General features: G+C 41.9%; 1 protein-coding gene across 1 annotated transcript; it reads right to left on the bottom strand.

Moving 5' to 3' along the window:
• Positions 1-36,791: 36,791 nt before the first annotated feature.
• SLC35B3 (solute carrier family 35 member B3) lies at positions 36,792-63,338 on the bottom strand. Its single transcript, XM_080917690.1, has 10 exons — positions 63,278-63,338; positions 58,534-58,821; positions 57,057-57,178; positions 48,977-49,131; positions 47,599-47,706; positions 43,932-44,029; positions 42,188-42,280; positions 41,673-41,784; positions 39,225-39,294; positions 36,792-37,186 (listed from the first exon to the last, which is right to left on the bottom strand). The coding sequence occupies exons 2-10, from the start codon at positions 58,732-58,734 to the stop codon at positions 37,036-37,038; spliced, it is 1,110 nt and encodes a 369-aa protein (XP_080773816.1). The 5' UTR covers positions 58,735-58,821; positions 63,278-63,338; the 3' UTR covers positions 36,792-37,035.
• Positions 63,339-72,089: the final 8,751 nt, after the last annotated feature.

Below are 72,089 nucleotides of genomic sequence, written 5' to 3'. Positions count from 1 at the left end.
GCATTGAGAACACACTAAATAGCAGTTTTCTTCTTCACAGAAAAGACAAGCCACAAGAACGGCCCTTTGGGAATCTAAGTGTACACAGATGACACTAACAATAGCTACATTTGCATAGGCTTAGAACTTCACAAAGACAAGAAACCTTACCACTGTCTATTCTGTAAACAGCAGGTGAACATTTTGAGTTGCCTCACGGTGTCTATTAGCTATTACTAATAATCTGAAATCTGTAGTCTAAAAAAACATTTTCTTGCTCGAAGTTTCCGTGTCTTTCTGAGCTCTTCCATGTCTAATGAATTTTAAGTGTTTTCTATTTCTCTGAAGAATGACATTGGGGCTTAGATTCGAATTACATTGAATCTGTGCCTTGTCTCATTTCTAAACAGTTTTATTAGTATATATTAACAATTGTAATGGATTTTGATTGTGACATTTTCATGTACACTCAAGATATTTCAGCCACACTCATTTCCCATGGCCCTCTCCCTCCCCTCTCACTCCTGCTGGGCCTTTCTCTCCTCATAACTGGTTCCCCTTAAAGTTCAAGTCTTTTTTTTTTTTTTTTGAGTTTACTCCCAGTTGTTCACAGGAGGATGGGTTATTTGCAGGAGCCTGGGAAGGTTCCCACAGAAAAAAGTGCATCTTCCTCAGCAATAACAACTCAAAGAGCCTCAGGGACGGGTGGGATTCATGAGCCTCTTCTTCTAGCAACTCTTATTATAGTTTTATTTGTTTAGGCTGAATATTTACAACTAGAACTGTTGGTTATATGGCAACTTTATGTTTGATTACGACATTCTCTTATATGAATATAATTCGATATGAATTGCTCCTTGGAATGTTAAAACATCAGTAAACATTGGAGCATAATTTTAACACAGCCATTAAACACTCATATTGCAAAGTCTATCAATTTAAGTGCATAATTAATTAAATGTCCGAAACATTCAGTGGCTGTCACCACAGGCCAGGTTTAGGACATTTGCATCATCTTAATCAGAGCATCTGCACCTTCTAGCAGCAAACCTCGGGTCCTACCCAATGTCCAGACACTCTGAATCTCCCTTCTGCTTCCATGGCTGCCTTTTCAAGACAATGGATAAGTAAGTGGACCATACATAATATGCTTTTGCTTATCTGAACTCTTTCAGGAAATATATTATCCCCATTGTAGACTCTATCAACATCCATTCCTTTGCTCTGATGCATGGTTTCTTACTGTATGACTTTGTGTTAAACAATTGATGTATATTTGGATTGTATTTAGTTTTGACTGCTAAGACTAATAGTATCCTATGACCACTAATGCATAAATTTTTGATTATCCATAATAATTATATTGCACCATGATATTCTGATTGATGTATACATTATATGAATAATAACTAGGGTAGTGAAAACATATACCACAGAACTTTTTCTTGTCTGTATGATGAGTCCACTCAAAATTCCTCCTTCTGGCTGTTTTGAGATACAGTTCACACTGCTGCTAATTGTGGTTGCTTTCCTGGATCACAGGACACACAGCTTACTGCTAGGGAGCAGTGGGTATAGTTGGCCCCAGGTATAATGTTAGAGTTATATTACGCCTTTAACTTCAGCTGCTAATCTGCTTTCTAAAGTGACTACCTGGTTTTGCATTCCCACAAGCAATGCATGAATGTTCTTCCGACACAATTTTAAAAGGTCAAAATAAAAAAAGATACACAAATTTAAATGATGAATTTCCATTCTCTGATGTTAATTATCTACTGCGGTTTCCCTCTCATGAAAGGTCAGGAGGTAACTTCTCCTAGAGTACCAGGGTTCTCATTTGTCAGCTATTGCTGTTCTGTAGAAAGGGGACTCTCTTGCTTTATTCATCCAGCTAAATCAGAGAGAGTTGCCTTCTGCTCACCATTTCTGGCCATCCTAAGAGACCCTGGAAAGTGCAAAGATCTGATAAATGAAAATTGTACTCTCAGGGTCTGGCAAGAAAGGAGTTAATGCAGTTTGTAACAATTATTGGCTACAAGATCTGCAAATGATTGCATAAAAATCTTAAAATATGCCTGCAAGCTTCTCTTATCGATGCGGTGCCCCAGGGGCATACACATGGGCTTAAGTATCTAAACGTTTTATTAATTAAATTGCTATGATTTACCTCTCCCATATTAGCATTTCAGTTTACAAAACAACTCAGTAATTAGAAAATGACGTAGCGCTGTTGCTTGTTTACTTGTGGGTGACATAGTACACCCACACACATAGGTGTTTGTATTCACACTCACACAGGTAGGGACTGCATTTTCCCTGACCAACCTTCACGGGCTACTTTATTTCTAGTCCAATTAATAGGCAATTTCCAGTGGTGCATTAAATTGCTTTTGGGTGGGGGAGGATTGTGGCTGAGAAGCCCCAGCCCTGCTGAGATATGTAATAGCATCTGTGTATGTTTGTATGTTTCCCTCTATAGGCAGGAAACAAAAATCATAAAATGTTATTATAGAAAGGTATCTGGATACGAAAAGCAGAATGTGTGTCATGGCTGTGATGTGTCCGGTCTGCAGAGGACGAGAACAGAGTAAGTGGGCAGCACAGAGCAACAGAATGAGAGATAATGTGGGTTCAACACCAGACTGTATAAAGCAGGAGTGTCAACATTTCCACTTACACACTTAACAGATATTTACCAAAGATCTAAGCTACAGTTGGCACCATGCTATGCACTTCAGCAGATAAAAAGATTTTTTTGGAGGCAATCTGTGACATCCAGAGTTCATGGTTCCTTACAAGAATGCTTTGTTCACAAATATTGAACAGCATACATGGAATTCTGGAGAGACAGCTCAGCAGAGGAAACAAGAGGATCTTCCCAGGCTAGAGGCTTGGGGTTCTCAGGAAACGCTTCTTGGGGAAACTTAAATCTGAGTGGAACTGTTATGTATGATAGATGAACAAACCCCAGGGACAGGTCACTGAAGTTTGTGTGTATGGGGGGGGGCGGGGGTCAGTCTGGCAAGCATGAAGGAGCCGATACAGGAAAATCCATTTTTGGTGATCATCCCCATAGAAAGAAAAGAACAGCTCAGCTCTCACCTTTAGTCTGGGTAGACACGGAAAACAGTCACCATTTGAACATTTTTTTTTTTTTTTAGATGAAGCAACTTTTCTGTGGATGGGACTTTCTCTGGTGTTGCTGATTCAGTCACAGGCTGTGGCACCGATTTGCCAGTCACCCTGCCATCCCCTGAGGTGGGTAGTAAAGGGAGGGAGGATGCCTTGACTGTCATTAAGGCTAGCAGATATGTGCAGAGTGCAGACAGGAAGGGTAGGAATGCAGCACCTAGAGAAAATTGTCTTTAAACGTGAAAAGCAGTGTTGAATTCTTCATACATAAGCTAAGCCAATAAAAGCTTCACTCTGGATAGCTGTGCAAGAGTGATATCCCTGCTGTGTAAAAGTGGACATAGCCTTGTAATTGTTTGTGTAGGCATTCCTCAGGATCTGCATGATGGGGAAATCCAGGCAGGGACTCTTTCTGAGGTCCCTGAAAGGTTCAGGTGAGATGAATTATTTGGGCACAGGACCCTGAACTGGCAGTTTGCCTCAAACACTAGCCGGCCACACTAGCCAGACTCACATACGAGGCAGCTGGAGGAGAACTTGGTTCTGATACCTGGTCAGATGTTATAGCTGAGTGGGATAAGGTCTAGCCTCTGACCTTCTCCATATTAATTCATGTTCTTAGGTACATTCTGCTTTACAACAAAATCAGACCTGCTAAACGGTGGTGACATGACCCTTCCTAGTTCCTGCTGGTTTCCTGATCCTTCGTGTGCTTTTCTGGTCCTTATAGCATAGCTTCTGTTTCTTTAATCTGAAACTGAGCCGCAAGTTTGGAGCTGAAGCAAAACCTGTAAACAAGCCCCTTGGTTTCAGTTGCTGTCAGTTATTTGTGCTTAGATGGTTTTCAAACATCTCCAGTTCTGAAGGTCATGTATCCAAATACACGCACATGGATGAGTCATGCTGACGACAGTTGCTTGGGGGTACTTTTCAGGGACTTGAATGTCCCTTCTGTCCAAATCACCTCTCTTCACTGTTTTCCAGGAGCTCCACAGGTGGTCTTGTGACTTTGAAGATGAAAATGCTGTTTCAGATGACCTGCCACCATTTTCTGTTACACATCCAGGAGAGCCGTGAAGACCCATGGCCCCATGGATGGCCACTGCTCACCTATCTCACATTACCTTTTCCAACCCCCAGGTTAGCTTGCTTCTTTACTCCATAAAAATCCTAAAATATCTCTCAGGGAGATGTATGTGACACCCTGGGAATCCAGTCTCCTTCTTTCCATTTTGTAAAACGTTTTTTTCAGAGATTGATATACTGTGAAGGGAAAGGGGTCTGATCAGAAGTGAGCTCACCACTGACTTCCTCTCTACCAAATGGAATGGTTTCACCTCAGCCTTCCTTACTATTGTTGTCTCTCCAGCCACTGCAGGTCTCCAATTCTGCTGATGGTCTGCTTGCTCAGTTACCTTTTAGAATTCACATAAGATTCTTAAAATAAGCCTAAATTATTGTTATTTATAAGCAGCATAGTTTGTGGCATTTGATTCTGATAATTTAGATGGACCCGGTCATGATTTATCATTGTTTTCATAAATCTCATGCCCCTGGCCTGACATTTGCTCTCCTTCAATCTCTCAGCCTTCCGCCCCTTGTTTGTCAGTACCCACTACCCCAGGAGTTCTGCATCTTTCTCTTCCTCTGCTGCAGTAGGTCAGGTATCCATTCTCTTTTCTTCTATAAAGATGGTCCCTCGAATTCAATTGTTTTCTCTACCTAAGAGGCATCTCATGCCCACTGATCAGTGCCTACCCAGAGGTCAAATCATTCAAGAAACCATTACAGTGCATGCCTTGTTTATGTGTCTCCAGCATGCTAGGGATTTGGAAACAGGGAAATATTGAATTCTCCAACAAGTTGAGAGTGAGGTATTGCTACCCCACTGGGCAGTGAGTAATGGGAACCAGAGATCGGAGAACACAGAGAAGTTTAGCAACCAAACCTAAGTCCCACAGCAGTGGTGAAGTTGAGAAAAAGTTCTGATTCCCTTGCTTACAACGTCTATCTAAGCTTTACAAATTAGAGCTATTATAGCCCGGCTGCTGAGCTATGTCCTTATGTGCACATTCAGTCATGGGTTCAAGGTCAAGCTTCTTAAATTAATGACTAAATCCTTCGACAGTCAAACAGTGAAAGCTAATGATACTACCTACCTCACAGAGCTAATGATTATGAAAGGGCTTGGTATGGTGCCTGAAACATAATTCTCAATGAAATTCATCATAATTATTTTTATTACTCAATAAGCCTATGTCATGTTTCTTCCACAATGACCCTGATTCTGCTTGCTCATCTAAAGCTTTGATTATATACATAGCAAAATATCAAAGTATCTATGTGTGTGCAAAACCCCTGATATATGGTTATTTTATTATTTTTATTTAACGTTATTGTGAAAATGGTAACCCTTAAGAATACATGCCCTTTGGGTCTCCCCTGTAAACTAGGGAGCATTCTGTCTCTCACAGGCCCTGCTAACCCCGTGCGGAAGGAGCAGAGCCAGACTGAATCCATACTTGACAGGACACCAGCAGCTTACAGGACTCGTGAAAGGACATCTGAGAAGTGTGTCAGGGTAGTTTGAGAAAGGGAGACAGGGTACCTCACCTGACAGATGACAGATGTGAAAGACAGACTTTCTTGAGGGAAAGCAAGTGCGTCTCCAACAAAAATGCTTCTCTTTGGAACCCAGGAAGGTAAATTTAACAGGGACTATAAAATGACTCTTGTCTTCTATATTGGTATTTTCCTCTAAAAAATAAATGTGTTTTTGCATTATTTAAATAGAACATAATTAAGCACTAAGGTCTCTGTGATTTTTGCACCTAGAAGGACAGGCAGTGAGTGGGTAATGCAGGCCTACAGGGCTGTGGATAGGCATAGCTCTGACAGAGAGAGACAGAGACAGAGACAGACAGAGACAGAGAGACAGACAGAGAGACAAACAGAGAAAGACAGACAGAGACAGACACAGAGAGACAGAGAGAAGGAGGGAGAGAGGGAGGGAGAGAGAGACAGAGACAGAGAGAGAGGAGAGAGACAGAGAGAGACAGAGAGAGAGAGGAAAAATAATATCAAGAAACAGAGACCCAGGGCCAGAGGAAGAGAAAGAAAGTGTTTAACATTCAGAATTTGTTCACAGCCAATAATTTATTAGAACTCATCTATAACAAGGCCTGGCAATGATTTATAAGTTGATTTGAAAAATAAATAAAAGTGATAGAAACCTGCATTTGGTTTTAATGATAGACTGTTGCAGCGTGAAAACTGAGGATATGAAACATGCAGGGAAATTAGATATTATGCCCCGCAGACAACCGTGGCTACCAGCCCATTAATTGTTAGATATTTATTATTAAAAATTTCTTTTCATGAGTGACTGCAGAATATTTGTGCTACTCAAACTGTGGAGTTCTGACATGAATGAAGGGTGTGGAGCCCATTTGTTCTCTCTCTCTCTCTGCACGCATGTGTGTGTGTGTGTGTGTGTGTGTGTGTGTGTGTGTGTGTGTGTGTAAAACTGACAAAGCAGCTGAACAAAATAGGAGACAGAGCTCTTATAGCAAGCCATAAACCCAGAGCAGCTGCCTTTCCTCCCAGCACAAGAGGAGGATGCTGACATGCTCGCCATTTCTAAAGCCACACCACCACTTCTACCACAACTGTCACCCCCCCATCCTTATCACTACCTCCACCACGTGATCATTTTTTTGCTCAGATATCAATCTATCTATAATACATGCGAGGTCTTGCGACATCAGTAAAACACAGTTCGGAAGTCACCAGCAGCGGCATCTCAGGAGGGCTCCACAAAAATGAAAAAGCTGTATTCTAATCTCATCTGTATTTAATTGATCATGTTCCTCTTTGGTCTGAGGAGACCCAAAGGGTTGTCAACTGAGCATGCAGTGGTTTTGATTATCATACACAATGGATGTGCTCAAAGCAATGGTATTTCTCATCTGAGTTACAGTGTGCCTAAAACTACTTGCTTAAAAATAATGTGTTTATTTTCTCACTGAGAGAAAAAGAAAAAGCATGTCTTTTATTGACTAGAAACAACTTATCATTATACCATAATGTTTAAATGATTTTTGTTTTATTTTACTCATATCGAAAATGTCTGTGCTTCCTTTATTTTGGGGGCAGAGGCTAGTTTTAGACAGATCTATATTTTAAATATCTAATTAAGTATACTGTGTACACTACCAAAACATATATTACAAATTCATACATACATATTAAATCAAAAATCTCATCACAGCTAGTCTTACTTCACAATTCATTCAGGGCTATTTTCAGTTTAAATTTGGAGAAACAGGCAGGCGTAAGTGTGATTGGAGACGTGAGAGTCGGAAAGGTTTAGGCCAATGCCCTATCTGAACCAGAGAGCTTGTCTGGTAGTCCTCAAAGAGCACAGTCACTTATACACCCTTGATGGGAGTCTGGGTCTTTGTCTGTGCAGGGAGATTCGTCCCCTTTAACGCAGTGTCCAGCTTCAGGATGGGCACACGTGGAAAGGAGAAAAGAGACACCTAGCCAGCTGAACCAGCCGAGTAAACCCACATCACAGCCAGCTCACCCTCACACACAAATGGTGTGTTTTAAAACAACCTTGGTGAGTTGCAATTTAATGCTTAACTTGCCATTATTACCATCTAATTAAAACAGTCTAGACAGTGTAATCTATCGACACGCAGCTTTACCATCAGACACACTGCAATAATACCCCTGCACACTCGGGGTTGCGGATGTGTATGGCATGTTGGATTCTGTGATAAACTGCTCCAGGCTGGATCAGAGGCTAGGACTTGAAGTCTTAGGTGGACAGGGAGCTTTTGGAGAGGGAGGTTGTGTCCCTGTTAATCTTTATCTATGTAACTTTATGTGTGTGTAACTGTGTAACTCTATCCATGATTAGAGGTATTCTGAATTTACTGCCTAGACTAATCGGAATCAGCCCGTGCTCAAGTAAAACATAAACTAAGTGACAGTAAGAGTACAATGTTGCCTTCACTGTTTTATTATTAGGAATATTGAGAAAGGGCCAGTACTGTACCTGTGTGGTTTCAAAGGCTTGAAGATTTTGTGGTGAGCAGCTGAGGCTTGGCACCGTGAGAAGCCAGAGGAATCCACTGAGGAATGTGCAGCCTCAATTGAAATAGAAACCTGAGATTGGAGGAGTTCACAGAGGGAAGTTGAGGCTTGGTACATGTGGCAGAGTCCACAGCTCTGAAGGGAGCCCAGGAGAGACTATTTGCAGAGATACAGGGAGAGGAAGAGCTAAGAGTTCCCATGACTCCTTTCAGGGCACTCTCCCATGATCCAGTGATGGTCAAGATTACCTCCTCAAGACTTCACCACCTCCCAAACAGCCTTCAACACCAAAGAGACACTTACCGGCTGTCATAGCCCCTCAGCTAGAGGTGGGCCCTGAAGAGCCGCTACCACATCTCCGCTTGCAGGCTGACTGACGATTGTGTACAGGTCTTGTGTAGGGACACTCCGCCGATATACGTTCATGAACTCTGCAGCCCTGTCTTGTCCAGAAAATACTATTTGAAGCAGTGCTTCCTGACCTCTGGCTGTTACAATCTCTGATCTTTCCTCCTCTTCTCTGCTTTTGCCTGGCTGGGGAGGGAGGATTACGCTATCGAGGTCCAATGTAGTCCTAAGCATTCCACAGTCAGTCTCTGCATTTTGATGAGTGTTGAGTGTCTATACTGACCACAATCCACTTCAAAAGGAAGCTTCTCAGTTGAGGTCTAAGCATCACACTACTCTATCAGCACCACCTCCTACAGTGAGCACAGCCAGGCTTTTGGAATACCAGCATAGATGTCAGGAAAAACACCTTCCCTTCCCGGCTGAATAATTGAGTCTCCGTCCTTCCTTTTCCCTATACTGACATGCTTGCTCAGGGCTTCTTAAGAACATACCAGACTCTTTCACTCCTGTTCTCCCTCTTGCCCATCCTGCATCAGACTCCATCCCTGGCCTTCCCAAACATCTTGTTCCTCAACTCATGCCCTGGTCCACAAACATCAACCGTTCTCGTTCCTACAGACTCAATTTCAGCTGATTCATTTGGAACTTTGGATGCTGTCTGACCAATTCCATTTAGTAATCTTCTGTCAAATTCCACTAAATACTGTGAAAATCATAGTATATCAATGTTTACATTGCCATACTATAAAAGCCATAAAGTGGGGGAAAATCTATCATAAGAGTGTGTTTCCCTGGCTGTGTTTAGCCTCTGGTTCCTCGTCTCTAATTTCCCAAGCGCTGGGGTTATGGATGTGTTCCAGCATGTCTGGCTTATTCCCAGCCTCTCAGAAACTTTCCTGCTACATTTTATTTTTCAGTAATGTATAATCTTTATTATTGTCGAGACAGGGTCTCACTAGGTAGCCCTGTCTGGCCTGGAACTCGGTACGTAGACCAGGCTGGTCTCAAACTCACAGTAAACTATCTGCCTTTGTCTGCTGAGCTCTGGGAATAAAAGCATGTGCTACTATGTCTGACAACAGTATAATTTTTAAGTGAAAAACTTGAGATAACCTCATTAAATTCAAGAATTTACTTTTTCTAGGAACTGATAAACCAATGCTACTGTTTGTTTGAATTTTATAAGATGATGCCTAATCTTACCCATGATCTGTGACAATGCCAACCTTTATTCTGATCTCAAAGCCTACTCTGGTCATATTCTTTAAAAAAAAAAAAAAATACAGTTTCCTACCACGTGGAAGTGGATTTAAATCCAGTGAGAGAGTGTTTGACTACTCTTGCAACATTATGAGCACTATTGCATGGGTGGGCCAGGGCAGGTCATTAGTGTAGCTTGCAGGACATATTCTTTATCACATCTCCTTTTAAGACTAAGGGACTATTGCAAAAGGAGTGTAAAGGTTGTAAGACTCAGAGGCAGTGGACATATGCAGAGAAATAGTATATGTTTGGCACTGCACATATAAACTCACAGAACCTGCTCAAGTCCTACACATGATCAAATCAACCCGAACCCTAGCATGGAAGGAAGGAAAGGTCATGAAGTCCCACCCCTGGCTAAAGAGCTATTGGCAATTAATGGTGCTGGCAGAGTAAGTCAGTTTCTTCACAAATGTGATCCCAGAGCTGCTACACGCTGCAGTTGAGTAACCCACAGCCATGTCAATAGGAGCAGCTCTAAAGAGACTCGGTGTATTTACAAACAAAGCATGAACAGGTTAGTTGAGCAGGAAAAGCGGTGAAGGGTGTGGTAGGGGGGAGGGTGTGGTAGGGGGGGAATTGGGGAGATTGGGACATGGCTTTGATTAAAACACGTTAGTTGTATGTATAAAATTCTCAAACAATACGAATTTTTAAAAGTATAGTTTTTTTTCCTGCTACAACCTACCTGCATTTGTGTTCTTGCTATTCAGTGCATAGGCAAGGGCCAGGAGCATCAATATCTCCCAGAAGGCTTCTGAGAAAAGTTAGTTTGCAGGCTCTGGTCTAATCCTAAGATTCTGGTTGACTTTAATCATCAACTTGGTCCAGATGACAGTCCTCTGACGAGATAGCCTCTGTTAGGGACTTCCTACAGCAGGTTGGCATATGAGCATGTCTACGGCGGGATGTCTTAATTATTAACTGGTGTAGGAAAGCCTACCCAACTGTGGGCAGTACCCTCAGAAGGTCCTGGATTGTAAAAGCGGGATGGCTAAGCATAAGCCCATGAGTGAGCCAGAAAGCAAGCCAGCAAGCTGAATTCTACCATGGTTTTAAATTCCTGCTCTGATTTTTCCCTTAGGGATGGATTATGACCTGAAAGTGTAAGCCAGAGAAACCCGTCTTCCCCTTGTTGTCTTTGGTAGTATGCTGGTGGGTTTTTTACCCATTTGACGAGAACTAGATTCACCTGGCAGGAGGAACCCTCGACTGAGGAATTACCTCCATCAGATTAGCCTGTGGGCCATGGGGCCTTTCATGGACTCGTGACTGATGTGAGATGGATGTGCTGATCCTGAGCAGGTGGTCTGGGCTGATAAGAAAGCAGGCCGAGGAAGCCATGGCGAGCAAAGCAGCAGACATCTTGCTTCTTTTCTAGCTTGAGATCCTGCCCTGACGTCTCCTAGTGACTGACTGTAATCTGAACATGTAAGCTAAATAAACCCTTTCTGCCCAACTTGGCTTTGTGCAGTGTTTTATCATAAAGCAAAGCAAAGTAGAACAAGATTGGTACCAGTCAAAACAGTAGACTGAAAGCAAATATCTGAACTGTGTTTGGAAAAGTGCACCAGCGGCCTTTCTCATCCCTGTGACCCAGTACTTGCCAAGCCTTAGAGGAGGAAGGGCTCCCTTGCCTTTTCCCCTGAAGGCTTCAATCCGTCATGGTGAGGAAAACATGGGGCTAGGTAGCAGGAGCTTGCAACTCTGGCTCCCTGTCTCCTCAAATCTCAGTGGCACTGAACAAGAGAAGACAAGAGAAGATTCAGGACAGAGCTGTAAACCTCAGGGCCCACCTCTCAGAGATCAGCTTCCTTCAATTGGGCCCCAGAATTCCACCATCCCCAAAGCAATACCACCATCTGGGACCAAGTGCTCAGTCACAGGAGTGGTGGGGATATTTTACATTTAAACCATGATTGCCATTTTCTCTGATCAGTCTATTTTCTTTTCAAAACCCTGTTAAGAGGCAAGACCTGACGTCAGTTTCTAATCTGTAAAGAACAGTCTCTTCCTTCTGGGTCTACTGTGAAGATGAGATAAGCAATGTATTCTGTTACTGAAAGGTGCATTTCTCATTTGAGGTACTTGCTGCTGGCATGATGTGCTTTCCTGCCTGTACTCTCTCCCTCCCTCTCCCTGGACCATTTTGCTTCCTTATTTGAAGTGCTTCTGCCTACTGAGGGCTGAACTGTGTGTCCCCCAAATTCGTGGTGAAATTCCAGTCCACATGACCTCCAGGCAGCAAGTTGAATGTGAAGGGAAAATCCAGTTGAATGAATTGTTTAGTGGGTCATAATCCAAACTGACTTAGAGAAAATTAGGAAAACACACACACACACACTTACATACATGCACTAATATGTACACTCAAACATGCTCACACACACACTCACATACACTCATATACATGCATGCACACATTCACACACACACACACACACTCTCTCTCTCTCTCTCTCTCTCACACACACACACACACACTTACCCTCACAAAACACACTCTGAAATATTTACACATAGTCACACATTGACATACACTAACAATAACGAGAACACACACAGACAACTCTCCTACAGATGTATATACATATATATATATATATATATATATATATATATATATATATATATATATTCTCAAACTCTCGAACACACTTATATATACACAATCACATATTTTCACAAATACTTCCTCACATATATAAATTTCCATACAGACTAGCACACACACACTCACATACACACTCACAGACATCTCTCACACACATATTTATAAATACATACACATACTCTCTCACACATACTAACACACACAAGCACATATTTATAAACACTTCCCCCACACTCAAATATTTATACACACACACACACACACACACACACACACAAACACACACACAAAATTAATTGCTTAAAAGAAGAGTACCATTCAGGACTTCACAGACCTATCTCAAAGGTGACAGTTGGTCAAGGGTAGTCCTTCTGACTCTAGATTAAGCAAAGCCCAGTTTGCATTTAGTCCATACTGTGTATGTGTTGGGACTGGTCTCAGGACTTAACATAGAAATAATATGTCATCCAAATTTGGGGGATCCGACACTGTGGAGACAAGAAAGTCTTGATAATTTTGTTCGTTTGATATTGTTGTTTGTTTGCTTGTTTTCTTCTGCTTTTTTAAAATTTTATAAAAAATAGATTCTTTTCTCATACAATACAGTCCAACAGTTTCCCCTCCCTCTATTTCTCCCAGCTTCTTCCACCCACCCATTCTTTCCTCAAGATCTACCATCCCTCTATTTCCACTTCACAAAGGAGCATGCCTCCAAGAGAGGACAACCAAACAGGACAATACAGATTCTCATATCAACGCTGGGCAAGGCAATCTGATAGGAGGACAAGAGTCCCAGGATCAGGCAAGAGCCAAAGACGCACCCATTTCCTCTGTTAGGAGTCCCACAGAAACACCAAGCTAACCTATATACTCAGAGTGTAGTATACATACATACTCAGTACAGTATACATTCATCCTCAAAGGACCTGGTGCAGACACGTGCTGGCCCTGCGCTTGCTGCCTCAGTGACAATTTATCTGTCAATTTGGAAGTTTTAAGCTCCTTTTCTTTTTTTTTAAAAAAAGAATCTGGCCTCTCCTTCTTTATTCACAATAATCTAAGTTTGGCAAAGATTTTGTGGTTCCTACTTGATAGATGAAAAACAAAGGTTCAGAAAGGCCAGGAGATAACCACTAAGACTGCTCAGTCAGGGAAAAGGTACTTGTCACCAAGTCCTCCGACCTGAATTCAATTGTCAGGGCACACATGATGGAAAGAGAGAGCAGGTTCTGACAGGTTGTCATCTGACGTCCACGGGCTCTGCCCCCAAATAAATGAATTAATGTAGTTTTACATTTTATACAAAGGAGGACCTTGGTGCCTACAGTTAATCACAAGTCATCGCACACGCTGAGGGCAAAGGGACAGTGTTCTGGCCATAAAGCAAACACATTAAACGAATGCGGCATGGCAGTGAACGCCTGTAGTACCAGCACTTGAGAGGCAGAAGTTGTGTTCCAGGCTAGCCTGGTCCAGAGAGCCGATTCCAGGCCAGCCAAGGCTACATAATAAGATTCTGGCTCAAAAAAAAAAAAGAAGAAGAAGAAGGAAAGGAGGAGGAAAAGGAGTAGGGTAATACACTAGGCCATGCATGGATTAACTAGCTGTGTTTAACTACTCTATAATATATACTTAATTTAAAATATTATGATGGGCATGATAAGAAAAGGGCAGTATTTAGTTTTCAATTAAAAAGAAAGGGAATGTCAAGAGGTATCTCCAAGGACTGTGACTGGCTAGTGTCCAGAAGAGCAAACAAGGCGCTTCTGAGGCTTTATCCATGAGCCAGTGCTGTGATGACATCACCCCATCCATCATTAAGACAGAAAACAAAGGGAGACCAGAAGAGAACCAGAGCCCCAAGCACCAGATTTCGCCTGTGAACAAGCAAGAGACTTATTTTTCTGTCTCTCCATGCTGTAACTTCTTGGATTGCAAAGCAATGAGAGAGATCGAAAGCAATCTCCAAAGAGTCTCTCTCACGAGAAATGACCTACTTCAGCTGACATTACTCCCTGCCGCTGCCCCGAGCCGTGGGAATTACCTTGTCCGTGTATTTTCATTCAGAATGGATGCTTTAATATATTTCTTTAATCATCTGTTGCATCCGAGAAGACGGTTTCATGCATATTAAAGACCCGAGCATGTAAAGACGGGTGCTCTGACTAATAAACGCACTCAAAGCATGTCGACGCTCTTATTACCTTTCTTAGCTGCAGGATAGATGTGTTTTATTTGGCAACTGATAATAATAAGAACAGGGATGGGGACAAGGACCACAGCAGTGCTTCTGTGTCCTTAACAATATTGTCAATAAACAGAGGGAAGGTTTTCTTCAAAAATGGTGTTGGGGTTTGCAAAGCCCTTTTGGAGGATTGAGTCTGTACCCCCTTTCCAGAGCTTGAGAGCACCAAACTACAGATGCTGGCTTCTGTGTGCCCAGCGTGAGGCCGTGTGAAAAATGTTAGGGTGTGCTTCTCCACAGCTGGCCTTCTACTCAGGTTTGGACATACAGTACTTACAGGAAATAAGGTCGGAAGATATGAATCACATGCTCCGGGGAAAGACGCAGGAAAGGTGTCACCGAGGGGTAGAGCTGAATGGAGTTCAGTTAAGAAACATGGGAAGGCTGGCCGGCAGACTTCAGGAGGGCAAGGAGGGTGAAGAAAGACAAATTTTGGTTTCCAGTTTAAATTTGGTCTTCCAGGGATAAATGACACGGTCCCTGCTATGAAGTTAAGATAGAACTGACAATAAGGAAACCATTTTAATATGTGTGGTGGAAGCCACGCTAAAGCAAGTGCACATAGTAGCCTACCTGATATCCAAGAGAGGTCACCTGACTCTGTTGAGAAGATGCAGGAGGAAAAAAAGTTTCTGGCAGTTGCTATGCTTATGAAAGATCTTATAAGAGAAATGTCAAGACAAGAAGGAATCATCTAGAATTTGGTTGGAACTGGCATTCTAGGTGAATGGAATCATTTGGGGAAGGGAAGAAGAAAGGAATACTGTACCATCTTTCATAAAATGAATGATCGCCACATTCATCCATTTAAACAAAGTTTAAGGAGCCGGAAATGCTACTAACTCGTTTGCTTCTATCACATGCTATACCCGTGTATTAGATCATTGCACCCTATCCATGGTTTTCTGTACATAAGATAACCACTAGTTATATTACTAGTGAGAAGGGAGTTTTTGAATGAGTGAGTGTCTTCCTTTAGTTACAGTGAGTCCTGTGTGCTGAGAACAGTGACAGTGGAGGATGGTAGGAGGTGACACAGGCTGGAGCCAAGCCCAGGGCACGCTGTAGTAGGAGATTGTGACATTGATGGCAACAGGACTTTCTACAGGATGTGGAGAAAGGGGTCGAAGAGAGGGCAGACTTGTGAGGAAGCGCTGGAAGGCAGCAGGGGTGAGGAGAAGAAAGGGAAGTCACATGGATTCTCTCTACCTTCTCAAAACATTGGTGTTGATCTGGAAGGCCATCAGAGGCCATGGTCCTGTTCTGGAATGCTTGTTGTGAGACTCAGGTGATGTGAGTTTCCTGTGTGTGATACCATGCAGTCATATGACCAAATCAGGTTGCAGGAAATTCATCTGCTCCAAGTTGGCCAATAGCACGCAAGACCTAGAAAGTGAGTGTAAATCTTGACTATACCAGTTAAGGCCAACCTTCGTCAGGTAAATTAGCTTTGTCTGTTTTCTGATGTGCTTGCTTTCCATGTACCATTTAGCATTTGTTTAGTGTGTGTGCTCAAACAAGCCTGAACTCCATAGAAATATTTTTTTTCAAAATTTGAATGGATTTAATAACCTCAACATATTGCATCTGCCCAGGCAATGTTATAATTGTAAAAAACTTATAGATATTGTCTTTCTTCCAGGACTTAAATGTCATCAAGAAAATGGTGGAAAACTAAAAATTAAGAGAGAGTCTGCATGAACTATTACACTGTGGTCAGTAGTGGTTTGATGAGAAATGTCCCCCATATGTTCTGGTGTATGAATACTTGGTACCCAATCGGTGGCACTTCTTGGAACCGTTTAGGAGATGTGAACCTGCAGAAGGAATTATGTCAGTTATGGATTGAGGTTTCGAACCCTTTTCACATCCCCATGTCAGCCCCTTTGCTTTATGCTTGTGGTTCAGAATGTGAGTCCTCAGCTTCCTGCTCGTGCCCGTTTTTCACTCTGCCACTGTGGACTTTTAACATTCTGGACCTGTGGCGCTATGTGAGCTCTTCTCTAAGCTGTCTTTGTCGTGGTGTTTTATCACAGCAATAGCAACGTAACTAATGCATGCTCTCTTAACATGATTCTGAATAAAACCACGCTATCTTGCCATGCAGTTTACTATGAAATTATCCCCTAAAGCTTTCTGTTAGAAACTTGCTTGGGATGGATGGTGTAACAATCACACTGTAACTAATGTCAATTTCTCATATTACCTCAGGATTTATTGGGGAAATGGAATATACTGGCATTTAGAGTTCTTGTATATTCTAAAGATTCAGAAATGAAGTGCCAGCATGGTAGTCCAGTGTGCTAGTGCAGAGCCACAAGCCCAGCATGGTAGTCCAGTGTGCCAGTGCAGAGCCACAAGCCCAGCATGGTAGTCCAGTGTGCTAGTGCAGAGCCACAAGCCCAGCATGGTAGTCCAGTGTGCTAGTGCAGAGCCACAAGCCCAGCATGGTAGTCCAGTGTGCTAGTGCAGAGCCACAAGCCCAGCATGGTAGTCCAGGGTGCTAGTGCAGAGTCCAGTACTCAGGAAGTAGAGGCAAGAGAGTTGCTGCAAGTTCATCTGACTGGGGGGCTTATTCCTAAAAACAAAGGGGTGGCATTACCCTAATGGCACCTGTATTCTCTAGGAGTGGGGTGTGGAGAGCATGGAAGCAGAGACATTAGAAACTTTATCCGGTCCATGAGCCATCCAGCAGTAGCTTTTCTTCAGGGAAATTTAAGTATCAATGGAAATTAGAGCATCTAAAATTGTACACCATAGAATATTTACATAGGAACAATATTTTTAAAGCATTTTGGTAACATTTATTAAGTATACCTATTAATAAATCTTAACAAAATACTCGAACATTTGGGAGTAGATAAAGTGCCACCATATCTGATGAGATCCCTCAAACCGTAGGTGAAAAACAGGATGAGCTCTTTGGGAGATTGTCCCATGGGTAAAGACCTTAATTTGCAACAATGAGGCCCAGAGTTTGGATTCCCCAGCATCCACTAGAAATCCTGGTGGGCGTGGCTGCTAGCCTGCAGTCCTTGGCTTGCGGAACAGAGCCTGGAGATTCTCCCAGGGGCAGGCTGGTCAGCTAGAGTAGTAGTGAGTTCTGGTCTCAGCAAGAGAACCTGATACAGAAGTAACGCAGGGGGCAATCAAAGAAGATATCCAATATCAGTCCCTGGCCCCCACAGGCATGCCTCCACACACATGTGCATGTGGACCTCCACATATGCAAGCATGCATGCACACACCATTCACACACATACACACACAATACGAAAGGTAAGCCGTTGAGAACACTTTAGTAAATGAGATAAATGTAAGAAGTTAACATCTCCAAACTGCTCTGGATTGTAAAGAACAACTGAACAAAAAGTTTTATTGTAGAACTATCTACAGACAAACACATTGCTGATACCTAAAGGAAAAGCACCTTTAAAGTTGTGACCCTTTAATACAGTTCCTTGCGCTATAGGGACCCCCAACCATAAAATTATTTTATTACTGCTTCATAATAGTCATTTTGCTACTGTTGTGAATTATAATCAAAACATCTGTATGGTCTCAGGCCACCTCTGTGAAATAGTCATTTGACACCCAAGGGGGTCCCACAGGTTGAGAACTTTTGTCGGGTATAGACTTTTTGGTGAGACTCTTGCCACTTGCCTAGTGTGCACAGGGGATTGGGTTCAATCTCTAGCATTGCAAAACTGAGAACATAAACAACTGAAAAGAAAGCAAAAGCAGAGACAGAGAAGTGACAATAGGCCTTGATATTCAGCACATTCTCCGGGTGCCTTTTCTGCCTCTCTCTCTAATCTCGGGGTTCACGTTCACCATCAAACAACATGCTGTACCAGTTTGCCGTTTGCGTCCCTCGGCCAGGCTGCCACAATACAGTACATTTATTTCCTCCCGGTTCTGGAGGGTGACAGACCAAGGTCAAGGAGCCACTGTTGGGTACTGGCAAGGCCTCTCTTGAAGGTTGCTGTGTCGTACCGTCTCCATAGGTTTGCTCCTCTGGGGGGAGTTGGAAAGAGCCCTTTGCTACCCTTTATTCTCCTATCTGTAGACTGTCATCACTGCTTACGGAGTCCTTTGATCACCTCCACCCATATAGACCCTGTTTCCAGGAGCAAACCCTCCCGAGGGCAGGGCACGTACACCTTAGAGGACAGCACATTAAGTCCGAACTCTTGTCAGTATCAACTCAAAGCAGAGGCAGTTCTGTGGTTTACCAACTACCTTAGCTATTAAATCTTCCTAAGCCACCAAGGGAGTAGTTCTCAACCTTCCTAACACTGTGACCTTTAATACAGTGGTCCCTCATATTGTGGTGACCCCCCCCCCCCCGCAACCATACAATGCATTTTATCGCTACTTCATAGTTATAGTTCTGCTAGTGTCATGGATTGTAATGTAGATATCTGATTTGCAGAATATTTGATATGTCACCCCTCAGCTGAGAACCACCGTTACCAAGGAGAATCAGCTAAAGTTTTGGATCTTGGCATAGACACGCTTTGTTTCACGGAAACCTTATGGAAGGCCTCAACTGAAAACACAGGACAAGTGTGTGCTGTGAAGCAGTAGTGAGATGCACCACCCGACCTTTGGAATGGAAGAAGTGTTCTACTGTGGCAGTGGGCAAGAGGCCTGGCTATCAGACTCCCAGGGAGAACATGAGAATGAAGAAGTTTACTCTTCCTTAAGTCTTCTACGCTCAGTGTTTAGAAGTGGGAACCTGTGGATCCACAGGGGACAGCTTGGCATAGAGAATATAGGAGCCAGATTGTCTTCTCGGTCACTGCTGTAAGATTACATTAAGAACCAGACACTCCGTAGTTCCCCATGTCCTCATTTTCTCTCTGATAAAGCAAGACCATGCAGCGCTGTCCCCTAGCCTGCCTGATTCTGGGGACTGTACCACCTTTGTGAGAGAAGACATATCCTACTTTTATTTTTCTAGAATATTTCATAAATAACCCAGGAACGCCCTCCCCCACCCTCTCAGTCGGTGGGTCTATAAAGCCAAGCCTCAGCCCTGGAATCATTAAATTCTGAAGTACAATCTGGAAGCTGCTATAATTTCAGAAATAGTAAGGAAAAAGAACATCATACAATACCCAGCCAATGCCTTATTTCCCCACTATGTAGTTAAAAGTCCTCTAGTTAGAAGTCATTTAGTTTTAATTACCCTAATATGGTTTGTGTGAACCTCAAGTTAAAAAGAATGGACTAAATCTAAGTTTATGTGCTTAAGACGGGATGCTTTCTTTACTAGCTCAGAGTTTTACTTAGCAAATGCTGCTTTTAGTTTATTAGACAATTCAAAATATGTACATGGGTGGAATAGAGATAATGGTATGCTCACAAAACCGTAGGGTAGGAATGCATGGCCGTCATTCATGTTTAAGAAAGAAGATTGGTTTTTCAGACTAAATTCATCAAGTTAAACACCTTTACTCCATTTTTTTCTTGAGAATCCTTTCTTTCCCACTAGGGTTCCCCAGAGTCTCCATCAGTCAATATAAAGGGTGCTTTTTTATTTATGAGAAATTTACTTTTCTTTCTGCTGTGGCCAAACACCTACCATGAATAACTTAAGAAAGAAATGATTTGTTTTTTCTAGCAGTTTGAGGGGATAGTCCAACATGGCTGGGAAGGTGGCCACACCACAGCCACCATCAGGAAGAAGAAATGAATCCCGGTTCTCAGCTGGCTTTCTCCTTTTTTTGGAATCCAGCACTATAGACAATGGTATCGTACCACCGACATTTGGGATGGGTTTTCCCCGTTTAGTAAATCCTTTCTGGAAACACTTAAGTTCAGGGGATTTGTTTCCTCAGGGCGTCTAAATCCAGTCAAGTTAACAATGAAGCTTAGCCGTCACAAATGTACATCTTGTCGACCCGACACTCAGACTTCCTGCTTTAAATTGTAAGATAATATTTTTGGCCACTAAAGTTTCATTTTCATGTGTAATGTAAAGACACATTTAACCCATCTCTAACAGCCACCACAGTCTTTAACAGTTCCAATAAAGTTTAAAAGTCCTTGGTCTCCAGATAAGTTCCTAGCTCCAAGGAATGAGAAGGCTCTGTAAATAAAACTGAAGCAAGACCCAGCAAAGAAGCCAGAAAACTCTACAAATCCATGTCTGAAATCCGGGGCCCATTATGGATCGTCTAGACTCCATAGCTTTGGGAAGCTCCATCCTTCCAGTTCTCTGGCTTCAGCACACATAGCTTCTCTCAGGCTGACTGACTCCCTTCCATGCCTGCCACTTGCCTCTGAGGACACATGTGGTTCTGTCTCTAACATTCTGGTGTTTTTATTATAACTTGGGCCTCACAGCCCCAGCATCATACAATGCTCTTCCAAGACCTCCTTGTCAGGAATACAACCCTGTCATATATTGTCTAGCCTCAGAAACCTTGGTGTCTAGAACCATTAGCACTTCACTTTTTTTTTTTTTTTTTGTATATCTTTCATGTCTAAAAGAATTGATCCACACAAATGATGCTGCCAAATTGTGCTGCTCTTCTGAGATGCAGCCTTGCCTTTCTGGGTCACAGTGGCTGCTTGCCTTTAAACCTGGGAAAACCAGTCCCTAGGGGGCAGTTTTTCCAGTAGTGTATCCCATCCAGGGCCTTCTCAACAGGGACTCTCATCTTTCAAATGAATTTGCATTTTCACTGGTTGGAGCCTTTGATGGATGGTTCTTGCCCTGAAGGCATTTTTTCTATTGTCCCGGCACAGAGCACTAGGCTTCCCTTTAATGGGGGAGATCATCTATTTAACAGTTACAGCCTCCATTTCACCTTGTTGTCTGTAGCTTTAATCTTGTTCAGGCTGTGTCTCTCCTCTCTGACAGAAGGTCTGAATAAGGAGAGCCCACAATAGCTACAGCACAGCTGGGACAACACACAACTGTGTGTATTATTACTTTTGAGGTCACCCTCACTCAGACTCTCAAGACAGCAGCAGAATATAGCCAGACATTTTGCCAAAACATCACACCAGTGACCACTAGCACAGTTCCCTGTTTCTCTTGTTATTCCACATTCTCTCCCTCCCTCCCTCTCTCCTTCCCTCCCTCCCTCTCTCTCTTATCTTGTTTGTTTGTTTGTTTGTTTTTCCAATAGAGTCTCTCTATGTGGGGCAGACTGTCCCGAAACTTCCTGTGTAAACAACGCTGACTTTGAACTTCTACAGATCTGCTTGACCCGCCTACCCCTGGGATTAAAGGAGTACCTGGTTTATACCAATTCTCTGTATTAGTTACTTTTGTCACGTGAGCAAATACCTGACAGGAACAATTGAAGGAAAAAAGTTTGTTTTAGCTCACAAATGAAGAAGATACTTAATTATAGCAGGGAAGGCTCCACCAGAGCATGTAAGACTGCCTTCTGCAGTCCCTGGTGGGCAGAGACCTCTGCAGTCCGTGGATGGGTAGAGAGGTGATCTCTGCATCTGAGCTCTTGCTCATTTACATTTAATGCAAGATCAGAATCCACTGGATGGTGTCCTGTTTGTCCAGAGTGTGTCATCTTTTTCCAGTTATTTTTTTTTTTCTGGAAATACTCACGGATACACCCAAAGATGATTCTAAAGCTAGTCAAGTCGACAATGAAGATTTGCCATCACAGTTGTCCACTTAATGATAGTTAAGTTGATCTAATCTGAAGAGAGAGCTTTTCTGAGCCCCTGGGGAAGAAGCTTGAAATTCCTTGTCTTGGATTCTTCTGTAGAAATCACAGTGTTCTGGTAATAAATCTGCCTGCCACCTCTCAAAGCCATTGAAAGCTACTTAAATGTGATTTTAGTGCCACAATTCCTTTCTCTGCACATTTTTTAGTTCGGCCAATCATTTTAGAATTTAACCAATTTTAAAGTTTTTTATTTTTCCAGCCAGTATCTCTTCATCTGCTCCCTCTTCAAAGCAAGTCTGTGCTTGACTCGAATAATTAGCAATATGTGCTAATCTGGCCAGATTCGGCCACAGATTGAACTTTAATGAATGTCTAACCTCAGCAAATGATCTGGCTCAATTTCCAACATGTGTGGTTGCTTAAAAACGAAGGGCTGGTTCAAAACACATTTTCACTGCAAATCCATCACCAGAAATCTAATTAAAATGCTGAGTGAGTGCAGGCTAGTCATGTCTGTGGGGGAGTGAATCAGTTATTTGTCACATCTGTTGAATAATTTATACCCACAAATGCCTAACAGTGGTTCTCAAACCTCACTGAGGACCAGAAAAGCTTTGTAAACTTAGATTTCTAGGCCCATCCAGAGCTGTGGGTAAAAAAACCCTGGGAGACAACGTCTGGAAATCTGTAAATAAGTCTTTAGGTGATATTGAAGATCCATTTCAAAGACCAATATTTTAGCATATGTATGATATCCAGTGGAAATTTTGTAATTTAAAATAAAATTCTTATCAATATAAAAAAATGCGTTTCTATACACCAAGAATGTACATTGAGAAATTTGAGTAAGTATAAAGTACGACTTACAGTAGCTTTTAAAGCCACAGTTTGGTGTAAAACTAATGACATGTGCAATCCTCACATAATGAAAGCAAAGAAACATGGATGAAATTGAAGATGTAGATATGTAGAGAGACCGAGAATTACAAAGAATAGCAAATTAAATAGTGCTAAGGTCACCATTGCCCTTAACATTCCACTTAATCCCAATCAAAATCATAGCAACATATTTTTAACAGAAATTGAAGAGGCAATCCTACAATAAGCATACAAATACAAACTCAAGTACCCTGAAAATGTCAGGTGAAGCAGAACAAATGCCCAGGATCTACCAGATTATTTAAAGACTTAAAGTGACATGATAGTGCTGACTAAATCACAGGTACATGGACAGAATGCACACACTCAGAGATGGATGCATGTCTAATCCACTGAGGACTTTAGTAGAGGAAAGCATACCTCTCCAGCAAATGTTGCTGGAACAGTTGAATGTGTACATGAACATCAATGAAGTCTGAGCCATGCTTTATGTCATATAGAATTACTAACTGTGCAAATACATAATAGAGCTCATTCTATTGACCAAAAGTAAGACAAGTATGTCTTAGAACTCAACAGACCAAGTTCCACAAAAGAAGGTAAATCAGACTACATAAAAATAAAAGGCTCCTGGTCTTGGAAAGACACACTAAGAAAATAAAACCAGTGGCCAGAGGTATAACTCAGTGGTAGACTCTTGCCTGAAATGTCCACACATACACACACACATACACACGCACACACACACACACACACACACACACACACACACACACACACATATATGCAGGCAAAACATTTACGAACATAAAAAATAAACAAATTTTGGAAGACGTAAAGGTTTGAACAAACAGTAGGAAGATATACAAATGAAGTATAATCACATAGAAAGTTACCAGCACAGTTATTAGGGATGTGTGTATTTAGAACTGCAATGAGTTGCCACAAACACCCATTAGAAAGGCACATTTTATGAATCTTACATTGTCAAGTGTTGCTGAAAATCCAAAGTTACTGGAAATCTCACACACTGTGACTGAAAATGAGATTCTGGAAAGTGGTTTGAATGATTATTGTAAAGAAAAGTATATAAAAAAAACCACCTATTTTTAAGTATTGAAAAAAAAACGCATGTTCACATAAAACTTGGTTCAGAGAGATACTAAGAGTAATTTAGTGCATAATTTTAAATATTAAAAACCCTTCTAATGTTTATCAACATGTTACATGAGATAGTCATGGTACAACAATATAATGGAAAGTTACTGAGCACTGAAAAGGGACAGTTAATTATATACACTGTAGCATATATAAATTTCAAAATCATTGCATTCATTTAAAGGTTATACATGCTGTTTGACTTTATTTATATAATAATATTCTTAAAATAATAAAATTGTAGACACAAAATAGTGTATTGCTTCCTTTGTAGGAGCTGACTAGATGAAGGGGATGAACACAAAGGACTCAGAATAATGCACAACCCATCCTGTTTTAGTTGTTGGAAGCTAAGCTAGTCTATGATTTCCCTGGAAACACTGATATATGAAGAAGGTTAATTGTGATAGGGCTATATATTACACTGATGTTTAACATATCATAGGATTGAACAAAAATTTATAGAATTACATACAAAAATGTATTCCATTGCCCAAAAAAGAGAATCCCAATGCCAGTCTTCTTTTGATGGGAAGAGGCACCATGACCAAGTCAACTATTATAAAGAAATAATTTAACTGGGGGTTTACTTACAGTTTCAGGGGATTAGTCCATGATCATCATGGCAGGAAGCAGAAAGGGATGGCAATGGAACAGAAACTGAGAACTTTACACCCTGGTCCACAGGCAGCAGGCAGAGAAAGGGAGGAAGGAGCGGGGGAGAAGGAGGGAGAAGGGAGAGAAGGGGCAAGGGTGGGGTTGGTGAGGGAGAGCCTGGGCTAGGCATGGGCTTTTGAAATCTCAAAGCTGACCCCCAACAAAATACCTAATCTAACAAGGGTACACCTCCTCCAGTAAAGCCAGACCACTTAATCCTTCCCAAATAGTTCCATTAACTGGAGACCAAACACTCTGATATATGAGCCTATCTATGGAGGCCATTCTCACTCAAACCACTATGATGGGTACATCCATATCCACATATGCATGTAATAACAATGGAAAAGAAACCATGGATTTGAAGGAGAGCTTCGAGGGAGTGTGTGTGGTGGGAGGGAGGGGTATTGGAGGGAGGAAAGGGAAAGAAAATGGAAGCAATTATATTATAACCTCAAAAAATAGAAGTAATAAAATGAATAGGGAGAGAAAATAAATATAATTGAACTAGTTATCAAACATTGAGAGATACATTCTGCTGATTTCTGGAAAATATATAAAATCAAATTATATCGTTGCATATGGTATCCCTGTGTCAAGCTGTTAAACTATGTATATGGATGCCATAAACTTATATACTTAATAAGAGAGGGGGAAGAGCATCATCCCAAGTTTACATTTAGTTAAATTCAGGGCCTAGAAGAACCTCCTAGAAGTTGTCATCATCCTGATTCTCCAAGGAAAACATCCGGCATAGTTTTAAATCAAGTAAAACTTTTAAGTTGATGAAGACAAAAAAATACTAAGCCACAGTCCAATGACTTCACTTAAAGTGGCGCTGGGAGGCCCTCAATCAATGGCCTTTTGCACACATCTGTACCAGAACCTTGACCAGGAAAGAAGGGCCTTTGTGCTGCCAATCCTCAGCATGGGTGAAATATTAGCAGATCTCACAACTAGCAGCAAATATTTGTGTGGACATATGTAGTGACTACAAGACCAGAGTTGAGGATATTGCTGGATTATACAGATTTCTATACACTTAACACATTTAATTCCACAATTCTCCATATTCTTGCAGGATCTCAAAAAAAAATTTTTTTAACAATTACCCCACAACTGTTAAGCAGCAGGGACTGTAAACATCTTGTGCCTCCAAGAACCCTCTGCCTTGCTTAAATAAAAATGTAATGACAACGTAGAGTTAATTTTCTTACAAGGTACACATCCCATTTTCTCCTCCCATGAAGCCATGGGTAGTGCATCTACAACCATGGGATGCTGTGGTCCTAAGAACAATCGTTGGAAAATACATCCAAGTTCTAATAGACAAAGGACTGCCCAGGGAAAATAGGCTAACTCCTTTCGTCCACCACCAGTTCTCAATAGTAGATAAGAGGCTAGTGTTTCCTACAGCCAACACTGTAAGATCTCCAGCTGCACGAAGGAGCAATTGCTACAGACAAAACTTTCTGCGGTTTGCTGTATCAGAGTTCCCTAGTGTTTCAGACTACAGACCCAGCACACAGATGCCTTAGCTGGTTTGTGATGCCGTTCCTACTTATGTTTGACGTCACGGATTCCAAGCAGTTGGGTGCACATTTATCACTATTTCACTGGAATAAATAATTATAATTATCAGTTTAATAAGATATCTAAGACCCAGATGATCACAACTGTCATTATACTGAAACATAAAGACCAGAAACAGTGACATGTTGAGAACAGTTTAATGTGCGATAAACTTAGGGAGACCCAGGACCAGAAGTCCATGTGGAGATATGGTCAAAGTGAAAGAGAACTCCATTTTAATTGATGGAGACATCGGATAGTTCACCTTGGCAGGTACTAGAAATGGGAGGTACCCATATTAAAGTAGAAAGCAGGGGGGCGTGGTCAGACAAAAGCCCTTGCTTTTCTGAGACAGGCAGGTTATATGGGATGGTATTAGCGGTACAACGGTGTTTTAAGGCACCTAGGCTGTCGTTGGGTGCACACGACAATGCCATGAAGAACAGGGTGGCTGCCCCTAGCTTTGCTACAGTGCAGTGTTTGCTAGCCTACTCATTCTCTGAGCCACAATTAGCGAGAGAAGGATTTGCAGTTCTGGGACCAATTGCCGTCTCAGCGGAGAGGGAATTTGCACGTGCATGTTTTATAACTAAGGCTGATTCCCATTATGGTAGAAAATCAAGTGTATGATTCATAATAAGAGATTGCTGCCTTTGAAATCGCTTCCTCCCATAATACGGGGCCACTTCATTACAATGGTAATTAGAAAGGAAAGAACCAGAAATGGCCATTTGAAGGGAAATTAGTGCTTAATCTCCAGGACTGTTTTGTTTCAACAGATTGCCACTCTGGCAAGATTTTACACTTAAATTGCAAGCCGAAGAATGGCGGGGCTAGTACTTCTGATGTGTCTTCTAAATGTTTAGGGAAGCCTGTGATGATGGCGGAGAATCCGACGCGGTACACATCCGGTAGTCACACAGATTGTGGAGGAAGGCTTTAAAAGGGAGATTTCTGGGTAGTTATATAACCTGTCACTGCTGTCATTAACCAAAGGACGACTGTTTTAGTGTATACATACAGCTTGCTAAGAAGAGAAGGTTTGCTTAGAAGAAAATGACATATTTTATTAAAATACCCAATGCGATCTTAAAGGATGCTTTCTCTGATAAAACAAAAACAAGATCTAAAATGAAGAAATACCATAGGCTAGTTACTAGTTAGAGTCTTTGGTTTTATTATTTTTTTTAAGCCTTCTTTTAGAAACGTTTTCTATTTCTCTTTTTAGAAAACTCTACCTCATTGGAAATCAGTACTCGCTCTGGAAACTGTGCCGGGTTAGTCATTACTGAAACAAAAGGACCAGCTTCGAAGATTTTTGGGGAGGGGTGTTCATAGTTTCAGGTGATTTGGTACCAAATCCAAGCTAGTGTCTGACCCTTGCTTCGGGCTGTTGCCGGCAGTGTGGCTTACCGAGAGGTTATGTGCTGGAGGATACCTGACAAATAAAAACTGTGCAGAGAGAGCTGGGGGAGAATTAATCTGTGGCTCACCGTATCCCTTTCAAGGGTAGATTCCAGCTCTCTGGTCCCACCTTAAGATCCTGTCATTTTTTCCCCAGTAGTAAAACCGAGGCCTAAGAAGTGAGCTTTTGGAAGTGGAAAAACTTCAGGTCAAGCCTTTGGCATTTTCCCCCTTGGTCATCCTTCGCACCTCTCGTCCCACGAGGGTGAAGCTACAATCAGTTCAGAGTTCAGAACGTCCTCGGTGTTTCAGTATGACTGAAAGTCCAATCTCAAGTCTCTACCGAGACTTCTGGCAAACTTAGATTTAAAAAAAACAAAAACAAAAACATTTATACATCTAAGACAGAATGCCATGGGGTAAACATTTCCATTTCAAAAGAGAGGAATAGGGACGAAATAACGGAGAATCAGACCAACGAGTTCTGGTGCTGCCATGAACTACACAGGGGCTGTCTGGACCACAGCTATGGGAGCAACGCCTGTGCCTTGGTAACTGAGCACATGGAGCGAAATCCCAAGGAAACTGTTCCTTGGTCAGTCCTATGTGCTTAGGGCATGCTGGGGGATGTAGTCCTGAGAGAAAGTCTTTGGAAGAGTTTAATCATATCTTTACCTTGTAATTTGTGGGTCTTGCTGATTCCCAAGATGCCTTTCAAGACTTCATTGTTCTTAGCGTTCTAGCTCAAAACACTTCTTTAAAAGAGGTGGTGGTGGTGGGGTTAAAATCCTTAAGCACATGCACCCTTCTAAGCAGACCCACTAAGTGCCCTCCTGACCTTTTGTTTGTTTGACAAACTATAAACTTTCCAAATACTTTCCTGCTGCTTCTGTTTATACCTGCATATACAATACTAGTAAATACAATAAAATGCATTTTGTAGAAGTAGCTAGTAATTTCCACACCGAAGGCTGTGCAGTCTTAAACTTTCATCCACCCCCAGTTTCCAGTCCAGCTCCCGTGATGTCATTTCAATCTGAAACCTCCTAAGCACAAGCTTCCATACTGCTTTTTGTGGAATTCTTGTCTCCTCAGTGGCCATGGTGACAGCCAGTAAAAGCCCTCTCTCAGCGTTCTCAGGCTTCGATGGTCTACCTGTCCAGATGATTCGAACCTTCTTCCAAAATCCCAAAGGCCTCTGATCCACGATTTCACACGTAGTCATTCTAGGGATCATTTTTTTTTTTTTTTTTTTTTTTTTGTGCTGGTCACCTTTGTGTTCCATCCATATGTGTGTATGTGTGTGTGTGTGTGTGTGTGTGTGTGTGTGTGTGTAAAAGTTCAGCTGACCAACACAGAATAAAAGAAATGTGTATGTATATGATGTAATGGGCATGTGTATGTAATGTATATGTAATGTGTGTGTATAACAGTTCCTTTTCTCTTTCTTTCCTTCCTGTCTTGTCCTTTCCCTCCCTCCTCCCCTCCCTCCCTTCATTTCTTCCACTCTCTTGCTCTCATGTGGGATTTGAACTGAAACAATTCTTTATGAGATGACCATTTACCTCAATATACTTTTCCATGCACGAACAGACATTTTTTAGTTTGTGCATGTATTCTTTGATTACTCTCAACAACTTATATTTTCTGCTAGTGATCTTACATATCCTTTATATGTTTTTCAAATAATTTCATGGTGTTTTATTCTAATGTAAATAAAATTTAAAATTCAATAAAAAATTCTCCAACTGTTTGTTGCTACTGTGTACAACAACAATATAACAGCATAATCTTGGTGAATATAATCTCGGACTTAGGGTTTGCCAAATCCACTTTTAAAATTTAATATATTATCTGAATTTCCCCATGCATTTCTATATATTGACACTTGTCTCACTGGTCAATAAAATGTCTGTTGTAATTTTCTTTTCTTTCCTTGCTTTTTATATCATGAATAACAATAAAGATTGACTATTTCCCCATCACAGAGATGCCCTCTATTCCTGAGATCAAAAAGAATGCTTCCGGCAACTTACAGAAAGTGTCCTCAAGTCTTTTTTTTTTTTTTTTTTTTTTTTTTTTTTTTTTTCTGTAAATACCTTATTAGCTTTTGCTCGTTTGCTAATATATATCATGAATTGACAATGAGTTTTGTTCAGTAGTTTTAACACATCCATTGAGGTTTTTTTCTTTCTATTAATGGAGTGATCTTCAAGTGAAGTGACAGCCTGGATTTGTAAAGGACGAGGCATTACTCTGTTCGCATCCCCATGGATGTGGTTAGCACACATGCTCTTAGGCTCTTCCTGCTGTGCTCATGTGTACTCTGAGCACACAATTCCCATTCCCTGGGGAGGCTTCCGTCTCACAGTCATCCTGGCTAAAGAGAGACTTTGGACAGGTCTTCTGCTCCTAGTATTTGAGAGTGTTATGGGAAGACTGGTGGCTGTTTTTAAAGATTCAGTGAAGCTGTTCTGAGGAACAGCTCTTAATTACAAGTAATTTATCCTTAAAGGTAGATCAAGAGCTATTCAGATTTTCTCTTTTCCTGTTTCTTCTAGCAGGAACCGGTTGTTTTCACCTACATTTTAAAATGTGTAGCCAGAAAGTACTTTAAAATGACATTTTATTTTAGCTCTCTGTAGGACATTTAAAATCATCACTTTTCACTTAAGATATTGGTTATTTTATGTAATTTCTTGATAAGAGATTTTAAAAACACAATCATTTAAAATAACCATTTTCTATTTTTATTACAAATTTTAATTTACAATTTAACATGCCCATTCTTTTTACTTACCCATTCACGCCAGGCTTTACTTACTGCATATTTTCCCTAAAATGGTGCTTAAAGTAAGAATTACAGAGTAAAATGCTGTTCTGCTTGCCATTTGGCTTTTCACAATCATGTTGCAAAGAAGACACATTAATTCTGTATTTTGTGATGAAAACAAGGCCTATCATTTCCCCAGTGAAGCTACAGTTCCAATCCAGTCTTCATGTACAGGCAGTCTGTGCTTCTGAAAAGCCAGCGCTACGTGTTCAGCAGTTCCTAAGGCTTGGCTTTGATGCTCCCAGTCCTCTTCCTACATCACCATTTTCTTCCTCAGGGGCTCCCAATTTCTCTACCATAGGCCTGGCCAGTGGGTGCTGTCAAGAGGAGGCAGATTGCCCTCTCAGTGGCTGATTGTTGTGGGCAACTTAAGACTTTTCTGTGGTTTAGGTCCCTGAACTGTCACTGTTTTCAAATGTCAGTTAGGATGGAACTATTATTCTGAGTGGACTTTTGCCACAGGGCCATAATAAAGCCATTTGACTTTACAGCCACTTCATTTTAATAGTCATATAGATTTGAAATGACAAACCATAATACTGAAATTGTCTGCCTAGAAACACATAGGATTATGTAATTTGAGTTTTGAATATTGTAATTTTCATTTAACAAGACTATCATAAGATAATTTAGTTTTTTGGGAAGAGATATGTATATGTATAAATATATTTTATGTATAGATAATATATTATTTATATACATATATATTATTGTATTTTTAGTATATATATTTATATACACACATATGTATATATTTGCATAAAATATATGTAATATATAACATTTGTTGTCATATAATATATAAAAGCAATATTCCATCTATTATATATTTATATAATATATAAATTATATAAATTAAAATTGTGTGTGTGTGGACATATGGGCTAGTACCCATAGAGACCAAAAGGCATCAGATCCCTTGGAGCTGGAGCTACAGGAGTTTCTCAACTGCTTTGGTGTGGGTGCTGAAACCAAACTTAGGTCCTCTGTTACAGGGGCAAAGTCCCTATGATCTGATCCTTCTCTCTAGTCCCAAAGTTGTTTTCAGTTTTAATTACCTCTTTGGAACCATGGTAAATGAACACACGTGGCAGTTTGTGCTAACTCTTATTTCATTACTGACAGGAATTCAGATTCATAATGTATTACGATAACAATGTTTTCAGCTGTCGGAAGAGTCCCATGAAATCATTAATTAGAACTCCAATCTGTCTCTTTGACCCCCAATCTTTTTGCCCACTGTTCTATTATTCCTGCCCTCTGGTTAGGCTTAGCTTCACTGGGTCCACTGATGAAAAGATGCCTTTTGACTTGAAACTCTCAGCTCAGCAAACCAGATTCTCTTTTCTGACCTTGGGACTCGAATTCTCTGATTATTCATCTGCCTGGCTATTTCCAGTGCTGTCTCCTCTGAGGCCCTACCACGCTCATTGCCTTCTGCTGGTAGATTGGTCCTTTGACTCCACCCTTTCTCTCAATATCTTAAGCATCTCTATGTGCTTCAGCTGCCAGTACATTACCCAAGGTCTACCTGGAACACAGACCATCCCTGCACACACAGGTGGATCTGGCTGTCTGAGGATAAGGTAAGAGGAAGGTATTTCTCCAACACTGCTGTCTATCTCATAGGGCCTGCTGAGGAGACCAGTTCCCTCTGTTGGTTAACTGGTCTGAATAGATTGAACATGTTCCTGAAAAAGTCCCACCCAGTTTAAGTGGGCCAGAGAAGGTGGCCTTAAGGGAGTACAAGCAACTTGGCATGTCAGTCACTACCTGTGTATAGTGTGGGGAAGGGGAAGGGGCTCCTGAATAGAGGGTTGCCAGGTGAGGCTCAAAACCTTCAGGCTCTGCATTAGTGACTTTTCTGTTGCTGTGAAGTTAGCATGACCCAAAGTAACTTTCAGATGAAAGCCTTTATATGAGCTTAAGGTTCCAGAGAGAGGGTCCATCAAGGTGCCACAGAGGCCCTGGCAGCAAATGGTAGAAACTGGAAGCTGGGACGTCACATATCAACCTCAAACCAAGAAGCAGTGAGGACACCTGTAGGAAAGGTGAGACTTCAAACCCTCACACCTGTCCCACCACCAAGTTGACACACTTCCTTCTGCAAGGTCCCGCCTCCTAGAGGTTCCATAACCTCTCCAAACAGGCCCACCATCTGGGGACCAAGTGTTCAAATGCAAGAGCCTACAAGAGGCATTTTTTTGCTTAGACAACCTCAGCTTTTTCCTGCCACCTACTGTATGTGAGCCTCACAGATGTGCGTGTCTGCCTGAGGCCCATAACTAATGTCCGAGAAACACCTAGGTCACCGGACTTTGTTCCAGGGATCCACACTGGATGACTACTGCTCTGGGGACTCTGACAAGGTGTGTGGATTTGTGCCAGAGTTTTATGATAAAGGAACATTTTCTAAACTACCAATCAGAGATATATAGTAAAGCAATCTTCCCTACTTAGCTATGATATGAACACCAACTTCTGTTTATCATTAGGAGGGAATAGCTTACATTTCTACCACTTATATTTTTCTGATTTGAAATTCTTATTTAGGTCATAAGCATTAAAAATACTGCTTACAGTTAATTTCTACCAAATGAAACATCTCAGAAATAAACAGAACTGGAGACAGCACCAAGAAGCTTTTACGTATAGGTATCACAATGGGAAACTTGGAAAGCCTGAGTATAAATCTTTGCGAGGACTCGGAAGTTCGACCTCCAAAAACCACCAGGAGAAACTAAGACAGAGGGAGAGAGGAGAGGATTGCTGAGCAGGAGGAGCGTGAGAATCAGACACAGGAGAAAGGAAATGAGTCAAGGAGGGAGAGAGGAGGGGGGAAAGTGAGAGGGAGGGGTGTTTTAGTTCAGTTTCTGTTCCTGTGATAAAACACTACCAGCAAGTTGAGGTGGAAAGGGTTTGCCGGGCTTACGTGTCCTAATCACAGTCCATCACCGAGGGAAGCTGAGTAAGGGACTCAGCAAGGCAGGAACCTTGAAGGCAGGAACTGAAGCGAGTCCATAGGGTAAAGGTGCTTTCTGGTTTGTTGTCCATAGCTTGCTCAGCCTTTCTTATACAACCTAGCACTACCTGCCCAGGTGCAAGCACCCACTGTGGGCTGGGCCCTCCTACTTATATCATTCATCAAGGAAATGCCCCCAGACATGCCCACACAGGCTAATCTGATAGAGCCAGTTCCTTGGTTGGTGCTCTGGCTTCCTGGGAGGTCGGAGCACTAATTTGTCAAGTTGAAAAAGACCAAGCAGTACAGAGGAGATAGGAAAAAAGGAATGTGGGAGAAAGACTGGTCAAATTCAGACTGGCATGTCTGTCTGTATATCCCAGGACAAATCAATACTAGAGTGGTCCTGGAGAGGCTGAGGGTGAGCTGCATGAGCTGCCAGAGACACTGAGAGAAAAGGCTGGAGAGAAGCTGCCAATGGTAAAGTGTGTAACACTAGGAAACACAACTAACCAGGGAAAATTCTGCCACCGGAAGGAGAATGATTAGAAGAGCAAACCTAGGACTTTAAATTGAGACAGCAGTCTCTTCTACAAGGGAGGCTGAAGAAAGACAATCACAATTTCGATACATTTTTGAGATAAACATGTTTTCATGGCCATTTCTAAGCAACTTAGTAAGACAAGTGATACAAAGTTCAGAAGTTGGGGAGACAGCTCAAATAGTAAATCAACCTCCTGGTAGGTTTGGGAGGGTTACAAAGCACCCTCAAAATTTAGGACATTTCAGGCTTCCCACCAGGCATGGAGGATAATGGCCAATTTAATCCTTATTTGACTAGGTCTTAATGAGAATTCTGACCGGACTAGCTTATCTACAGGTTAAATCTTACCAACAGGATTTAAAGTTCTTAGAAAGCTTTTTTTTTTTCTTCTGTATTAAGGGGTGGGGGGAAGGAACACAACATAGCAAACGTCTCAATTTTCAGTATAATGTTATTGTTCTTTGGTTACACTTGCATGACAGTTATTGACTGAAGGAATAGCCTGTATCCATATGCTTAATACCAACAGATCTATGATCTGCATGTATATGTCCCAATGATCCTGGCTTATTCGTCTTACAGATTCTTCACTTAGCATTTCAACAGTCACGGTCTCCATCAGGCTAGGCTACCAGGAAGCATCATGACGGAAATACCTCTCCTCTTCTGCAGGTTGATGACCAAGGTCTGCTGAGGGCACCCTGGGCTTCAGTTTGTGTAATGAAGTAAGGGGAGGTTCTCTGAGGTCTCTTAGCAACAACACAATAGTCTCACTCATGAGTGTTCTCTCCATAGTTTAACCCCTTTCCAAAGGTCCCATCTCCTACACCATTGCATTGGAGGTCAGAATCCAACATACAGAGAGGGGACAAACTTCAGCCACAGCACTCATATTAAATGCATGGACTCAGTCAGAGTGAATGGACTGAAATATACTTTGGAGCATGAACACTGGCTCTGAAACTCATTCAGGGTACTGCAGCAGTGTAGCTAGAGGCACTGAGTCCTAAGGCAGCCTCCACAGCTGTGAAAACGTGAACAATCCCATCTACTTAGGTGACATGACACTGAGCAGCATCGAAGGCTGCTCTGCTACAGTAACCGGTCTCAAGGCAGCACAATGAAACAAATCTAAAACCCTTTTCCATTAGGATAAGGGAACTATAAAACCATCATCACAGTAATTGATGAATAAGACCCAAGGAGAGCTCCTTACCTGAGACAGTTCTGTGACTGCAGGCTTGGCGGGATGCACACAGCAAATAGGTTAAATATCCATTAGGTATGATGAGATCTTAAGAGTAATCATCACAAACGGCCATTGTAACGGTCACCGTTAGCATAAATACTGGGTTTTAATCATATTGATTATGCCGAAAATAGAGAGTAACAGCTTTTATACATTCAGTTATGTGAGAATGTAAACACAGACACATACAGTGAGTGGATGCATACAGCAGTTATAAAAATCTCTACTGAAAGGCACCAAACCTCAGCAGTTCAGACTCAAAACTACTAAGAGAGCATGGTTATGCTCTGAAATAATATGTACCCCACGTTCACCTGTAAAATCCCACCTCCCTAGTGGCAGCATTAGGAGACTGAGTCGTGAGAGTGAAGTCGAGGACGCAAGCAAGAAGATGCCGTCTAGAAAGTAGGCCGCCACCCTTGCAGGTTTGCTAGCATCTCCAGCGTGGGCTTACTAGCATCCAGAACTGTGGGAAAGAAAGCTATCTAGACTTTGAGATTTCATTAGCATCTGAGTTCTGCTGTTCAGGTCTGACAAATGTACCTGCGTTTCTTAAATCCATCCTACTTCATCTCAACCCTCAAATCAAATTTCACCCTCATACAAAGAATTAGGATAATTTCATATAGCTTAAGATGTTAATTTCAGTCCTTCAATTAAAAAACTCCTAAGTAAAGCCAAACACCATGGCATGCTATTATCTTAGTGTATTTCCTTTAAGCACTTTATCCTGTGCATAGATGAGGATGCTTTCAGAATATTTTTCCTTATGAGTGAAAACCCAAGTTTGAAAGAACATGTTAAATCTCCTTCTCATCTTGATTTTCCTCGATAACAAATTTTATTAACACATTAAAAAAAAATCACTGGATAATTTTATTTCTAAATGAATGCTATTTCCCCTAAACTTTATAAACCCACATTTTAAAGTAGACATTAGTTCTTCCTCCCATCTCTTTTTCTCAATAATAAATTTTATTAAAACAGCGTTTAAAAAAATCACAGGATAATTTTATTTATGAATGCTATTTTCTCTAAACTTAAGATCATCAGTTCACTCTTAGAACAGAGAAGCAATTTAAATAACACCGCCAACACGGAATGGAGACAAACAGTGCTGCCACACAGCCCCGTGCTGCTGGCTGGGGCTTCCAGTCAGTCTTGCAACATTTCCGTTTCCAGTGAGATGTTCAGGACACTGCTAGGAAGCACGTTCCTTCATATTGACTTTATTGCAACATGTCCTAGGTGTAGGCTTCTGATCTTTATAGTTGATCAAAAGCGTGTGTTCCGTAGAGGCAGATGCCAAGGAACCACCGAGTGTACAGTCTGCTCATATGACAGCAGCCTGCAGATCCTTTGGTTTTAACACAAGCCTTTGGAAAGTGAGTTGACAATTGTTCCCTTAGAGTTTATTTTAAATAGGCGAACACAGTTCCTACACAGTCTGTGCCAACGTCCTTGACTCTTTCATGTCCATGGCTTTCTTTATCAGATGGTACACCGATGGCAATCTTATTTTATCCATATTTTTGCTGTAAACATTGAGAAATATGCCGAGGACAACTAACAAGCCAGACCATACATACCTAAAAGAAACAAAGGAAACTGAATATTAACAAGGTAACACTTCACTGTTAATTAAGGCATACAGTGGTTAGTCCATGATAACTTTAGTCACATAAAACAATTGCTACTAGAGGTCTAAAATAATAGTATTAGAATTGTATGTTGGATGGAGAGGGGAGGGGCTCATGAAGCCTGGTCCAGTTTGCTTTCCATTGCTGTGTTAAAGACCATACCCCAAACCAGCTCAAGTCAGAATGGCTTTGTTTTGCTTACCTACCTGAAGTACTTTTCCACAGAGGGAGGTCAAGGCAGGACCAAAGCAGAGACCATGGAGGAACACGGCTTACCTGTTTTATGTTTCTGGCCTGCATAGTTAGCTTCCTCACACACCCCAGGATAACCTGCCCAGGGATGGCACTGTGCAGTGAGGTGGGTCCTCACATATCAGTCATAAGTCAAGAAAATGTCAATCTGATGATGGTTCTCTCATTTTAGATCCCCTCCTATAAGCAGAGTCCAGACTGTGTCCAGTTGACATAAAATATAAGCAGCAAAAAGCCTCACCACGAGTGAAGGTACTGGCAGTTGATGGACGGAAGGAAGGGAGTATCAATTTTCCGAGGTGGGTTACATATGCTACTGTGGATTGCCCTACATCCAATCACACACTAACGTCACCAATCAGACTCAGTAGTTAATAAAAGAAAGTACATTGAGCTGGGATAGAAATGCCAGGTAGAAAGTAATTGGAAGAGGAGGGAGTAGGAGGTGGATTTGATCAATATTCATTGTCTACATGTACAGAAGTCTTAAATTATGTTTACATACAGAGAAAAATTATACAACATGAGAGTAATTTAAACTTTGGGGTTAGTGGCATATTCAAAGTCTAATACTAAACAAAAGACTTAAGCCTATATTTAACATACCAGATTCCTGTATATCAAAGGCTACATTGTATATTCAACTTAGTAGTTTGGCTAAACTGTCCCAGTTTAGTGGAACACATGATATTATAAAAAAAAAAGGGGGGGGGGACACAGTCTGCAGGAAGCTGAGGCTCATCATAAGTTAATTATTAAAATACTATAGTATATAAAAAGGTTATCTATAAACAACACAAAACTTGTAATATATTGATGGGTATTTATTTTACAATTTTATTTAAAATTATATATTTGTAAACTAAGTTTAAAATTACAATTAGTGATCTATAATATTCACACAAATTATTTTTAAATACATAATAGATAGTAAAAAGACTGCTGAATGCTTTCACAAAAAGCCACAACTAAATCATTAGGATACAACTTACAGAGTATCTCTCTAGTGTTTATTGTGGAAAGAAGCTATAAATAAAAAAATTTACACACATGAATTTTAAACATAATTTGCATATATAAAGTGGGAAAGAAAAACTGTTTACTCAGTACATGCACACCACTCTTCCTCACTGCCACAGAAACATGCAGTCAGTCAGTCACTCTGTTCTTGACATGACACTCTCATCGGCACATTGACATCTCACCCCACTAACAGTCGGTCACACTGGTGCACAAACCCCACTAACAGTCGGTCACACTGGTGCACACACCCCAATAACAGTTGGTCACACTGGTGCACAAACCCCACTAATAGTCGGTCACACTGGCGCACACAGCCCACTAACAGTTGGTCACACTGGCGCACACACCCCACTAACAGTCGGTCACACTGGTGCACACAGCCCACTAACAGTCGGTCACACCGGTGTGTACCTTTCACCCAGTCTGTCACTCTGCACCTGTCATACATGCACTCCCTTCTCATGCAATCACATGCGAGCAAGACCACATCCCACTGGGCTTTAGCTGGTCAATTAAAGTATATAAAATGAAGTCTACAGATTCTGAAACTAGCAAAAGGCATAATAAATAGATTAGGATGAAAGAATTCTTTGTAGAGGAGAACAGGCTAACACATATTAACAAAGTAACAAAAGCTAGAAGACTCTGCTGATTAACACAAAATATGAAATCTGGTATCTAACTTTGAGATCCTATATTACAAAGTACTTACTGAAATGTGAATGGCTTGGCAAAGAACAGAAAAGACAGGACGATGGTCATTGCTTTTCGTCCAGTTGTCACTGCAGGGAAAAGAGTTAGATTTGTCTTACTGTCTTGGTAATACCTGGAAATCATTTGTCTACAAATATGTATAACTCTGTATGTACCAGAATCACTAAGATGCCAGAAAGAACACAACCAACCAACCAATCAAATTCAGGATGCTACAGAGGTAAAGGCTTGGAGAGCTGGCCCTGACCCATCAAATGTTTACGTACAACTGTAGTATGTTCATCAGCTGCCACAGGGCGCTGGAGCCATGAGAGGCTTGCTACTGTGAGAAATTATTGGGGAGAGCAAGGATTATCTGAAGTGGAAACTTCCAGTTCTTTGGAAAGTTAAGTTACATCAAATGATGTTTTACTTGGGCACACTGGTGAATGATATCTTGCTAAAGCAAATGCTTGAAAGGTTTTCCTGAAGCAGACGCAGGTAAGAGGATGTTTGGATAGAGCAGACACATGAAAGGACACTTGATGAAGGGTATAAATATGACCCAGCACACAGTGGGGGAGGAGCACGGAGCTCTGGTTTGGTTTGCTCTGCCTCACTATTCTTTGCTAACAACATGTATTGGTTCGCTTTACATAGCACTGTTGAGCTCAACTTGTGATAACACTGTCATTGAGAGAAACTCACCCAATAACTGCTTGTGAGGTTCCCATGGTTCCCATTTTGGCAGCCTCACCTCAGGCAGGCTGGCAAGCCTACTGGTTTCTTAAGGATTCTTCAGCTGCCTGGTGACTGCCTGCCTAGACGACTGGTCTGCAGCCTTTGAATTGCATTTGGTATTTGGTGTTTGCTATGGGACTGAACTACTGCCCAAAAGATGGGAGCTTGCCCCAAAGAACAACTGCTGATCAGGTTTACTTCCAATACCCTAACAACGTTCTCTTCCACTACCCATCCTAGGTAGTGGGCTAGAGAAGAAGCTAAACCCTTATTTAAAGTAGGCTGCAAGAAATTTATGCCTCCAGTTATCCTTTTAAAATTGTGAAAAGATCATCAGTATCCGGGCATTCTGCTTGTTTCTGAGATAGGTCCTGCCATGTGTTGCCATCCTACTCCAGCCTCTAACCCACTGAGACTCCAGGCATGCACCCTACAATGACTTATAGTATTTAGGCATGGTGACCTCTGTAGATGGGACAGTCACTCTGACAGTTCTATTAACACTTCTTCCCGCTCCTTCCTGCTCTGGGTATTACCCGTCAACCTCTGCTGTAAAGCCGGAGACTGTCCAGCTCAGTGCAAGCAGAAGAGCCACACCCTCCCACTGCTTCTCTCAGTCCCAGACCTTGTCTCACAGACTTGACATTCAAGCATGAGCGACTGAAGACCTTGCTCTGGGAACACATGTCAGAAGTCTTCCCTACACTTTGGTGTGCTTGTGTGACTTAGGCTGTGGTAAGGAAAATATGGGTAGATGTGTTATTTCGAGGAGTGCAGCATCCTAGAAAGTTTCCACAGAGGACCATACGTCTTGTAAATTCTCAGACTCCATGCAGCTGCCTGGCAGGAAGCTGTGATGATAGGGAGGGTACTGAGGACCAGCCAAGGAAGCATGGTGAAGACAGCATAGTGGAGCCAGGTTGTCATGTGAGCCACTTAGCCTCTCCACACTCACATTATCTGACTTTATGGTGCCAGCTGGTTAGGACTTACCCAAATGGTGGCTAGTACACAGGAAGGGCTCTTTGTCAACTATTACCATTCCTTCCTCTGCCTGTCACTTGACAGTGAAACCTTTCTGCCTTTGTCATAAAAGCAGTGTGAATTTACAGTCTGGGAAATGATGCGGCACTCAGTGGCCCCCCACTTCTCCAAATACATCAAAGGCAACCTTTAGTCCTCTGTGGTGGACACTGACATACTCATCACTGCTGAGACGGTGGTCTGAGGGTGGTGTCAGGAAACATCCCAGTGAAAGGCTTGCAAACTGTAAAATGCACCTACCATACTTTAAGTGCAAGGAAGACAAGGATTTCAGTGATCCAGTAAAAGTACATGAGGGTAGTATTTTCCCTGAAAATAGTTTTACAACAGTTTCTTTCTAATGTATCTAATGTTTTTCATGAAAATGTGTATATATTTCTATATATGGAGACATAAAAATAAAGCCTTCAGGGCCAGGGATGCAGCTCAGTGGCAGAATGCATGCCCAGGAGGCTGAAGTGGAGGATATTTCCTCAGTACTACAGAAAGGAAAAAGCATGAAATCTTCAAAACAGGCAATTAAGACCAAATCCCATTTCCTTTAGAACTCCACACAAGCTTAAGCTGGAGACAAGAACTATTTTCAAGGAAGAGATCATACTCTGTTCACAAAACATTGGAAACTATGTTAACTTTTACTTCACTGTAAACAATGTAAACATTTACTATGCAAGTCTCCCACCTGTTACAGCCAGAAGAGCACCAAAGATTTTAATGAGGGCCAGAACAAAGGAGATTCCAAAGTATCCAGTGAGGGAAAACATGAATGCATAGCCATAAGTCCGAACAGGGTTCTGCAAGAAGTAAAAAGGCCTGTTAGAAAAGTACAAAGCAAACCCAAGCAAACCCTGAGGTATCACATGAAATCAAGTCACAGATTTTAATCAACCTCTTGAGCAGCAATAAGTCACTGCACAATGCAGTCAAGCAAACAATATTTAGTTTTTATTTAATGGGAAAATATTGATGAAATGAAAAACCCTTGATTGGTGCATTATGAACTTTTTAAAAATTAACTTACAGGGTAGAGAATGAAGAAAAAAATTAAATATCAATCATTTCTGAGGGTCTGCAATGTTATATTCTAAGAGTTACCAATTTATAGCAACAGTAGCCATATTTGAACTAGGCAAAAACAGGACAAAGAATATTATTAAGTGTAAGATGTTTATTTTTTAAAACCAGATGAGTCCTTACCTTTGAACAAAATGCTATTGCAGGGCCCAGTCCACTAGTACATGACAATCCCAACAAAATGTAAACAAAACCGATTGAGTATGAATACAAAACCTGGGGAGGCAGAAGCAGGAAAATGACTACCACACTGAAAGGGGAAACGGAGGCTCTGAATACAGAGTAATTGTTCTATTCAAGCAGGGCAACAAACATCTCTAAAGCAACATTACTACCACTGCCCTATGGCTGAAGTTTCTAGAAGCAATGACTGATTCTACTGGCCCATGACTCAATGTCTAGATATATACTATTATATAACAAAGATCCTTCCATATACTTTAACATTTTACTTACTTCTGGATTAATTGCTATATGTGAAGCAGATTTTAATTTTGTCATTCCAAAAGAATAAACATGATAAAATCCTTAAAGCCACTTGCAAGATATAAAAAACACCCTGAACATTGGAGGGTGTAAGGATATGAAAACCATCACTCCAGCAGCATCTTAGCTGCCTCACCGAGGGGGTCAAACAGCTTCTAGCCAACACGCCTGCAACAGTCAGCTGTGCTGCCCCCTCAATTCTTATAACTTTTGACCTTGAAAGGAAGACACTGAAGCTGGAGATTCCAGAAGTATCCTAGGCTAGGGACCAAGGCTTCGGTTTAAAGCCTTGAGTATCCAGGTGACCTGCCTGGTCTGAATTCTGAGGCCATCTTTACCCCAGCCATGAAGAACAGTGACAGGATCACAAACATACCCACCAAAGCTCAAGTCCTGTCATTAAGATGTGACTTATGATGCCCATGCTGTGCCCAGACAGCAACAGGAAACACAGTTGCTTCCCTGCAGTATGTTTGGTCTGAACTGTAAAGCAAGTCTGGTTTGTCTGTCTGTCTGTCTGTCTGTCTGTCTGTCTGTCTGTCTGTCTCACACACACACACCAACACAGACAGACAGACAGACAGACAGACACACACACACACACACACACACACTTTCTCCCTCTAAGATTATACAATTAAAAATAAAAATATTTTTCAAAGACACGAATAAAAGGAAAGACCTTGGTCTCACACTGAAAAAATTAAGTATACAGATATCATGCCCCTAAATTAACTTAGAATTCAGTGTCCCACCAATCATAATCCCAGTGGCACCTCTAGCTAATGGGAGGCTTATAGTAAAAAGGGACCCAGGTCCTTACAATGGAAAACAAATGAAACTGCTCATGTTTCTGTGGGCAGAGGCAGAAATCAATTTTAGAAAATTCAGTTCCCTTGCATGAGGATGTGAGATATTTTTTTTTAAGGCATCTAAAACAAGTGGGAAGGGTGGGGTGTTTATTAAACAGAACTGGGCATTAGCAGGATTTATTTAATAAAAATGGAAATTATAAAACTAGTAACTAGTTAAACTAGGTAACATGGGTGAAAATTTTAAAATCTTGAGTTGGAAAAGGCTTTGGCAAATTACCAGAAACCATCAATAAGAGTTTTAACCCTCCACACTGAACGTAACACAAAGAGGAATACAAACAGAAAAACAATGTCACCAAGATTTTTGTAAACATAAAAGATTACAGAAATTAAGAAAAATATTGAGCAGCTATACAATGAGCTCTTAGCAGTGACAGGCTTTCTTCTGACTGTCCACAGTATTCTTAGCATGATGCTCCCGACAGGGACAAAGTAGCTGAAAATGCACACTAGGTTTTTGGCTCTGCAGCTAACTCCGGATGTGAGGGGAGTGCTGGGGTGCTCACCATCTCAGAGTTGGAAGCATTGTGCAGTTTCATGGCTTTCTCCTGAACGTTCCCAATGACAGCATCTGCACACAGTGCCAGGGAGATAAGCATCACCCCTTCAAAGAAAAAGAGAATGATCTTCTTTAAACATAATGACTGACAGCAAGGCTGACCAGAAATTTAACTGGGCTGAGAAATCAAAAGCCGACTGTGACTCCCATTTGACTGGAATGCTAACTATTGTAGTCTATAGCTTGTTTTGGTAGGCACATAGGAGATGACATTCGCATAAAGAGAGGGACAGACATTGACAAACTGATCAGTGCAGCCATCATGGCCACACCTCAACAGCACATCCAAGTTCTCCTTTGAGCAAGGCTGGTGTGACGGAAGAGCAAGTGCAGACTCTTAACCTACTGGGATTGGGAGCTGCACAAAAGATTTGAGAGGGAAAAACAACCCCCACATATTTAGAGAAAAATCACGCACACAAATTGTCTTTCTGAAACATTCAATTAAAAAGGAACACATGGGCAGGTGCCAAGGTCCTTTCTGTGGCATGGCTCCTGCCTGGAACTCTACGCATTCTCCTCTATGGATCACATTCACTGTCTCCACGCTTTCCAGGTAGCATCTGCTGAGAAGTGCAGTTACAACTTAGGCTCTGCCCTCCATTCCACAGCTGACTCAGCGGCATCTAACGCAAGTGACTTCGTTAGCCTGCCAACCAAACTGTCTCAGCAACTGTTCACATAGGAAAGCGTCCCTTTCATGTCCGTGAGGATAATGTGAACAATATTAAGTTAGCACACAATGAGTGGCATCCAGTCTGGAGATAGCACTCACTCCTAGGAAGCAGCCTGCAGGTATGCATGAGAACAGGCCTGGTCGTCCCTGAGCTCCACATAGGAGGAAAAGGGAGTCACAGTTCTATCTGGGTTTCATGGGGCTCACAGGCTTAACGTATAAGCCAGTGTGTTTCTCAACCTTTCTAAAGATCCTCATGTAGCAGCGACTCCCAACCATAACATTATTTTCATTGCTACTTCCTAAGTGTAATTTTGTTACTGTTATGAATTGTGATGTAAATATCTGATATGCAAGATATCTACTACGTAACTCCTGTGGAAGGGTCATTCAACTCCCAAAGAATCACAACCCTCAGGTTGTGAACCACTGCTCTAAAAACAGAGGGGAGCAGTGCTCACCAGTTTCTTTCATGCAGTATGTCTGGGTCCTAATTCTCCCAACTGTGCCCATGAACTCAGGAAGGAGAAGCTCCCGGTGCCGGAGGTGCACCTTCCTTGGCTACCTTGCCTGCCCTCTCTGCTGCTCTCCTACTGCTGCATGTGTGTGTTCTCAGCCTTCCTTCCCGAGTTGATGCCACATTATGTCAAGACACAAGCAACTAACCGTTGGTGATCTTTAGCCAAGAGGGGCCTGATTTGTTCTGCAGAGCTCTGATCTTTCTTGACATGATCTCTTTTTTCAAACAAAGACCAGTTTCTTAGTTATCAAACAGCAAATGGGCTACTGAAAGGGAGTGAGTACACGGAATATGTAGTTGAGGTCTATATGCTGGTGAGGCTAGGCTCAAGATAAGGCAAGGCCTGTGACTGGGCAGTGAGAAAGATAGGTGTGGGCAGTTTTGGAAAGGCAGGAGAGACAGGAGGAGAAAGAAAAGAAGAGAAGATGGAAGAGGGGGGATGACCTGGACCCCCGAGGCTTTAATTAGCTACAGGTAGCTATGAATATCTTTTAAGGGATGGATTATTACAGGACAACTTGTCTCATCTAGGTGGGCAGTTTGTATCAATATCAATTGGCTCTGAGTCTATTGTTTGGACATTTTTGAGGAGTGAGAATTTACTGATATAAATCTGATTGATAAATTACAAGCTCCAAGAGTTTTGAGTTTGTCAAAACTGGGAACTGTGCCAATAACCAAAGGGGGCAGAGGCTGGGAATGTGAGCAGAGTTTGCAGCAGAAAGTCACAGAAGGGTTGCCGCTGCTGGGGACAGAGAGTAGCAGATGGTAGCATGGCGTGGTAGCTGGAAAAATTCTCCATTGTTTAATATTTACTGCTACATGAGTAAGGTTTGTCTTTATTTTTTACAGGACTTTTGGAGAAACTGCTTTTCCAAATCTTGCCTTAGAACAGCACGCCCAGCTACAACCTGCTAAAACCAGATGTTATCACTCTATAGCCACATACTGCTTTCAACACTTCATTGTTTCCAGAGAACTGTCTACATCTAGCCATACCCAACTTCATGCATGCTCGAGTGTGCACACACACTCTGTTGAGTCAGGGGTCACCAAGAAGAAAGGAATATTGTACATCAGATAGACCAAAACATAGAAAGGTCGACTACACTGTTTTTCTTAAAGGTTAAATTTAAACAGGATTAGGATGCAGTTTACAAACAGAATGGATATATAGTTATAAATCACCTCAAAGCACACTATTAGGCTGGTCATAGGTTAGGTGAAGTGTGAACTGTAAAGGCAAGCTTCGAACAACATGAAAAATGGTTCCCATACCTTCTACCATCTCTTCTCTTCCCACCAGCTCTGTAGGAGGCAAAGTGTTCTCTCTAAACTACAGAAGGAGAGTAAAGAGCCTGCAAGTCATCCACCCTCATTATATTTGTACTAAATTTAATTCCACTCACTGCAAATCCGTGCCTTCTCTAACTTTGGTTTTCAACTAGAAAAGCCAATGGTATCTGTTTTCAAGAAACCTCTTGATGTAAAAGGCTGTGATGTAAAAATAAAGATTTCCTGAAAATTCTTGACTCTGATGGCAACAGAGAGAATTCTCTGAATCAAGCAGCAAGGTTCTGATGGAAGCTGAGATACACTCAGGAAGGTGGCTGTTAGAGGGCTGCCCCAGAGGTCCAGTTGGTTATACTTAAGCACGTAGCTCAGGCTGGTAACAAAGGCTAGTGAGACTGACTGATAGTTGATCTGATTTTTTTAGAACAATTGTGGATCTATGTAACCAATATTTTTATTATAGAAATAATTAATTTATACATTGTGCTTGCTGGTATTCCAATATTGCCTTTCTCCTTGGTCTCTTATGTGTTTTTCTTGTTTTTGTTTTTCTGATGCAGAAACTTTAAATGCAATTTCAGTCAAGATAAATGATGGTCTGATACTGTGTTCTTAGTAAAACTCTTTTAGTAAGTTTAGGAAAATACTGTATATACAATAAATCCCGACACATCCACAAACAATTTATCTGAATGATTAATAAAGTAGACAGGATTCTAACATTTTTATCCCTGGACATACTGTGATTTTTTATTTGGCTTTTGAAAACTATAAATTTAATTGACAAAAGCTAGGATAGCACACGTTGGAGGGAACTGTGAATCACACACAGACAGGTCTATTCATATCATCACTGTGACTTCCCCAAGGTCCTGTGCACAGGTGCAGGTCAACACACACATGCCGACTTGCGTGTCTTTGACAGCTACTGATATAACCTGGAGCCTCCTGTTGTACCTCAATGTTACACTTCTAGGGTTGTGATACTTTTACTACAATTGGGAAAGTCGGAATGCCTTGTTAAGTGTGAGACTCATGGAGACTCATCATTTAGAATCCTCAAGAAATTTTACAAATTCTTATTCAAAATAAAATGCAACTAAGGAATACAAATCCATTGCTCACCTGTCAGATTGAAGTTTGGTGCGATTGTGCTGTCAGCGAGGGTAAACCAGATCAGGCCAAGGCTCATGCACACTGCAGCAGACACGTCTGCAAGGTTGTACCGCTTTCCTATGGAAGACAAGAGGAAGCAGACCTCATTATGCAAATATTTGCCCAGCCTACCATCAGACCACAGTGCCTCACCGAGCAGAATATGATGTGCTGCTCATGCCTAGTGCCCAAAACATGAAGAACAACACTCAGATCAAGGCGTACAACAATCCTAGGCGGTTTAAGATTAAACCAGGCACCACATGTTCTCGTTAGATAGAAATGGGATCCTATTTTATTATGACAGGAAAACAAAACTCTAAACCACATACATGTACCGACTGCTTAATTCAGAGTATGTGGCCTGAGTGCACCTGAGGAGGATTTTGCTGTGACATTATCAGGACACTCACGCAGACTGAGATGGATGTGATCTCACTGGGCATTTTCATATTACCAGGCTACTGGTGACCAAAGCTTCCTTACACAGTGCATGGCTGCACTGTGTGAAAACTGAAAAGGGAAAAGGTGTGCTCCTCACATCTAACTGGTAAGAAATGAGGATGTCTTTGTTTTACTAAACGGCTACAGATAAGCCTACCAAGGGAAGAGAGCAATGGACCTGGCTATCTTAAACATCTTTTCTGCTTACAAATACCATGTGAAGACCATCAGACAGGGGGACTTCACTCATTTCCTTCGCCTCTATCTAGGAATGACATGCATTCCAACTTCTGATAGAGATTCTATGAAAATGTGTGTGCCTAGACAGAAGTTTTAGTAGGGACCAAGGTATTTTCTCCATATGAACGAACCACTATCTGAAATATCCAGGGAGATGGTTGGTACATTTTCACTGTAAAAGGTCAACTCTGGTAAGGCATCTTGATACACACACCAGAAGCAGGCTGCCTAAGCCCTTCAGTGATAGGGACAGCCTCAAGACAAGGACCAGGCAACAACTTGATTCAATGTTTGCTGCTTTAACTGCCTCCTCTTTCTATCCAGCTCGACCCAGATGGGCTCTACATCATCAGAGCTAGTGCAGTCAGGGAGGAAGAGGGTAAACTCAGATGAGCTTCACCATGTCAATAAAGCATTGTGGGGATGCATTAAATTCCAAGATAAAATAAAACAAAATACTGGCTATTCTCTTTTACATCCAAATTATGATCCTCTAAATACAATATGTAGAGAAATAGTGTTTTTATGACACTTTATTTTTACCAGATACTGTACTATAACAATATCTAGAACACTGTTGTGGACATTCAACTGTTTTTCCTAATGCCAGATGACACAACATAGTTGTGTGCTTCAAACGGTATAAAACGTATCATTACTGTACCTTGAATAAAAACTCCTCCTAGCATAACAGGAATCAGTTTGCAGCACTTGAAGATGACTTGGGTGGGGTAATTCAGGTAGCCCAAGGAAGTGTTTGATAAGCCCATGGTACCCACAGTTAGAAAAGCTATTATCATGTAGGTTTTTCCTGGTATTCTGGAAGAGACAATTTTTAAAACCTTCATTGTGGGACCCAGTTTCATAGTAGTTTAAAGATGATGGCTTACAATGCGCTTCCCTGATTTCTGGTTAATGTTTCTGGAAGCATGTGTTTAAAAAGTTATTCTTTTCAAGTTGTAACACTGCTTATTTGTACATGATATTGATAAAAATCACAATATACTTCTACTGAATCATCAATGGGGAATCTCAACCATGTGCTATAATAGTGAGATACTTACTGAGATTCTAACTCATCGATAAATGCTGATCAAGGATTTTTCTTTTCTTTTACAGTAGCTTTAGGTATAAAGACTACCTTGATTTAACTTATAGAAACAGAGATGATTTAAGAAACACAGGCCTCTACAATGGTAAAAGGCCTCAGTCACTAATGTTGTAAACTAACTTCCAAACTGCCGTTCTTTCCTAACTTTTCCATCCAGCATTAGGAAAAATCTGACCACCAGAAAAGCTAAAGAACACATGAGGAAAAGTTACAAAAGAAGAATGCAGGTAGAAAGGAGTTACCCTAGGCTCAGGGGCTCAGGCAGAAGTTCTAACCCCAGATGAACTTGCTACATGACCTTATAAAATGCCTTCTTCCAGGTCCTGTTTCTTCATGGGCGATGAGGAAAGGCAATAGCTAAGAAGCTGTTACTTGGTGAGCAAATAGCAGCACCATGTTTCAGACATGGGGACTGTGGTGTCACTTCCCAACACTGAAGCCTGGAGCTCAGAGATGATGAGAGACAGGGCCCATGGGGACTGTAATGTCACTTCCCAACACTGAAGCCTGGAGCTCGGAGATGATGAGAGACAGGGCCTAAACCCACAATCTCTAACTTCTAAATCCTGTTCTCCTGCTAATGACCTCTACCATACAGACCTAGGGAGAGTAAGAGAGTAACATTCAAGGAAATCCAGAAAAAAAGTACATTAAAGACAAGGAACCCTGTGGCTGAACAAACCCTAACTTTGTTGTAAAGCATCTCTAAGTATGTCAAGACACATGCCTCGTAAACAACAGCTTCAGTTCACAATAGCATTGGCTTGAAGTCTAGAAACTTTCCTCAAAATCTTTCTATGTTTAAGTCAAGTGCAGTTACTTTATTTTTAAATATTTTATGGTCACTAGAGCCGAGATAAATCTAGCCCACACAGTATCTCATCTGGCTGGCCTTAAAGGGAAGCACTTCTTACTAGGCAGGCAGATACAGGGAGACACCTTTCTCAAACCCAACAGAAGCTGTAGCACTTCCCAAGAGATAATGGATCATCAGGCCCTCACTAGCAGTTCTGGGAATTATATTTACTTCCTTTCTAGTCTATCGCTCGAGATTTCTTTTTCTTTTCTTTCCTTTTTTTTTTTTTTTTTTTTTTTTTTTTGGAGTTTTAGAACAGGAAAGCAGTACAGATATTTCTCGAATTGAGCACTTAACAATCTACCAACAATACATTTTGAGAAATAAAATCTAGAAATAACTTTGCTAGACTCTTGAAGTAAGAATCTGGTAAATTGACTTGAATGTTTAAAATTAAATAGTTACCTAAGCATATACTTCAAAACAATTACATGTAGAAAAATAAAAAACTGTGATGTTTTAAGGCACTAAACATTTGTAGAAAAAATGGAATGTCAGTATTGTTTTTATTATCTTTTATCTGTCCCACAGACACATGAATATATGCATCTTAGACTCGATGAAAGGATGAACATGCTTCATTTACTCCCAGACTGCATGCCCATGTTCCTAACCACAGTATTACTGAATTTTGTTTTATATATCATTAAACATAAACCAAAGTATGTTCTCAAATCTATATGGTTACTAATTTAAAAGGTTTTCAAATAAAAGCTCTGGATTTAACAAAAAGAAATGAATTTCCTCAGTATTTACGAAAAAGACAAAAACGTGGGAAATGGATTTGTAGGGAGAAGGGAAGCTCATAGGGCTGGAAGGAAGATGAGGAAAGGTGACACACACACACACACACACACACACACACACACACACACACACACACACACACACCTCTGCCAAAGAGCAAACAGATCAATTAAAAGAATAGAAATCTTAGACTTTCAGGTAAGGCAGTACTAGCTCCCTTTGACTTGGTGAAGAAACAGCAGTATAAAAAAAAGTTTCTATTCCAAGATAGAGGGTACACCAACAGAAATGAAGCCAAGCCAAACAAGCTATGGCTGTTTGGGAAGGGAAATCAGCCCTGGTGAAGAAACAGGCAGTTCTACCCTGGAGACAGGCCAGAAAAAGCCTCTGATTCAGTGGCAGGTTTCGAAGACTGGTGTTTCAGTCAGACAGGTCAGTGCTGGAGAGGAATCCCACCTAGAGGACAAGGATTCACTGCCCCAAGGAAACCCACTATTCAAAACTTGGTGGCCTTAGAACAGAGAGCAAACCAGAGAGCCTGCAGTAGGACCAGACATCCACTGCTGCATCCCTCCAAGAGGGCGATCAATACTCAAGAGGGCTGCAAAACATAAACAGGTTGCTTTGTCTACACAGCTCTCAAAGCTCTATGTGCACCACACTCCCAGCACACTTAGGTGATGACCCCTCCCTAGCAGAATCTCAGTGACACCAGGGACTCTAGGAAAGAGTCACAGAGGGTGAGGGCTTGCCTACACCACAGACTGCAGGGATTCTGCTACAAAGACAAGAACACAGGCACTTGTTCACCACCACAGAAACCACCACAAAGACAACAAGCCACAAGGCCACCCGCCTCTGCCAGCAAGAAACTGGCAGGACCACAGAGATGGCCGTGGCTGCATCCTTCTGTCCCCCAAGTTTTTCTTTCTCAGGAACACTTAGTAGTATTTTTACTTTATTCTATTTAAAGTAGATACATGCTTTTTTCCTTCATATACCCATCTAACTCTATTTAGTCATTTTTTTCATTACTAAGTAAGCATTTTTCTTTTCTTTTTCTCTTTACACTTCCTTTGTTTTTCTTCTAATTCTTTTATCAACACTTTGATATTATTTTAGGAAACAAATAAACCTATCCTTTTAAAAAGTTCTCTTTCCTAATATTTGTCTAATTTCGTTTTTAAACTTTCTCATCATTAGAAAACCTTTGTTTACTGGTTTTTATTTTCCTTTTTCCCCGTCCTTTCCTCTGTGTACCCTTGCTTCCTCTCCACTGTCCATCCCTCCCACCTCACTCACGTGCTACTTCCACATTTACTGCAACCCTTCCTAACACCACAGCAACCCGCCATCCATTTTTGCCATTTTCTGTTTTACGCTCTTGATGATGTGTGAGCTGTATTGACTTTAAGTGTATTTAATCCTCTTTGATGTTGTTGCTGCCAAAGTGTTTGTTCCTCTTTCTGAGTAGTCCTAGGTAGGGACTATGCCTTCAGGAAAAGGCTGCTCAATAAGATGATCTACAGATAGAACTGAAGAAATATTCAAACCAAGAGATTTGTTAAACTGCTACAGAGAAAACACACACACACAGAGTGTCTGAGTGTGTGTGCACAGTACGACTTCAAATGGTCTTAACGCAATTATTAAATTCAATGACATTACTGAAATAGTAAAATGTCAGATGAGACTTTAAGAGTGTATTAGTCAAAATGGCAAATGACATTAAAGAGTATGCAAGCAAGCTACAGGATAAAATCCAGGACTTAGAGTGAAGTCAGCAACATAAAAAAGGTTGAAAAAATGTGTGTGTGAGAGAGAGAGAAGGGGGGAGGGAAAGAAGGAGGAAGGGAGAGAGACAGAAACAGAGACAGGGAGAGACAGAGACTCTGCAATATGGATGAATAGTTGGGCAAGGGGGAAAAATCAACAAGAAAATTGAGAATTGAAAAAAAGAAACTTGGAAATTAAAAAGCAGTGGAAAGCCCTGCCAATAAACTTGACCAAGAGGAAGAAAGAGTTCCAGTACTAGAGAGCACAAAAGACAAATACTGCACTCCAAAACTCATGAAGAAAACAATAAAGGGGTTTGACCTTAAAGCCCAAGAATTCTGCAATCCGACCTGAGGACCTCAGGTAGAAACTCAGGTAAGAATGGCAGGCACACATCATACCATAGCAGGAAATTTCCACAGACCTACAGAATGGAACAGACAGCAAAACACAAAAGGTCATTCAGAACCCCCGGTACCCATGAGCAGATGATATATCTCCATGGCATGTAACAGCCAGGACAACAGAAATACAAAGTAACAAGATTAATAGCTGTAAGAGGAAAACATCAGCTTACCTACAGAGACACAACTATCAGAGTAACATCAGGCCTCTCATCAGTAACTCCAAGTCAGGAAATCATGGAATGAGATAGTTCAAGTGTGCTGACCCAGTTGCTATATTCAGCAGCATTCTTTGCAAACTGATAAAGAAATACAAATATTTGAAGATAAGCACAAATTAAGGTAGTTCATGACCACCAACTTAGCATTCCAGAAGATAAAGAAATATTATACACAGAGGAAGATGCAAAAACACTCAGTCATGAGAGAATAAGAAAGTAAGCCTTCCACCATAGAGCAGACAACAAAGGAGGGCTCAGAAGGAATCCATCATATCTGAAGCAATAATCCAGCAAAACCCTGACAGGAGGGAGAAAGAGCAGCAACAGTCTAAGCTACAGAATTACAGTGATTAGTAAACAATTTCTAAGAATATATGACCTCAAGTGTAGAAGACTACATACAACTCAGTAATGAAGAGACAAAGAAAATAATGTTTCCAAGAAGCATCTCTCTGCAGGATACCCACAGACTGAGGGTCAGAAGATGGAAGTCAGCCTACATACCAAGAAAATGGAAACCATACAAGTGGTGTAGGATTTTGATAGCTGATAACTTGAAATCAAATTAGAACAAACAAAAAGAAGTTCAGCATATTGTAATAAAGGGATCAACTGAACAGCAGTCATAACTACGGTGAATAAATACGCAGCAAACACTCGGCTTATGACTTCATTAAAAAGTCACTGAGGTGTGAGTGCAACACAGTGGGAGATTCTACTTCCAGTCCTCATCTTCACATAGGTCATTCAAATTAAAAATCTACAAAGAAACTTTAAACTATACCACTGTTCAAACGGATACAGCAGATATATTAGCTTCATCTCAGAGATGAAGGGCTGGCTCAATCTACACAAATTAATGTAATACACCATATAAATAATCTTAAGAACAGAAATCACAAGATTATTTCAATAGATGCAAAAAATAGAAAAGATCGTGGACAAAATTCAATACTCCTTTCTGACTAATACTCTTCAAGATGATAGGAACAAAAGACACACCAACAAAAATCAAGGCTCTACATGACAAACCTTTGCCAATGTTATACTCAACGTGCCCAAAATCTTAGCTAGAGGGCCAGCAAGATGGCTCTGTTGGTAACGTCACCTGCTGCAAAGGCTGACAACCTGGGCATGTTCCCCAGGACTTGCAGTGCAGTTAGAGAACTGACTCCTGAGAGCTGTCCTCAGACCTACTCTCACATGCTGTGACAGTCAGGCTTCCTCTTCCTCCCACACTGTTTGACACACACAATGCAATTTGAAAGTTTAAAAGTATACACATTCTTTATGCTAGAACAGAAAAGAAAAAAAAAAAGAGATACACAAAAGAAAAAAAGTCAAACCATCCTTATTGTATACAACATGATCCTATATTTATAGAACTTAAAGACTCCACCAAAGATTCTTTATATGATTTTATAAACCAAAACCAACCCTGCTAAGGAAGAAAATCCCACTTAACAACTGTTGAGAAAGACAAACAAAAACAATGAAAAGAAACAACTAACCGAGAAATAAATTTAACCAACAAGTTCCAATGACACTTGCAGACGAGGAAAGAAAGTGAAGAAGACCCAGGACTGGCAAAATTAACAATAAAAATAACTGTTACTAAAACTGATCTAAGGATTCAACACAATCCTATCACAATTCAAATGCATTTGTTTTACACAATAAGATAAGATAATCCTAAAAATCATCCCTTAGTGTAATAGACCTTGAAGCACTCCTAATGGAAAATACAATGCAGAGCATCACAGTAAACTGTACTGTAAGACCACACTGATGAGAAAGGATGGCTGTGGACCCGAAACAGATATAGAAAAACAGAAAGAAAGGCACAGCTGACCACACAAAGGTGCCAAAACTCACAATGGGGAAAAAGCAACCCCTTCCAACAAATGGTGCTGGGAAAGTGGATACTCATGTAAAAGAACTGAAAAAGAATGACTAGGTCAGCATCCCTCACCCTGCACAACACTGAGTTAAAAACAGGTCATAGACCTTACTTAATATGACACATGGTGTTTATATTAATGTAAGATCTATTAGGGGAAAGCCCTTCAAGATACAAGTGTGGGCAGTGACATTAGCCATGCAGAATAGACTCTGAAGAGCAGATAACCCGTATCACATACAATTAAAAACTTTTTGCCCAGCAAAGACAACAGCCACCAGAGTAAAGAGATAGCCTATGGGGGGAGGGGGGTAGAGAACATCTTTGTTAACTGTACACCAGACAGTGAATTAATATTGAGAATATATTACTTCTCCTTCCCCTCAATTAAGCACCATAAAATTTAAGCACCATAAAACAGTCAAGAAATGGGCTAAGAAACTGAACACACAATCCTCAGGAGGAAATGTAAATGGGCAGGAAACATTTGAAAACACGGTCAATATTCTTAGCCATCAAGGAAATGCAAATTCAATCTGCTCTGAGAGTTGACCTCAAGCCAGTCAGAATGGTTTCCATAAAGAAAACATATGGGAATAGTGTTGGAGAGGATGAGGGGAGAGGAATGTTCATACCCTGCTGGTGGGAATATGACTGGTGCCACCTCTATGGAAATCAGTCAGGGGTTTTCTAACAAACTAAAGAACACTATCACAGCACATGACCCAGCTATGCCACTCCTAACCTGCTGAAAGGATGACAGGCTACAGAAGTCCTTGACAACCATGTCATCCTGGGTAATGTCAATAGCCAGGTAAGAACTAGCCTAGACATCTAACAGCCTATAAAAGATGAAGAAAACAATGTGTGTCTATGTAATGGAGCTTTATTTAGCCATGAAGAGAAACAGAATTAAGACATCTGCAAAAAAAAAAAAAAAAGGATGGAGCTAGTGTCCATTCTCTTAAATGTACTAAGGGGGAATCATGGAGACATGGCCCCATGTTCTCTCCCAGATAGGGTACCTGAGCTGATGTATGAGGAGGAACTTGAAAGTAGACAGGGGACAATCAGGATGGAGGAAAAGATCTCAGGTAGGGGAGGAGAAACATGACAGGGTAATCAAACACCTGTGACATAAAAGCAGGAGGAAGGGGGGCAAGAGTGGGGCAGGTAAGATGAGGGATGCAGTGGGGGATGGGACGAACTAGAACATATGAAACGTGAGAAAGCCAGAATAAAACCCTTATTACTAATTAAAAAATACAAAAAAGAATGCAGACCTCAATTACTAGGCACCTCATCACCACGTCAGCAGGTCATAGCCCACAAAACAGTAATTTACACTTCAAAAACTACTAGAAAACTCGATGCTGGTTTTTCACTTAACCACTGTGATGCTGGTACATTTTGGATCTTTCACTAAGCATATACTTTTTTTGGTCAAGTTATGAAAATCTGTACCTGAGCACTGTGTTTGAGGGAGCGTGCTAAGTCATGAACTGACCTGGGCTCCACTGGGACACTGCACTTAAAGAGGGATCCACTTTTCTCCAGTGCACAGACGAAAGAGATTATTTTAAGTAAGTAGTAGTTCATAGTGGTAAATGCTCACGATCAGATGTTAGCAGAAAACAGAGCTCATGCACATTCAGTAAGATGACTCTTTTTTTCCAGATTCAACTGATGAAAGTAATATTAACTCCCCATAGCCGAGCATACCACATACCTTCTCCTTTTGTCCTGAGTGAGCTGGAGTTCTATTAGGCCAAATACGGAGTAAAATGCAAACTGCACTAAAGTAAGGTACCAGCCATAAGACTTAAAGCCTTCCATTGAAAATATCAACTCCTGTTGAAGACAATCAGTTTGTTAGGGTCAAGGCAGAGAGGACTTCAGTTAACTGTTCTAAGCACATTTTAAAAGAAACTAAGCCATACTCCAACTTCACTCCCCATTCCCACCAAATCACGAAGCTTCATAACAGACATAAAAATCAACAGAGATGTAACTAAAATGTAACATTTTCTTATCCTTCCCATTAAATTTTTTAAAAACAATAAATAAATAAATAAATAAAATTCAAGCTTCCCCAAACAAATAGGTGGCCAATTTAAGAGCCCACACCTACAGCTCATTTCACTACAAGCCAGGAATCTATCAAGCTGCTTTTCTATAGGAATATGGTTTATGCTTCAGTATTTTCAAATTATGTGTCAGAGTCTTTAAAAATCTTCCTTGTATAAGAGATGTTTACTTTCCCTATACAATGTGTGTGCATTTCTTTTCTTGTTTCTTTCCTTCCTTCCCTTTCCTTTTCTCTTATGTACACAGGCTAACCTCAAACTCACTGCTTAACCTAGAGTGACCTTGAACTGCCTCTATGTCCACAGCACTAAGATTCTAAGCATGCACCACCATCCTGTTTATGAAGTGTTGAGAAATACGCTCAGGGCTTAGTGCATAGTAGGCGAACACTCTACCAAAAGAGCTAAATTCTCAGCTCTTGAATTCAATATTAGAGTATGAAAAAGCATGCATGTTAGTTACTAATTTCCCATTTAAGCAAATCAACCAAGGCCTAACTCATTGTCTTTTTAAAAACCAACGTGTGTGTGTGTGTGTGTGTGTGTGTGTGTATGTGTGTGTGTGTAAGAGAGGTGAGAGAGAGAGAGAGAGAGAGAGAGGGAGGGAGGGAGGGAGGGAGGGGGAGATACAGACAGACAGAGACAGAGAAAGGTGGCCCAGGTGCATTTCCTAGTATCTATGAAGCTCACAACCCCCTTCCCTTCCAATTCCAGAGCATGAAAGGCTCTCCTCTGGCTTCCTTGGGCTACAGACATGAACATGTTACGCCTACACATATGCAAGTAAGACACTCAGACACATAAAAAGCAAATAAATATGTTTTTAAAGATGTGAACACACAGCTACAATTATGTATGCTTCCTTAAATATTTGCAAGTTTACTTTTATAATTTTAATTTTGTAAGATTTCTTTCCAACTTAAGGTATTTAATTTGCAGATTCTGATCTTTATTCTTATCAGTCCTTTAGGAGGTGATTCTTCTGTAAAAATCTCAGACTGAGAGTCACCTGGTAGCTCGTAAATAAAAATACCATGGTGAAAATAAGTACTCAAAGCCAAAATGGACATTAAGTGCTACAATACATAACATTTTTAATGACAAACGACTACTTTTTACCTGTAAGTATCCATAAATTAGGTAAAATACAAAAACTCCAGCAACACATATGAGAAACTGTGTGAGCTTGTTAAACTTGCTGAGGTTCATGCCCAGGACCACGATGTCCTCAACTGACTTGATGTGCGGTGACATTGTCTGGGTTTTAGAGGGCACAGTGATGGAGACATATTTCCTGGAGTTGTTGAACTTGAGGTCCATTGTTTCTGCTTTGCCACATTCAAGGCCTGCAACCCTGTCTCTGCTCTTTTCCACTGCTGGGTCCCGTCTTTCCTCTGTTTGCAGGGCCTATAGAAGGGAATCGCAGTTATGGTAAACCACTTTGTCTATGAGGTATTAGACTCAAATAATAATCCAAAGTACACTTTAAAATGTACTCTCTGGATATCAGTGTTACCACCCACACCCCAGCTCCCAAACAAGCAAATACAAGACCCCATCCCCTACACTCATGCATTTGGACAGCATCATATCCATCTTTATAGCAACCAAATTAGGACTACACATGGTAGTATGCTTTTATCATCTAGTATATATCTAATTCAAATAAAATGTAACCTAGTTTCAAATTACAGCCAACCATGTCAAAGAATAAAGAGTGATATTTAAGGGGTGAGATTGAGGTGTGATGTTTAGCTACAACATTCCTTAGGCGGAAAGAAAAATGTGTATAGTCAAGGATGGCGAGGAAGTGACAGTCCTCCTGCCTTAGTGTCTTGAGTTTTATGGTTAAAAGCATGAGCCACCATCATGACTAAGAAGACTCTTGTAACGTCTATAGAATGTAAAAAGGTAGAAAATGTATCACCTTTTGTTGGCAAAAAAAGTGTGAAGACGTCACTGATGACTCTGTTTCTCTACGCATTTACATGAATGAAAAATAATAAATTCCCTGTAAACACCAAGGGAAGCGCAGAGTCATGGCGCACACACAGGAAGGAAGGACTATCTTCTTAGACAGTCTCACTGTGGACATTTCAGGGAGAGCACATCTGAGGTCAGGAGAGAACAATTTTGGCAGGGGCTTCGCTTAAAAAAATGTAAAAAAAAAAACCTGTCATGTGATAGTTTGAAATGACAAGAACTCACCTCTTGGTGATTGCTTCTAGCTATCTGAGTGGCTGACATTAAGAACTCATTAGTCATACCAATGGGGACAAGGATATGTGTAGACTCAAACTAGTAATATATAAGCACCAAGCAGCTATTCTGTGGGACACATGCCCTATGTCTAAACTTTGTACGTACGTTTATTTGTGTTTCTTTTCCTTCCCTTGCTGTGCCTCAATCATTTGTATCTCCATAAGATTTTTTATGCCATATTGTAGGATATCCATGAAACACAATTTTTATGATATGCCATGTTTTAAATCACCTACTTCCCATTGTCCTATGTTTCAATGCCAAGAGAAAAAATGTTCTGGCCTACTTTCTATGTGCACAGCAACGACAGAGCACAGGGCACTATTTAAATAAATGTAGGTTCTGAGCTTCTCTTCCTTGCTTTCTTCCGTGAAAGGGCCTAAACCACTCATCCATTCCTGAGCACAGCAAATTTCAAATGCCCTCCTGTTTATGGTGCCCCTTCTACTTGATGTCTTCTTTCTTTGGGTCAGATTTAAGTTCAGTGTTGACACCCCCTGTCTGCTATGACACCCATCTTTAACCCCTCTGGTTAGAAGAAGACACAGGCAATAGCAAACCTAGTCTCTGCACCTTGGCATCGCACATGCCTTTTTTTTTTTTTTTTTTTTTTTTTTAAATCCATATCAGAGAACAAATAAACGGGCACACCTAAGAGGGCCATTCTTAAACTCCAGCTCACAGCACTCCTCTCTTGGACACAGTTTTGAAAGAACTGAGATGTTGGCAAACTTGATTAGCAAGACTGAGAATCCACATAAGAACAAGGAGGAGAATGCAGATAATGAAGCTACAGGTAGGCAAACATGCATCCACAGAGTGAGTCTCATAAAATCCCTTTACTACTTTTACTGACATCCGAGTATTTCTCCAGAAGGCAACACTTACCCAACACTACTCTTCTGAAATGTTTATAGTTAAATAAATGCCAAGTATATAGCATCAACTTAACTACAGCTAACAATATAAGAAAGCACCCCATGATTTGGAACTTTGAGGAACACCTGAGGAGTCTTGGGCAAAGTAATTTCTCTGAGATTTCTGGTTCTGTATTTATACTGGGTAAAGTAAAATGTAGTGATTAAAGCATTTTTGCAGAATCTATGAGATAAATGCAAAAATGTGAAGCACACAGTATGACAGCCCAAGAATATTAGCTTTAATTATTCAGCTTTTCAGAAACACTGCTGAAGTGCTTCCTGACATGAAGTAGGAAAGAGGGATCTGGATTTCCCATCTAGCCTGTCCCACAAATGTCTCTTCTATCACCCACTATGACAGAAGAAGACAAACACTGAACTGAAGAACTCTCTTGTGATTAACATTATTCTATTCCATTCTCCTCTACCACGCCAACACTCCCACACACTTCCTGGAAGCCTTATGAGCCGCAGCTCTAGGCTGCATGTGTACGTAAATGCCTTCAGCATTACCCTTTTAAAACGTGTCCAACACAATTCATCTACCAAGCACTTGTGATGAACAAGGAAATGGATTCACTGTCACTGCTGACATGATGTCTCATATAGCAAAGCCTGGCATTCAGTGTGCTGCTTTACCCTATTTACCAGTGATATACTGGTCAGAAAGCATGAGGAGGAAGGCCACTGCTGCTCTCAAACTCTGAACCCAGATGCTCACAATCACTTCTATTTCTATTATTAATAATTGATATTGCTATCTAAAGAGTCAGAGCCAGGATTGGAGAGATGGCTCAGTGGTTAAGAATGTTTATTGCTCTTGCAGAGGATCTAAGTTTGGTTCCCAGCGTCTCTGTTAGGAAGTTTGCAAATGACTATAATTCTAGCTTCAGCTTCCCAAAAGATCACTCTCATGCACAGATTCACAAGTGCATTCCTGTATGTACATTCACACACATACATACACACACACACACACAGGTACACACACACACACACACACACACACAGGTACACACACAAGTAATACAAATAAATATTAAAACAGACAGACAGGGACAAAGTCCTTACGGTACGGGGGGGGGGGGGGAGGAGTGGGGGGGCAGCTAAACTACAAAAAGAATTTAACACCAGCCTAGGCTACAGAGATCTTGTCTCAAAACAAACAACCCAAACAAGCAAAAGCTCAAGAACAGAATTACAGTTTTCAAATCAAATAGTCAATATCTTACTTGCTTTAGAAATTCACAATAACCTCTGAAACTAAAACAGAAAGAAATCATGAAAGTGGATCACTGCCTTAGGTTTCTTCTGAAACTCAACAGGCACTTAGCACACGGAAGGTAGACATAACGCTAAAATGGAATTTTAAAAAGTATTTAGAGTAAGCACACACTGTACACACACTGACACACAATCAGAAATAGGAGATGGTACCTTACATTGACACACTGAAATAAAAGCTTATTTCTTTATACAAGCCTGTGTATATATGCCCCAGATGGAAGGTGGATGTCAGAAGACAACTCCTGGGAACTGGTTCTCTGTCATTCCACTTTGTTGGTTCTGGGGACCAGACTTAGCCTCAGGTGTTCCTACCTGTTGCGCCATCTCGCTGGCCTCACCTCATCTCTTAACCTAGTCATTTTCTAATGGGAAAAAGGAAAGCTTTCTATTTCAATGTTGGAATTAGAAGAAAACTTATCACGTGCACAGGCTGGAAAAGTTCCAGCTCCACCGGTAATCTGCAACACTCCTGTAACAATCATGTCTTCACAACTGGATTCCAGGTGTGGGATGAGATCATAGAGCAGAAAAAAAGGGATTGTGATTTCTTCTGTATCTTGATTTCTGAAACTCCTTTCCCTTCAAATGCTAACATTAGGACTTAAAGTAGACTTTAAGCAGAAGTAATGTTATCTAAAATATTTTCCAAATGTTGTCAGTGTCTTTTCCCTCCAAGTCTCAAACTATTTCAAATCACTTATAAGAGAAACGTTTGACTAAGATTCGGGATTCTTATAATCTACTGTAGAAGTAATGCAGATGTAATTCTTCAAAATACAAAAAAAAAAAAAAAAAAAAAAAAAAAAAAAAAAAAAAAAACCCAAACAAAACAAAACAAACAAAAAAACCCAAACAACTCTTGATAACAAACTAACAAAATCTTTCTGTGGTTTTCTGTAAGAAGAGAAAAGGAAGAAGGAAAGAAGGAAGACAGACAGAAAGATAGACAAGGTAAAAAGAAAAGGGAAGAGAATTCAGCTACAAAGACACAGACAGACAGGAGAGTGAAAGAGAGACATGAATTGAATTCAGCTGCAAAGCCCAAAGGAACATACAGGGATTTCAGTCATAAACTTAATAGCTCTGTAAGAACAGTCAATTAGCTGCAAGGCACATAGACGCCAGGTAACGGAGAGACCGGATACAGACCCGGAAGTGGCTCTGAACTGTAAAAACAGTCAAGGGAATCCGAGAGAACGCGTCTCTGAGCTAGAGGAAGCCTGGAGGGGATTCTCAGGCCAGCAGGGGAGGATGCTCTTTCCGGAAGCGCGCGCCACAGACCACCCCGACGGCGGCGTCCGCCTTCTCTGTAGACAGTGTGGGCACCCACCCGAGTGCTGCCTGACGACGCCTGGCGACCCGGCAAGGCCCCCTCCCCGCTCCGCCGCAGTCACCTCCTCTGCATCCGCCTTTGCCTCCTGTCCTGCCCCAGCGACGGGTACCTTGGACGCCACCTCCCCGGAAGGTCTTCACACGCCAAACGAGGCGCTGCACTTCCGCCTATGCTTCTTTGTGCGCGTGCGCTGGCGCGCGGCCCCGCCCCTTTGACCGCCAGTTGCTGGTTCTACCTCTTGCGCATGCTCCTCCGTGCTCTGAGGCTGGGTCCTGTCCATCTTGTGGAGTCTACGACCCAGTTGACTTCACATCCGCGATCGTAAGCCGAGGTGTGCACAGGAGGCCAAGTGTAGAATGTTCGAACCGGATGTAAGCTTCCTGAGGTTGCCTTTCCTCAGCCTCCGTCTTTTGACTCAAAGGAATGAAGTTGCTTCTCAACTCCTTTCCTGCCCCAGTTCTCCAGGACTCATTCCTGCCCTTCTGGCCAAGGTGGACTGAAGAACAGGGAGCCTACGTCACGTGCCCCTACAGTGATGATGGTTTGTAATTGGCCAGAAATTAGCCAGGGATTGTGTTGACGGACCACTCACTGCTTGGAACGTAAATCCTTAGTTTGGAGTCTGACAAATATTATAAAATCTATATTTGATCTGCAAATATTATAAACTATTCCACATTGAGAGCTCACTTACAGTTACTGAGATACAATGAAGAAAATGCCAAATGCGTTTGGCGAGAAGAGTTATTCCGATTACCATACCCTGTATAGTATTCCTTTGATAGGAAAGGGGGTACATAGTGACAACAGAAAGTCTGTTGCCTGTAAGTTTTAAAATTTCACAAGAACTATGCAAAAAGAGAAGCATTTATGCCTTGGGAATGAAGCTTGTAAGTGGTGAGGGGGAAAGATCCAGCTAGACATTTTAAACATACAAACCTTGCTGAGCCAGTTTTGTATGAAAGTTGAGACTAAAAGAAAAAAAGGAAAGTTTCATCTTCCTAAAGAGAATAACAAACCCGTTTAGAAATGTCATTCTGTCATTCAACAATAGCAAATAGTAGCAGCAACAATTGTTAGCCAAGAAAGACCATTATTTATCAAACACCTGTTGAATGGGCATAAGTGTAGGTCATTAGCATAATTTTTAAACAGCTTATGAGGACTTCATGCCCTTAAAGAGTTATAGGGCACAGGTGAGAAGTCAAGCTCTATCCACTTGCCCGGGCAATCAGAGTAGCCTAGGAGGTTACTATTACTTTTTTTTTTTTTTTTTTTTAAAAAACTTCCTTACATCCGAATTCTTCCCAACAGCAGGATCTGATGCTGTTTTGCTCACAACCCTTTAATAGCTCTTACCATCTCATTGAAACCTAAACCCCCCCCCCATGGTTTGCACCTTGTTCTTGATGGGTCATATCCAAACAACATTTTAGGGTTCATCGAACCCCGGTCAGGCACCACATGCCTCATGCTTTTCATTTCCTGTTCCTTTGACACAGCACGTTGCCCTCAGACACATCCACTGGGAATGAAAATGAAGCATTTGCCAGCTGTTACCATGGAATTAGGGATGAGGTTAGTGATAGAATCTCAGGTAGGAGCAGCCCTGTTTGCCAATAGGAGCAAGGGGACTGCAGTTATGGCCAGCCAGTAAGCTGGAGCAGAAAAGGGGTTGCCATTGCCCATGGCCTCATGCAAAATGCATGCTCTTAATGTAAAGACAAATGTGTAGTCTCAGCATGTCGATTGCTTCGACTAAGCACAGAACAAACAGAAGAACCAAGGAGCTGCTCCCACAAGAAATAACCTCATGCCCCAACTCTTTCCTCGAGGGAGAAGCAGATCCCTCGACGACTCTTGACAAAGAACACTGTATTGCGCTGCACATAAGTGTTCATCTCCCAACACACTTGGAGCTATTTCCACATGGACTTACTCCATGGAGAGCAAATTACCAAGTCACCAAGAGCCATTGGGCACAGATGCTGAGCTAGTACTGATGTTAAAAACTCAAAGTGGAGGCCTAGCGGTGAATGACATACCGGCCATAGTCTGTCTCACAACAGTGCCCCCAAAGTCTGTAGAATCCTTCAGAGAATGAGCGATGTTCCTGTGCTTAACAGATAAGGCCTTCTCTTATCTGTGCTGACTGTTGATGCTAGGAAGGGTCAGGTGGAAGCTCTTAAATAATCTACCTCTTAAGGTCCAAGGAGGAAATCAGATCCTAATTGCACACACAAGGAAATTGAGAGATTTCATTACTAGATAGACTTGAAAAGTGTTCAGAAGGTGTTCTTTTCTCCATGGCGAGGTGTCAACTTTTCAGCCAACCTGCGCAGATCTTGTCTGCTGGACCTGGGATCTGAGGACCGGAAAGAATGGGGCAGACTATGGTGCAATGCTGCAGACAATCTCACTCTAGTTTCATTGTATAAAAGCACATGAGTGTAACCAAAGAAAGCAATAGTCCAAGTAAGGATTGTTTAAGTTCAGAAAAACATGACCCGAAAAATGTGTAAATAAATTCCAGTAAGCACATACTAAATATTGACATGGCAGCCCTTTCCTGAACTTTCTCAGGACCGAGCAACTGAAACAGAGTTGCCTGGCAATCTGGGGAAGCATGACAGTAGGCAGAAGGCCACATTGAGATTCAGGGTATACTGACTAGACTGGGTTCTGTAGCTATGATCTGACAGCCAACAAGAACAAACGTGTCTTAAAATTCTAATGTAAATGTTACAGGAGGCACCAAACTATATTCAATAACAACCCAGGGGACAAAGTGTGTCCACTGTAAAACACCCTCTGCCTTTTTTCCTGGAGCTTCTTTTACAGTTCCTCCAAGGCATTATTCATCATTGGTCATTCTTTTCCCATGTTCCCAAAATAAGTCTCTGACATCAGATGTTAATTGTACTTCAGAATTTCAGAGGTAGCATTACCAACAGAGACTTTACAACCATAGGGATGTTGCCACGAGTCATTTGGCCCTCTGCAGTATGGCCAGGCTCTAGGAAACCTATCCAAGTAGTTCCAATAGCAGCTGCTGTGAAGTAAGGTGAGGTTGTACTGGAATACAAGTTTTTTTACACGGTCACTGAGCTGGCAAATGGCCAGTTAGTAAGGTAGAACAAGATTGGTTGTCTCCTTCATGACAATAACTGACGTATGCATGCATTGTCTCTAGGCCTGGAGAAACTATCCTGCTTGCAGTGATGATCCAGCCCTGCAGGAATCATGACTGACAGGGAAGGTTGCAGCTTACCTGTTTCTTGCTAGGGACAGCATACCTTGACGGGGACTGCCAGCAGCAGGCTGGGATGGGGACATCTCAGAAGTCCACAGCAGTTCCTTGTAACAAAGGATGACATCTGACCCTGAGAAGCAGGAGACACATCCCTCCAGGGGACCTACCATCAGAAATAAGGGACTGCCCACAGTAGGCTGGAATGGAGATGTCTCAGTAGCCTGTGGCCACAATTTGTAAAAAACAGTTGTTCCCATTTCTCCCAACCTTATCCCTGGACAAGAGCTGTATAGATTTTATTTCTGCATGACTGCTTTTGAGTTGGCCTTGGGGTGCATAATTATTCTACTATATCTGATTTTCCTATTTCTTTCTCCTGCTCTAGTGAATTCTGTGAAACTAGATGTTTCTGTGAACTAGGTGTTTCTTTAGGTAATAATTCTTAAACAAATAAAAAGTTCAGGCATAAGGACACAGCACACACAGCACAGCACACACAGCACAGCACACACAGCACACACAGCACACACACAGCACACACACACACACAGCACACACAGCACAGCACACACAGCACAGCACACACAGCACAGCACACACAGCACAGCACACACAGCACACACACACAGCACAGCATACACAGCGCACACAGCACACACAGCACACACAGCACAGCACACAAAGCACAGCACACACAGCACACACACACAGCACAGCATACACAGCACACACAGCGCACACAGCGCACACAGCACACACAGCACACACAGCACAGCTAACACAGCACACACAGCACACACAGCACAGCACACACAGCACACACACAGCACACACAGCACACACAGCACACATAGCACAGCACACACAGCACAGCACACACAGCACACACAGCACAGCACACACAGCACAGCACACACAGCACACACAGCACAGCACACACAGCACACACAGCACAGCACACACAGCACAGCACACACAGCACAGCACACACAGCACACACACAGCACACACAGCACACACAGCACACACAGCACAGCACACACAGCACAGCACACACAGCACACACAGCACAGCACACACAGCACACACAGCACAGCACACACAGCACAGCACACACAGCACACACCGCACACACAGCACAGCACACACAGCACAGCACACACAGCACACACACACAGCACACACAGCACACACAGTACAGCACACACAGCACACACAGCACAGCACACACAGCACACACAGCACACACAGCACAGCACACACAGCACACACAGCACAGCACACACAGCACACACAGCACAGCACACACAGCACACACAGCACAGCACACACAGCACACACAGCACAGCACACACAGCACACACAGCACACACAGCACACACACACAGCACACACAGCACAGCACATCACACACACACACAGCACACAGCACACATAGCACAGCATACACAGCACTGCACACACAGCACACACACACAGCATACACAGCACACACAGCACAGCACACACAGCACACACAGCACACACACACAGCACAGCATACACAGCACACACAGCACACACACACACACAGCACAGCACACACACACAGCACACAAAGCACAGCACACACAGCACACACAGCACAGCACACACAGCACACACAGCACAGCACACACAGCACACACAGCACAGCACACACAGCACACACACACAGCACACACAGCACAGCACACACACACAGCACACACACACACAGCACACACACACAGCACACACAGCACACACAGCACACACAGCACAGCACACACAGCACAGCACACACAGCACAGCACACACAGCACACACAGCACACACAGCACAGCACACACAGCACACACACACACACAGCACAGCACACACAGCACAGCACACACAGCACAGCACACACAGCACAGCACAGCACACACAGCACACACAGCACACACACACAGCACACACAGCACACACAGCACACACACACAGCACACACAGCACACACACACAGCACACACAGCACACACACACAGCACACACAGCACACACACACAGCACACAGAGCACAGCATACACAGCACACACAGCACACACAGCACACACAGCACACACACACAGCACACACACACAGCACACACAGCACACACGGCACAGCACACACAGCATAGCACACACAGCACACACAGCACAGCACACACAGCACACACACACAGCACACACAGCACAGCACATCACACACACACACAGCACACAGCACACATAGCACAGCATACACAGCACTGCACACACAGCACACACAGCACAGCACACACAGCACACAGAGCACACACAGCACACACACACAGCACAGCATACACAGCACACACACACACAGCACAGCACACACACACAGCACACACAGCACAGCACACACAGCACACACAGCACAGCACACACAGCACACACAGCACAGCACACACAGCACACACAGCACAGCACACACAGCACACACAGCACAGCACACACAGCACACACACACAGCACACACAGCACAGCACACACACACAGCACACACACACACAGCACAGCACACACAGCACACACACACAGCACACACAGCACACACACACAGCACACACAGCACACACAGCACACACAGCACAGCACACACAGCACAGCACACACAGCACACACAGCACACACAGCACACACAGCACAGCACACACAGCACACACACACACACAGCACAGCACACACAGCACAGCACACACAGCACAGCACAGCACACATAGCACACACAGCACACACACACAGCACACACAGCACACACAGCACACACAGCACACACAGCACACACAGCACACACACACAGCACACACAGCACACACACACAGCACACACAGCACAGCACACACAGCACAGCACACACAGCACAGCACACACAGCACACACAGCACACACAGCACACACACACAGCACACACAGCACAGCACACACAGCACACACAGCACAGCACACACAGCACACACAGCACACACAGCACAGCACACACAGCACAGCACACACAGCACACACACACAGCACACACAGCATAGCACACACAGCACACACAGCACAGCACACACAGCACAGCACACACAGCACACACAGCACAGCACACACAGCACAGCACACACAGCACAGCACACACAGCACAGCACACACAGCACACACAGCACACACACACAGCACACACAGCACACACAGCACAGCACAGTCCTAATGGTCCATGTGCATTGTATTCTTACTTTGGTTTATCTCAATCAACAATTTGAGACAGAAATGTGCAGGTAGCAGAAGGTAGATATGGGAGAGACCAATAGGAAGAAAGGTGTTCCTAATCTAACTATGGAGGTTGTTGCCTTTTGAAGTGGGTGTAATTTTACCAGGACTGATATCTCAAATGGATTTCCTGTAAAGATCAGTAGTTTGCTTTAAAGGAAATTGCTAGCACTCTTGAAATGAAGTTGGTGTGTTCACAGTTCCTCTAATAGACTTACACACTTTTCTGACAGATCACTACTGACCACAGAAAAGACTCCTGGTAAGAGGACACAATAGGGCATATGACTAAGGGACACACTGGTTCTGCCTACATTATCACTTGGAGGTCACTGGTCTAGGCGAGCATCCTCTTAGAGTACCAGCAGTGCTCCTTCACTGGGAACAAAGACCTCAGCAGGAAGGGGATACTGCTGTCCTAGATACAAAACCAGAAGCATGCACTCTCTAGTAGCTAGAATAATCACAGCCTGAGATCCAAAACTTAGAAAGGAATAGCCCTTCTCATTGTGAGTTCCAAAGACTCAGTACCAGAATTTCTCTTTTTCTAGATTGGAAGTTCTAGTTTCTGTAGAAGAACAGTTCTGCCAGGGAAACAGAAACAAATCAGGCTGCCCACAGAGCACCTACCCTGGATAGGTTAGAGATCTCCAGACCTTCCAATTCCTATTTGCTCCCTATGTGCAAGCTTCTTTCCTGGACAAATTCCTGCTGCATATTCTGCTGAACCCTGCTCAACCCTGCTGGTCAGCTTAGAGTCCTTTATTCTCCTGTATCGGTTCACTGCTCTCCACCTACCCCCCCCACACAGGTTAAAAGACAGTGGACCTTGCTCCTCCTGTACAAACTTTCATCACCTGGCATTTGCCTCTGACTTGGATAGGTTTAACTTTCCAAACCCTCTTCCTTACTACAGATTTCTGCCTCTCAATATACTTATCCTGGTCAACATGTTGGAGGTTTCAGGGTGTCCAGCCCCATTCATAATTTCCTCCATCCCAGATGGGGAAGCTAAAAGCAAAGACCTCTTCTCCTTCCTCCAGTACACATCCCTACCACTGTGTGCACCCCCCAACTGAGCAAGTGAAGAGACAAAACCACCCATACCTGGTACACATACATCACACTCTTCAAACACCCTGGCTCACAGTTGGAGGAAACACGATCCCAGCCCCTACAAATGACCCTCCGACACTTTATGAACCACACTCCTTGGGGCTAGAAGAAGCACAGCACCAATGCAGTCACTGCAGTGACTGTGCCTTATGAATTCACGGGCCTTGTCTCCCTAGTAAGCCAAGATCAACCACAGCTGCTCTGTCCATGAGTCAACACCAAGGCTCCCCAGCAATGCTTAGTCAAGCCAAGACCCACAGAGCAGAGAAAATGCCAAGCACCTTAACTCAACTCAGGGTTTCAAGAAAGTTTTAACTAACAGACTGCATAAGAAAACACAGCATAAATACCGCACCAACATGAGAAGCCAAGACTCCTCCAAAAAAATCACTAATCTCATAGTGATGTCCTGAAGTAACAATGATATAGATGAAATTACAAAACAACTTTTAAAAAATATCTTTAGTTAGCTCAAAGAAGATATGAATAAATTTTAAAAGAAAGTAATAAATTGCAAGACCCTGTGTCTTGAGTTTAAGTTCATGACAATAGCCTTTCACAAAATAACAACTTGGTGCGTGTGTGTGTGTGTGTGTGTGTGTGTGTGCATGTATATACATATATATGTGTGTGTTTATGTTTATGCATATAAATGTATATATGCATATATGTAAATATGTGTTTATGCTTTTGTATATCTTATGTATATCTGATGGCAGAGAAGTTTCTGACTGGCTGCCTGAGGCCTGTGGTTAGTTTTAGTGACTGACTTGCCTGGACTTGACCAGTTCTTGGAAACAGAAATTTAGGCCTAGTCTCCTGAACTGCCAATTTGAAGCCTGCCATGGAGTCAGCTTGTCTCATTGCCAGGTGGGTGTCTGGGCATCTTTTCCTGCCTGCTCAGGATGCCATGGTGGTGGATGGGTCTCTGGATGTCTTCCTCCACCCTTGATGTATTGTGTGGTGGCAGGCGTGCCTCTGTGTGTCCTCTGCTTGCTTGTTTTGCATAACAAATAAGTTAATTTTTTGTATATACACACACATTTGTATACTATTTGGAGCTGTTCTTACACTTATATATTCATATATATTTTCTTCTAAGTGGTCATTATGCATTTAATTGTGGCATTCAGTTTTATCAACAGGTGATAGAGAAAGAACCAAAGGACACATGTGTCCAGCCACTGTACTGTATCTTCCTCACATGAAT

This window comes from Micromys minutus, assembly GCF_963924665.1.
Source record: "Micromys minutus genome assembly, chromosome: 1".
NCBI classification, from domain to species: Eukaryota; Metazoa; Chordata; class Mammalia; order Rodentia; family Muridae; genus Micromys; species Micromys minutus.
Note: the sequence above shows the minus strand (reverse complement) of the source record. Positions and strands in the feature narration are given on the sequence as shown.

Excerpts from the sequence above, each read along its gene's own strand:
- SLC35B3 (XM_080917690.1), bottom strand. The coding sequence starts at position 58,734 with ATGGACCTCAAGTTCAACAACTCCAGGAAATATGTCTCCATCACTGTG. Across the intron at positions 49,132-57,056 it reads ACTCAGGACAAAAGGAGAAG|AATACCAGGAAAAACCTACA; the intron begins GTATGTGGTATG and ends TGTCTCTTCCAG. Across the intron at positions 42,281-43,931 it reads ATGCTTCCAACTCTGAGATG|GTTTTGTATTCATACTCAAT; the intron begins GTGAGCACCCCA and ends CTGCCTCCCCAG.